The 72,089-nt window shown below is 42.2% G+C and overlaps 1 protein-coding gene across 1 annotated transcript; it reads right to left on the bottom strand.

The window, feature by feature from the left end:
* Window positions 1-20,102: 20,102 nt before the first annotated feature.
* Window positions 20,103-54,488, bottom strand: MMRN2 (multimerin 2). The gene is made up of 7 exons (XM_040436968.1): window positions 53,924-54,488; window positions 38,773-38,895; window positions 37,762-37,868; window positions 32,486-32,560; window positions 27,643-27,798; window positions 24,073-25,968; window positions 20,103-20,696 (listed from the first exon to the last, which is right to left on the bottom strand). The coding sequence occupies exons 1-7, from the start codon at window positions 54,205-54,207 to the stop codon at window positions 20,317-20,319; spliced, it is 3,021 nt and encodes a 1,006-aa protein (XP_040292902.1). The 5' UTR covers window positions 54,208-54,488; the 3' UTR covers window positions 20,103-20,316.
* Window positions 54,489-72,089: the final 17,601 nt, after the last annotated feature.

The following is a 72,089-nucleotide window of genomic DNA, read 5'->3' as shown; positions in this document are numbered from 1 at the left end:
CTCTGTCTCTCCCTCTGAACTCCCCTCCTCTTCCTCTCTTGTGGGCAGGGCTGCCATCAGAAATTTTGGGGCCCCTTACACATCCTTGGCCCGCTCCTACTCCGCCCCTTTAGAATCCATCCTGACTACGCCTCCCAGCCGCCCCTCCACCCCCAAGTACAGACCCCAGTCTGCGCTCCAGTCTGTGAACTCTGTTCTTTGGTCTCGTCTCGGTCTGGTTCCTCCTAGTCCTGGCTGAAGCTTCCATTTTCTGCCACCGTGCCTGCAAACCAGAATTGGCTGGCAGGCGGCGGTGCGCGAACAGGACTGGTGCAAGGATTTTTATCACCCTAAGCGAACACTAATTTTGCTGCCCCCCTTGACTCAGCCCATTGACCACGCCCTTTGACCCACCCCTTTTTTGTCGGCCACCTATTTAATGATTGTTGCATGCAACATTTTACTTGACCAGCTAATTTTAGATATTCTTGGTGGTCATCTGTGCCATTATGGCCTCAAAACATTACATGACTACCTACACTACATTACATTATTGACAAATGCCATTTACTGAAGTGAGACAACCACTTTAACCCTTTAAAGGGCTTCTGTCACCCCTCTACAGTAATTTTTTGATTTTGCGATTTATCAATATATAGTGCTCTTACTCTTTTTCGTTCAGTAGTTTCTTCAAAAAACGGACTTTTATAATATGTAAATTACCCCTCTACCAGCAAGTAGGGCGGCTACTTGCTGGTAGCAGCCGTATCCATCTTTCATAAAGACGCCCCCTCCTCATGTTGATTGAGAGGGCCAGCGAGCGCTCTCGTCCTCTGGCTTGCCCTGTCTGCGTTTTAAATCTCGCGCCTTCGCCGTACCGGTCTTCAGTCGGCGCAGGTGCACTGATAGGAGGACGCTCGCTCGGCCGCTCCTTTCTTAGTGCGCCAGCGCCGGGTGTAGATGTGACGTCATCGGCGCAGGTGCATTGAGGAAGGAACGGCCGAGCGAGCGTCCTCCTCTCAGTGTGCCTGCGCCGACTGAAGACCGGTACGGCGCAGGCGCGAGATTTAGAATGCAGACAGGGACAGCCAGAGGACGAGAGCGCTCGCTGGCCCTGTCAATCAACATGAGGAGGGGGCGTCTTTATGAAAGGAGGATGTGGCTGCTACCAGCAAGTAGCCGCCCTACTTGCTGGTAGAGGGGTAATTTACATATTATAAAAGTCAGTTTTTTGAAGAAACTACTGAACGAAAAAGAGTAAGAGCACTATATATTGATAAATCGCAGCATAAGGATTTTAAGTAGCCAAAAAATGAAAAATGACTGTAGGGGGGTGACAGAAGCCCTTTAAGCATAAATGTCTGGTATGAAATTTATCAAATCTTAACCTCCTCATTTTATACATAATCTGCATTATAATTAAAAGGGTTGTCCTACCATAATGACCTATTGCCTATCTACAGGATAGGTGATAAATATCAGATTGCTGGGATCTGACTGCTGGAACACCCACTGATCATGAAAAAGAGACATTCAATTACATTACTGCAAATCTATGTACACAAGGGTCTTAAAAGGGTTGTCTCCCTTCAGTCAGTGACATTTATCATATAAAGTTAAAACGAGCAACTTACTAATATACTGTTATTATCCATATTGCTTCCTTTGCTGTCTGGGTTAATTTTTCCACCACATTATACACTGCTTGTTTCCACGGTTACAAACCACCATGCAATCAAGCAGTAGTGGTCATGCTAACACGCTATAGGCAAAAGTGTCAGCCTCTCTGGTGGCCGGGACCATGGGAGCACACATAGGCTAGGGCTTTATCCTATAGTCTGCAAGCACGACCACCACTGATTGCAGGGTGGTCTGTAACCATGGAAACGAGCAGTGTATAATATGATGGAAAAATGAATCCAGCCAGCAAAGGAAGCAATATGGATAATAACAATATATTAGTAAGTGGCTTGTATTACATGATAAATCTGACTTAATGAAGTGAGACAAGACCTTTAAGATCACGTTCCCTTGATCATGGGGGTCCCAACAGTCAGACCCCCACCAATCAGACAGTTATCGCCTGTCGTGTCATAGCTGTTTCACCTTTTCACATTCCCTATCCTTAAAGGTTTTCTTTGGGTGTCCAATTTAAAAAAAATAAATAAAAAATCTGGCCCAAAATATGTGTCAAACTGAAATAGAGATTCTCGCCAGTTAAAGGACCTGTGTCCACTTTTCTAGTTATCCTCTATCCACAGGATCGGGGATAACTAAGTGATCCGTGGGGGTCTGACCGCTGGAGCCCCCACTGATCCACCTTCTTGATTAAGTGGCAGGTCGAGCATATGCACTGCCTCTCCATCCATTCTCATGGGGTCGCTGGAGATGGCAGATTACAGCGCTGGCTATTTCAAGTAGTCCCAAAGAGAATAAATGGAGCAGAAGGGCGTATGTGTGGCCTGCCACACCATCAAAAAGGGGGAACTGGACCGTTCCTGGGATTAGTGGGGTCGCAGAATCGGACCCCACTAATATTATAGTTATGCCCATTGGTGTGGAGAGGATAACATAAAAACCTGCACAACCCCTTTAAATCCTCCACCACCAGTATCTCTTTACATGGCAGCAGTGATGCCTGTAAATACGGAATATCATCACTACCGCCATGTAAACCATATGTTGAGGAAGGGTTGAGACACATGCATATACTGTATATACATATATGCATGCAAACACATGCATGAATATATGATATATGCATGCATTAATGGTCACTCTATAAGGTGATGTGTGCAGATGTGCCAAGCATCTGCGCACATCTGCCCTTGGTGGCCCACAGGGGCTCATGGTGGCCCCTGTGGGAGATCTGTGCCCCCTTATAAGATAGGGGCTATGCTCCCTTATAGTGTAGAGGCTCTGCCCTCTTATAGTATAGGGGCTGTGCCCCCTTATAGGATGTAACTATGTCCCTTACATCCCCCTTCATAATATATATGATCAATGTATACATGTGTATGGATGTGCCCCAAGCATCCATGCACATGTATATTATATATATATAATATATCCCCCCCATCTCCATAGGCTGTAACCAGGTGCATCGGTGTGAATGGGCCCCAAGCATTCACACCGATGCAATCTGGCTAATTGCATCAGAATGATCGGACTAGGGTCCGGTCATCCTGATGGATACAAAGAGCTCAGATTCAACAGAATCTGAGGCCTTTGTTCTAATTATCTCCAGCGCCGCTGGAGATGATTATGCATGTTGGAAGAGGAGGAGAAACCTCCCCTCCTTCCATTATGCACATTCCGAAAGTGCGATTACTATCACGCTGTCCGGAATGCCAGGTGCTGCAGGCAGGAGATCAAAGGCTTCTCCCGCCTGTCTGCTAGAATCGCGGCCCCGCTGTGCGCGTGCAGGGACGCGCGGGCTGGCGCGGTGATGTCATATCGCCGCGCCGGCCCACGTGTCCTGACTAGGCGCGCGCGCACAGCGCAGGCACGGCGGCCCGGGAGTGCGGGCTGCAGGGTATAAAGCCCGGCAGCCCTGCACATAGGGAGGGCCGACCGGACCCCACCATTATAGGAGAGCGCAATCGGCGCTCAGGGAGAAAGACGGAGCGACCCCCCCCCCCTGGCTGGCGAGGATCACCCTAGACGAACGAGCAACTAAGACTGAGTATCCCCTTCTTATACCGCTACCCCACCAACGATTTACCTATTAACCCCTACTTGCCCACATCCCCTATCCCACCAACGACCTCCTCCCATATATCCCCCTCTTACCTATTTGCCCACATCCCCTATCCCACCAACGATCCCTATACCTCCTCCCATATCCCTATTAACCCCTACTTGCCCAAACCCCTATCCCACCAACGAACATATCCAAACCCCTACTCCCCTGGATATCATTGTCGTGTCCCTGATCCCCTGATTAACACTTGCAGGGTGTTAACCCTTGCATTTCTGTGTAGCCCTGATAGTGTCTGTGGACTGCATACACCCCTGCAGTGCCACCGTTTAACCCTTTGTCGTTCTCAGGGATAGAATTAGTCAGGTGGGGTGGGCTGCTAATACATGTGTGAGTGTATTGTATAGATAGTTTGTGGGTGGAACTTGGGATTGTGTAGTGTAGTTTAGTACTGTATATTTAGCGCTGTATTGTTAGTGTATTGCGTGCTTAAGTGTATTAGGTATTAATAAATACTGTTTTATTTATAACTATCTGTGTAATGTGTGTTTATTAGCGATGGTTAGTTTAGTAAGGCGCATGCAGCTAGCTTAGTGATTAGCGTAAGGCAAAGTATAGTAAAAGTATTGTATTATTATATAAAGGAATAAATGGGCGGAGTCATCAATAGATGGCTCCTCCCATTTATGAATATTAATTATTTATATTTGCATAAATATTAGTGATTAATATTCCCCCTTTACATTGGCGAGCCAGGCCCACTGCTTAGATTTTGAAATCTGTGTTTGGGTTTGAGGCTAGAGGTCGGTTATACTGTGAATTATAAGGCAAGAGAGACGCGGTCAGTGGTCTGAGCGTCTAGGACCTGATAATTCGGACAGGTAACGCGGCTCTACCTCACAGCACCAAACACGGATCAAAAATCTTTAGCAGAGAATCTATTGTCTATCTGTGAACTAATATTTTGCTATTTGCTTTACACGGTCACTGCATCGCTCAAGTGATTGCGAGGGAGAAGAGGACACGTCACTGAAAGAGATCCATCTTCGTTGGAGCAGCGTACAAGTCCGACTGGTCGGGAAGAAGCGATCCGGAAAAGGACTTCTTCCAAGCAGCAGGACGAAGAGGTACGGCCCCAATGAGAAGATGGACGCTCAGCAAACGGTGAGTATGGACTTCCCCACACTGCAACACTTGAGCAGACACAGCACATTTAACCCCATCCTCCCCACCACTTACAAGTCAGCAGAAATGCTGTGGTCCGATTTGTTAGCACTGGCTTGTAGTTACGACAAGCTATGTGTTAACAAACGGACGGTGTTGAATAAGGCCACCAAATGGCTTCGGATGCTAGCCAAACTCGTTCATACGTTTGAGGCTAGCATCTGTAAGCCAAAGGAAGTGGCGCTGGTGTCTCAGTCAACGGAGACAATTCCTCCGACCATTCACTGCCAGTGCTGTGCCGGTAATTCGGACCATGTTTCGGCATTGCGGACACAGCTGGCGGAGAATGTGCAGTTTACTGTTGACCGAGATGCGCAGGTAGCTAGGTTAGAATCACAGTTAGTAGAGCTGCAGAGGCAGAAGGAGGAAATTGAGGCTAAGTTGACTCAGTCTTATACTGAGGTCAAGGCCTTCAAGGAGCAGACTGCCTCTACTAATGTGACGGTGGCCAAATTGAAGGCTCAGGTTGCTGTAAGCTCCCAGATAATGACTGGCATGCAACAGGTCATCACCAAGTTGGTGCCGGCCCTTTCTTTTCCCGTAAAGTCAGGGTCGGAATCTCCCAATACTTTGCCCTATGCAGGGCAAAAAGGGGGGAGAGTAGTCTGTGACGGGCCAAATCACCAGACCAAGCCTGTCCAGACTAAGAGAGATTTTTCCCTGACTTTAGGGAAAAGTAAGATTGTGAAAAGCGCCTCCCTGAAGATGGAACAATTCAGGGAGCGCGGATGCAGTGTGAACGGACCTAAGCCATGCCGGGCAAGCATAAAATGTTTTGCGTGTGGTGGCTTGGGTCATATGGCAAAACACTGCAAAACACACAAAACAGAAAGCCCAATCAGGTGCTACAGGTGTGGGAACAAAGGACACATTGCAAGGAATTGCCCTTGTTCAAGTAATTGCAATGTGTCCAGTGATGGGATTCAGGTAACAAATCGTGCAGTGGGGTCTAGTCAGCCTGGCCATAAAGGGGTTACCTCTCGACAGCATCACCAGCTGCTGAGGGGTCAGAGTGGCCAAGCTAGGCTAGGCAACATTTGACACCCCTGTACTATTTGTTACACAGTTTGTTCCCTGTGTAGGTCCATGTTGTGTGTTTTTGTTATCTGTTTGTAAGTTTTCTTGATGTTGATGGTGGTAGTCCTTGTCTACGAATGTGTTCCACCATGCTGATTTATGTAGTTTGTTGTAAGTCCCTTCTGCTGTTTGTGTTTCATTCTGTGTCCCCTTGGAGTGGAACAGTGTTATACTGTGGATCGAGAACGTATAGGTTCGCGAGCAGATAATTTTACACGGGAAATCCTGCACAAAGGATGATGTGATTTTATTCTGGGCAACCAAGGTCTCTGATCGATACAGATGACACTGTTTTGCTCAAGGTTTTCGGTAGGGCTGTGTTACACTGGGGACTGGGGCGGACAGACAACATTGGTGTAATGTTGTGCTGCGCACCTAATTCTAGTCCGAGCAGGTAGCACAGCTCTAATAGGGATTGGGCACAGAATGATTGGCAGCAGAGTGTGGACTGTGTTCTTGTGTTGTGGGGTCCTGGGGAGCCAGGGCATGACCATTGGTTCTGTGGGCCTCCACAAGACAGGATCACAGGGGGAAATCGGCCTGGGTACACATGAGTGGACGGGGATACGGTGCCATCAATAACAAGATGGTGCTTTGTCCACAGCACTTCAGTTATCCTAACCTAGTAGGATGACCATCCTTATCTGTTGGCGCAGAGGGATGTGTAACAGAGGACATGATCCTCTGAAGGTAGGGTGTTCAGACACCAGTGTTGGGATAACGAGGGGTCCTGTGAGATAAAGGGCAGCCCAATACCTTTCTCTACCCATGGGTCAAAGGCATTGGTGCTGGGAATTTATGACATTTAATTGCACTGTGATATTGTCGTAAAATTTCGACAACAGGGGGATTGTTGAGGAAGGGTTGAGACACATGCATATACTGTATATACATATATGCATGCAAACACGTGCATGAATATATGATATATATGCATGCATTAATGGTCACTCTATAGGGTGATGTGCGCAGATGTGCCAAGCATCTGCGCACATCTGCCCTTGGTGGCCCACAGGGGCTCATGGTGGCCCCTGTGGGAGATCTGTGCCCCCTTATAAGATAGGGGCTGTGCTCCCTTATAGTGTAGAGGCTCTGCCCTCTTATAGTATAGGGGCTGTGCCCCCTTATAGGATGTAACTATGTCCCTTACATCCCCCTTCATAATATATATGATCAATGTATACATGTGTATGGATGTGCCCCAAGCATCCATGCACATGTATATTATATATATATAATATATCCCCCCCATCTCCATAGGCTGTAACCAGGTGCATCGGTGTGAATGGGCCCCAAGCATTCACACCGATGCAATCTGGCTAATTGCATCAGAATGATCGGACTAGGGTCCGGTCATCCTGATGGATACAAAGAGCTCCGATTCAACAAAATCTGAGGCCTTTGCTCTAATTATCTCCAGCGCCGCTGGAGATGATTATGCATGTTGGAAGAGGAGGAGAAACCTCACCTCCTTCCATTATGCACATTCCGAAAGTGCGATTACTATCACGCTGTCCGGAATGCCAGGTGCTGCAGGCAGGAGATCAAAGGCTTCTCCCGCCTGTCTGCTAGAATCGCGGCCCCGCTGTGCGCGTGCAGGGACGCGCGGGCTGGCGCGGTGATGTCATATCGCCGCGCCGGCCCACGTGTCCTGACTAGGCGCGCGCGCACAGCGCAGGCACGGCGGCCCGGGAGTGTGGGCTGCAGGGTATAAAGCTTGGCAGCCCTGCACATAGGGAGGGCCGACCGGACCCCACCATTATAGGAGAGCGCAATCGGCGCTCAGGGAGAAAGACGGAGCGACCCCCCCCTGGCTGGCGAGGATCACCCTAGACGAACGAGCATCTAAGACTGAGTATCCCCTTCTTCTTATACCGCTACCCCACCAACGATTTACTTATTAACCCCTACTTGCCCACATCCCCTATCCCACCAACGACCTCCTCCCATATATCCCCCTCTTACCTATTTGCCCACATCCCCTATCCCACCAACGATCCCTATACCTCCTCCCATATCCCTATTAACCCCTACTTGCCCAAACCCCTATCCCACCAACGAACATATCCAAACCCCTACTCCCCTGGATATCATTGTCGTGTCCCTGATCCCCTGATTAACACTTGCAGGGTGTTAACCCTTGCATTGCTGTGTAGCCCTGATAGTGTCTGTGGACTGCATACACCCCTGCAGTGCCACCGTTTAACCCTTTGTCGTTCTCAGGGATAGAATTAGTCAGGTGGGGTGGGCTGCTAATACATGTGTGAGTGTATTGTATAGATAGTTTGTGGGTGGAACTTGGGATTGTGTAGTGTAGTTTAGTACTGTATATTTAGTGCTGTATTGTTAGTGTATTGCGTGCTTAAGTGTATTAGGTATTAATAAATACAGTTTTTTTTATAACTATCTGTGTAATGTGTGTTTATTAGCGATAGTTAGTTTAGTAAGGCGCATGCAGCTAGCTTAGTGATTAGCGTAAGGCAAAGTATAGTAAAAGTATTGTATTATTATTATATAAAGGAATAAATGGGCGGAGTCATCAATAAGCAGCTCCTCCCATTTATGAATATTAATTATTGATATTTGCATAAATATTAGTGATTAATATTCCCCCTTTACACCATACGTGTCAATACTGGAGAATATCACGCACTGTGCAGAATTTTTCGGGCATAAGTCCAACCCCCTTTGCAGGTCACAACCTTTAACAAAGCCCAGCCGAATCTGCCCCTCGCTGTGACTGACAGCCGGCAGTTCGGCAAAGCCAGCCGAACTGTCGTGCATAAGCGATGTCAATCAAAGCGAAGAGGCAGGGAAGGGGGCGTGGTTACCGTGACTTGAAGCAAGGAGGCTGCGGCCTCCGTGACTTCAAGCATGACTAGAGAAGCGCGCCGGCAGGGGATTAAAGAACGTTTTCACAGCTTTTTCTTCAACTGCCTGCAAGAGGAAAATTATCGTTACAAACACGCTGCTCGCTACTCTCAGGTACTGCTGCTGGCTTGGGATGTTTTTTGGAGGTGACAGGTTCCCTTTAAGGGGTTCTATATATCTGTTTCTACAACACATCCACACATCCACAGATCCCCCATAACAGTGCCATCCACAGATCCTCCATAACAGTGCCATCCACAGATCCCCCTCCATAACAGTGTCATCCACAGATCCCCCCATAAGCGTCATCCACAGATGCCCCCATAACAGTGCCATCCACAGTTCCCCCATAACAGTGACTGGAGCAGATCTGCTGATAAACACACGTAGGCCACCACCAGTCAAGGTAAAAACGTACAGTTATCATGTAGAGAAAGTTAATACAAGGCACTTTCTAATATATTGTTATTATCCATATTGCCTCCTTTCCATCACATTATACACAGCACATATCCGTGGTTACGACCACCCTGCAATCCAGCAGAGGTGGCCGTGCTTATACACTATAGGGAAAGGCTGGAAGTGCGCATAGGCCAACACCGTTACCTATAGTGTGCAAGCACTGCCACCACTTCTGGCGTCTCCCTTCCCTGTTCCTATGATGCCACATGGGGGGGATCGGGAGGCACTTGATACTGGCACATGGGGTCGGGGGGGGGGGGTTGGCACTTGATACTGGCATATGGGGGGTTTTGGCACTTGATACTGGCACATGGCTGGGTTGGCACTTGATACTGGCACATGGGGGGGGGGGGGTTGGCACTTTGTACTGGCACATGGGGGTTTGGCACTTGATACTGGCACTGGGGGGGTTTGGCACTTGATACTGGCACATGGGGGGTTGGCACTTGATAATGTCACATGGGGGGTTGGCACTTGATACTGGCATATGGGGGTTTGGCACTTGATACTGGCACATGCAGAGACGGAAAATGGCTACAAAATGTTTTTTCTGGTCTAAAGGTCTGAAAGGAGAAGACGAGGACAGAGAACATCTACATCAAAGGAGACGTCACTGGATGTAAGAGGTATGGGGCGCTGTATTTCTGTAGTGATGGGGGAGACGTTAAAGTCAGCAAGTGTCATGTGGGGCGGGGGCTTATTGTTTTTCGCCTCAGGGCCCCATTTCACCTAGAACCGGCCCTATCCAGGTCTTTGTCTTCTGTCTTAACTTATTCAAAAGGGGCATTATATTCAACATAATATAATCATCAGGATTCTTATGGCAGGTTTGCATGGGCCAAATGTCGGGCAAATTATTGGGGATGAATGTTCAAACAAACTCTGGTTCCTAACAATCTGCTCGTCTAAAGGTGCAGCTAGGGTGGCCAGACGTCCAGTGTCACCCAGAGATCCCCCATAACAGTGCCATCCACAGATCCCCCATAATAGTGTCATCCACAGATCCTCCATAACAGTACCATCCACAGATCCCCCATTATAGTGTCACCCATAGATCCTCCATAACAGTGTCACCCACAGATCCCCCTCCATAACAGTGTCATCCACAGATCCCCCCATAAGCGTCATCCACAGATGCCCCCATAACAGTGTCATCCACAGATGCCCCCATAACAGTGTCACCCACAGATCCCCCATAACAGTGCGATCCACAGATCCCCCATAACAGTGACTGGAGCAGACCTGCTGATAAACACACCTAGGCCACCACCAGTCAAGATAAAAACTTACAGTTATCATGTAGAGAAAGTTAATACAAGGCACTTACTAATATATTGTTATTATCCATATTGCCTCCTTTCTATCACATTATACACAGCACATATCCATGGTTACGACCACCCTGAAATCCAGCAGAGGTGGCCGTGCTTATACACTATAGGGAAAGGCTGGAAGTGCGCATAGGCCAACACCGTTACCTATAGTGTGCAAGCACGGCCACCACTGCTGGCGTCTCCCTTCCCTGTTCCTCTGATAAGCTGCCGGCAAAAGGCCCGCAGCCTATCAGAGGCCGGTCCAGGCGCGATGTCATTGCGCATCCTGAGCCATACAGCGCGGGACACAGGCCGGAAGAGGCCTGCATCGCATCGCTGTGTGATGGAGGTAAGTATAAGTGTTTTTTTTAGTTGTTTAATACCAGACTATCTGTTACTGCCACATGGGAGGTTTGGGAGGAACTTAACACTGACACATGGGGTGGGGGTGGGGTTTGGCACTTGATACTGGCACATGGGGGGTTTTGGCACTTGATACTGGCACATGGGGGGGGGGGTTGGCACTTGATACTGGCACATGGCGGGTTTGGCACTTGATACTGGCACTGGGGGGGTTGGCACTTGATACTGGCACATGGGGGGGTTTGGCACTTGATACTGGCACATGGCGTGGTTGGCACTTGATACTGGCACATGAGGGGGGGGTTTGGCACTTGTTACTGGTACATGGGGGGTTTGGTATTTGTTACTGGCACATGGGGGGGGGTTTGGCACTTGATACTGGCACATGGCGTGGTTGGCACTTGATACTGGCACATGAGGGGGGGGTTTGGCACTTGTTACTGGTATATGGGGGGTTTGGCACTTGTTACTCGAACATGGGGGGACATGGAGAGGCACTTGTTACTGGCACTTGTTAATGGCACATGGGGGGTGGAAGAGAGGCACTTGTTACTGGCACATGGGGGTGGAAGAGAAGCACTTGATACTGGCACATTATTATGGGACACTATTGGGCTTCTACTGAGGCCACAAAGAAGGGGAATTTTATTTGGGGGGCTCTGTGTGGTACCAGTATTATCTGTTTCTGCAGTATAGTATTGGGGAGCACAGTGGCACAGTATTGGGGGTAGTAGGATGATTTGTCCAGAGGATGGGAGGATGATGGAAAAGTAGTAAACTAAGATTTTTTTGTTGTTGTCAAACTGCAGAGACGAAAAATGGCTACAAAATGGTGGTCTGGTCTGAAGGTCTGAAAGGAGAAGACGAGGACAGAGAACATCTACATCAAAGGAGACGTCACTGGATGTAAGAGGTATTGAGCGCTGTATTTCTGTAGTGATGGGGAGACGTTAAAGTCAGCAAGTGTCATGGGGGGGCCCCTTATTGTTTTTCGCCCCAGGGCTCCATTTCACCTAGAACCGGCCCTATCCAGGTCTTTGTCTTCTGTCTTAACTTATTCATAAGGGGCATTATATTCAACATAATATAATCATCAGGATTCTTATGGCAGGTTTGCATGGGCCAAATGTCGGGCAAATTATTGGGGATGAATGTTCAAACGAACTCTGGTTCCTAACAATCTGCTCGTCTAAAGGTGCAGCTAGGGTGGCTAGACGTCCGGTTTTAGGCCAGACAGCCCGGTTTTCAGGCTCCTTGTCCTCCGTCCGGTGCAGGGCCTGGACGGACACAGGGATTTCCACCCTTTTAGTAGCTCATGCTCGGACAGCAGCACTGCGCTGTCTGAGCGTGAGCTGCAGCGACTGACTGAGGCTTCTCTCACCCTCAGTCACTAGAGCTGAAGACATGGCTTCCTGTGGCTGACTGAGAGGGAGAGAAGCACCCCGGCTGCCCTCAGCTCACCTTCCCCTCAGAAATGTATTCCCTCTCCTCCCCCATTTTTCCACCTGGGGGCGTGGCTTCACGGAGCCGTGGGGACGTAGCTTCACGGAGGTGGGGTGTTTCAGGGCGTGGCCAGTGAAGTCCGGCTTTCTTGGGTCAAGCCAGTGGCCACCCTAGGTGCAGCCGATCACTGTCATTCATGCAGGCAAGTAAATTATTGTTTCTGGGCAGCAGATCGTGTTGCCTAAACAGGGATCTGCTGCCAAGAAACAATGCAGCTGTAGGAGGATGAGCGATCTCAGTAGCGACCCCTTGTTCTCATACTCTTGAGGTGATCGCTGCATGCCCTTTGCTCCACTGGACGAGCAGTCAGTTGTCGGGAAGGAAGTATTCGGCTGCTCCTCGGCAGTGTAAACCCGCTATAACTGTGCTTTAGAATAAATTACTGTATTATGGTGGGATTAGACGGGGCAAGAAGCAGCCAATTATCGTGAAAGAAGCGTTCCTTTCCAACAACTAGCTGCTTGTTCATTGGGGCTGAAGTGCTGCATTTACATGCAGCGATCACCTCCACCTCCATGCAGCTGCATTGTTTCTTTGCCCAGAAATGATAATTTACTTATCTGCCAGAACGTCTGTTTCACCAGATGAACAAGCGTTCCGCATGGTGGTTTTACATGTGCCAATAGTTGGGCAGATTATTGGTAACAAACGTTACTGTGAACTCTCGTTCCCAACAATATAGAGGTGCAACTGATCACACAATGAACAAACTTTTCTGGTCTTAATGACCAGAGAGGGTCTATGCTTTACATGCCAAAAAACAGAGGCCAGATGAGATGAACAGGTTGAGTGCTTCCAGAGCACCTATATATGTATATTTTATTTCTAAATGATGCACAGCTCCAGATTCCAAATACAAACGCTATTTCCAAAGCAGAACATACATTGTATACATCTATCTACAAGTACAGATTTTAAGGTCACATAACAATAATAGAGAGAAAAATATGAAATAATTAAACTGTACTCTGTTCAACTGCTATCTACATGCAATAAATAAGTGGGGAGGAAGGGAAAACTAGACAATACAGACTAAGAAACTGACATTTAAAAAAATATTGACATAAAAGGTACAGGATAGAGACATGTACAAACATCACCTAATATGCATGGTAACAGGGAAAATGTTGTTTGTAACAACTAGGATTGTTTGAGATATATATACCGGTATATATCTGTGATATATATATATATATATATATATATATATATATATATATACTGTGTGTATATATATATATATATATACTTGAGAAAAATGGCGTCACCAGCAGATAAGGAAAATATGGGTGCACGTTCTTAAGGGAATAGACTTCTTACCCCAATAATAGTCCTGAAAATGAACGGCACTCCTTTGGTAGTAGAAAAAAATAACTCCTTTATTCACCCGTGCGGTGCAACGTTTAAGCTCAGCACTAGAGCCTTTTTCAAGCTTGAAATAGGCTCTAGTGCTGAGCTGAAATGTTGCACCGCACGGGTGAATAAAGGAGTTATTTTATCTACTATCTAAAGGAGTGCCGTTCATTTTCTGGAATATATATATATATATATAAAAAAAGAAAAAGGATGGCAGCACCGTCACAGAAAAAAAGGGAATGAAGGGTGCAAAAAAGCCCAATGTGGATACAAGCCAATCCAATGATGCAAACGTAGAAAAAGGGCAGCACTCCAATAGATAAAATATCAAAAAACTTTATTTACCCATAAGGCTGTAGCTACAGCCTTATGGGTAAATAAAGTTTTTTGATATTTTATCTATTGGAGTGCTGCCCTTTTTCTACGTTTATTTATATATATATATATATATATATATATATATATATATCAATAAAACACCAAAAACAACTATATCATAAATATCTCGCATGGAGTTATTCGTATTAACACCTACACAGCTCAAAGAGCAACCACACAGAGAACAATTCTCATTAAATATTTCCTTTATTGGATATCCAAAAACATTAAATGGTATATCAATAAAAACATATACAAAAACAGCACATCATAAGGGAGTGTAAGCCTGGGTGCAGCCCACACCAAGCAGGGACTGCCAAAGGAGAGGGGGGGGGGGGGGGGGAAACACAATTTTAAAGTGCAAGTGCAATTAGTACCTACTGACCTTGGTCTGAAGGGCGGCTGCTTCAGACCAGGGTCAGTAGGTACTAATTGCACTTGCACTTTAAAATTGTGTTCCCCCCCCCCCCCCCCCTCTCCTTTGGCAGTCCCTGCTTGGTGTGGGCTGCACCCAGGCTTACACTCCCTTAAATGTTTGGAGTGTGTTTGTATGCATGCCCTGGGTGCTACTACTGCTATATGTGCCCCACCAAGCTGATACTGCTTTATTTGTGTATGGGGGGATACTAGTCCCTTATTGGTTTGGAGCTTACTCTGTTTTTATACAATTATTTGTAACACCGTAGTGTTCCCATTATGTGCTGTTTTTGTATACGTGTTTTTGGATATCCAATAAAGGATATATTTAATGAGAATTGTTCTCTGTGCGGTTGCTCTTTGAGCTGTGTAGGTGTTAATATATATATCAATGCAACTGAATAGATTGTCATTTTGTTTAATAAACAAAGTTGGATATTTTATGTCATTCATATTCTGTGTGTAGATATGCTTGAGATCAGACTGGCACCAAAATAAAGATGACACATATTACTAACATTATTTTCTACAAGATATCTGTAGATATCTGTTAGCATTTGTATATTGTCTTACTTATCCTTTGATAGTCAATGCACTAATATGTGTGTACAGTATTAAATATAAGATTAAACATTTTGTAATTAATAGTATATAACAGAGGTACTCAACTTGCAGTTTCCAGCTGTCCGGACCCCTGCAGGACACAGTTACAGTTGATTACAACTGTGAAGTTGGGAGCTGTCAGCTCTCTGCTTCAGCATCCCCCCATCATTGGAGGTTCATTGCTGGCAGGCACCATGCAGTGACGTCATTGCGCCAACCGTGCCAAGCCACAGGCAATAAATCACAAAGGGAGCACTGAAGAGGGTATCACTGTGAGGGGCACACAAGGGGGCATCAGTGTGTGGGGTCACTTATAGGAACATTCTACTGTGCGGGGAACACTTAGAGGACATCACTTTGTGTGGGAGGCACTTAAAGGGGTTCTCCGGGAATTAAGAAAATTAAAATATGTAAATATTACTTTATTGTAAATATATTCCTAAATACCTTTCATTAGTAATAATGGCTCATTTTGTCTAGTGAGCAATGATTAGGAGAAACAAAATGGCCGCTTTCCTATTAGTGCACACAAAGCCTGTCCTAATCACACAGGAAGACAAGTTACTTCACAGCACTGAGGTAAAGAGCTGCCTCTCATCCTACTCTCCTACTTGTCAGGGATTATGATCTTGTATACAGATGAGTAGATATTCAGCTGAATCTCTGTGGGTATCACTGGCGGATCCAGGGGGGACAACGGGTCAATTGCCCCCCCTCGAGAATATTGTGAGAGAGTGGGCGCTGCTCCGTTCACCCGCTCTGGCCCCGTTACCTTCTCCTGCGCTGTATGGTAATTGCTACTGTCAGAACACCAGGGAGGAGTCTGCCCTGTTTCTCCCTGGGTGTTCCTTCTCCCTGGCTGTAGCGCTGTCCAATCGCAGCGCAGAGCTCAGAGCCTAGTGTTCCGATACTAGCAATTACCATACAGTGCGGGAGAAGGTAGCGAGGCAACAGCAGGCAAACGGAGTGGCGCCCAGGGCTAATAGTAAGTGCAGTGAGATCCCTGGGCGCTGCGCTACATATACAGATAGTTATCTTACAATGTTTGGACCCATGAAAGGCCCTCTTTAATAAGTTTTTCAGGGCCCCTTCACATACACTGGCACGGCGGCACCGGCGACATTGGTGGCCCGCTCTGTCCCTTCCACCCCCCCTCCATGTGTATCTTACTGCCAGCCAACCAGAATCAAGCCAGTACAAGCCGGCGCCGTTCTAATTCGGCCCGCCTACCAAGTTCCGGGCCCGGGAACTGGAAGTCCGGAACAGAGGAGCGCCGCGTGGGAGTAAGGACAGGGACGGGACCTCACCTCACGGGTTGCGGACAACTGTGGCGGTGCCAGTGACAGTCTGACAGACTGTGCCCCTCCCAAGACCAGGCTCTGGATCCGCCACTGGTAGGAATGGAGTTCATGAGGAGACATGAAGTACAGAGAGGAGGGACAGGAAAAACTGTGGTAATGGAGACTGCATATAAGTACTGCTGATCATCAGCCACATCCCCTCCTCCTCTCTGTACTTCATGTCTCCTCATGAACTCCATTCCTACAGAGATTCAGATAAAGATCTTATCAGCTGTATTCAGAATCATAATCCCTGTCAAGCAGAGCAGAGAGGAGGATGAGGCAGCTCTTTACCTCAGTGCTATGAAGTAACTTGTCTTTCTGTGTAAGGTATTTGGGAATATATTTATAATGAAGTAATATTTCAATATTTTCATTTTCTCAATTCCCGGAGAACCCCTTTAAAGGGCCTCAATCTGGGGCACTTAAGGGATCATAATCCTGCTGTGAGGAGGGGCACTTAGGAACATCCTGCTGTCAGGGTGCTGCTTAGTGGCATCATATTGCCATGGGGACCTAAAGTGACATCATACTGTGTGGGGAAGCCCTAAGGGGCATTATACTCTGTGGGGGGCATTAAAGGGGTATCATACTGTCTGAGCACATTATTACAGTCTAGGGGGCACTAAGGCGACATTCTTATTGTGTTGGGGCATTAAGCGGATAGGATGGGATTAGTGGAATAGCTTATTGTTAGAAAAAAACTACTTGCTGTGGAGGGCTACACCCCACTGGTGTTGTCCCTCCTTAGGGCGCATTCACACAAACATGGTATGGTTCCACCACACAAACATGGTATGGTTCCACAACCAGTTTTTGCGGCTCGGATGTGGACCCATTCACTTCAATGGGACCGCAAAAGATGCGGACAGCACTCCGTCTGCTGTCCACATCATTACGCTATTATGTGGCCCTGCAAACATTATAGATCATGTCCTATGCTAGTTCATTTTGTGGACAAGATTAGGGATTTCTAAAATGGGCCGCCCGGTCCATTCGGCAAACTGCGGAAGGCACACGGGCGGCATTCGTGTTTTGCGGACTGTTCGTGTGCATGAGCCCTTACAGTTTTTTTGCCACTTTGACCCTCACCCAATGGCACACCCAGGGATGTGGACTTTTATAAAAAGTACTTTAGTACCCCAGGTATATAAAGTGCACAATTCACAATAATAGCATTAGTGGCACATTAAAGACTATGTGCATGTTTACAGCCATGTTTTATTACTCAAATGCCTTTATAAATAGTCAACTTTGCATTTTGTCTTGATTAAAAATTAAGGGGCACATTTATTAAGACCAATGTTTTAGATGCCGGTCTTAATAACCCCTATACCTGGTGGTGGATCTACTGCAGTTTTAAAGAGGCGCCGGCCTCTTCATAACTTCGGTGGATCCACTGCTGGTCTAACTGTAAGCCAGCTTCCTAGCTGTCTTACATTTAGACCATTTCTACTCCGAAAACAGGCATAGAAAATGGTAAATTAGATGGGCCTGCCGGACACTTTTTTAGACCTGGCGTGGGCGGGAAGAAGCCTCAGATTGCGACACAAATGACCTTTACACCTCAGTCTGTGCCAGAAATATGCCTAATTTAGGAGCGTTTCTGTTTGATAAATGACCCCCCAACTTTCTATTTTGTGTCTGCAACTCCTATGCATACCTATGTGTCTCCATAGTTACATAATACAAACAGGCAATAAGTGATGGCTGTTTTTAGAACAAATTGAAGTCAATGGGGCTATTCACATGGCTGTTTTTAATTGCCGGCAAATAGCCTAAAAAAATAGGACATGTTCTATTTATTGTCCACTTTCACTGTTCAGCAGACCCCATTGAAATAAATGGTACAATTTTTAATGGACGTTTAGACAGGAGTGCACCCAAAATGGATACACTTCGTCTTTCAGGGATTAAATAAAAAAATAAATAATAATAATACCTCATCCACTTGGATACAGAGACACTTGCTCTTCACTAGATGCAACAGGACCTGACATTCCTTTTCTGCTGCATCCAGTGAAGAGAGAATTTCCTTGCGCCTGCAAGTGTATGATTTTTTTTTTTGGTTTGGACACAAGCAGAATGGGGGTCGATGGGGTGAATACTGAGTAACACTAATGGGGGCATTCATAGCCAGAAAGTGGCTGCAAAAATGGTGGCAAAATGGCCATGAAAAACTGACAGTGTGTCTGTTTTTCATGGTCATTTTTTTGTCATGTGTATGTAACCTTACTGTCTATAAATAAACACCATTAATAAGAAAGAGCATCGGGATTGCAAATATTTTCAAGCTTTAGGCGAAACGTGGGAAACGTTGGGTCTTCCTGGTTGGTAAAATTATTTTATGTTTTTTGTCTGCACCTTTTACTTGTTTTAAGCACTATGGCAGGCTGCTTTACTAGCATTCCTATAGACATTGAAGGCACTTGCACTTATTGAGCTGCTAATGTGATTTCCTTGGGATTATGTGCAATTAATACAATTGCTTACATTGAATTTGTGATTCCTACCAGGGTTGTTCCCTGAATTGTTTGTTACTTCCATTTATGCTCCTGTATCAACGCTTATTATTTTATTGGATGTTACTTTATTTTAACTGCTGAATAAAGCTTGAAAATATTTGCAATCCCGATGCTCTTTGTTATTGTTGGCGTTCATAAATAGTGGGCATTATTGCACGGGAGTTGACCGTATGTTATATTGCTCCAATATGTATATGTCTATAAGAAAGATAAAGAGGAAATATGCCCTTTGCTGATATGTCTGTTTTAGTAACCAATGAGGTGTGTCCCTGCACTCTAAAACTCCTTGATCAGTACTGGATATGTCAGACTGTGTAGAAGCACACCCTATAGAAAACGGGAAGGGTAATACCTAGATGTTCTTTTTTTAAAAACTTTTCCAGTAGGAATAGCAGAGAAATGGCATAACACAGAGTTCTAAGAAAAGATGCTCCAGCATCGGTATTTCATCAAGAATGCAAATAATTTCTAAAAACATATCATATATGTCTGGAGAACTGAAAGGTCTACTTAAAGAGGACCTTTCACCGATTATTACACTATGAACTAACTATACAGACATGTAGAGCGGCGCCCGGGGATCTCACTACACTTACTATTATCCCCGGGCGCCGCTACGTTTCCTGCTATGTCCTCCGGTATCTCTGTTCACTAAGTTATGGTAGGCGGAGTCTGCCCTTGTTCTTCTGTAGCGCTGGCCAATCGCATTGCAGAGCTCACAGCCTGGGAGAAAATAACCTCCCAGGCTGTGAGCTCTGCGCTGCGATTGGCCAGCGCTAGAGCAGAACAAGGGCAGACTCCGCCTAACATAACTTAGTGACTGGAATCTCCACCCACTATAACTTAGTGAGCGGAGATACCGGAGGGCATAGCGGGAGAACGGAGCGGCGCCCGGGGATAATAGTAAGTGCAGTGAGATCCCCGGGCGCCGCTCTCCATGTCTGTATAGTTAGTTCACATTGTCATAATAGGTGAAAGGTCCTCTTTAAGGAGGAAGAATGCTGATAGATTTGGAAATCATATGAACTGCCATTAACATGGATAGTCGAACCTTGAAAATTGTTAGCGCTAACAAAGGAATGTTCAATCATAGCCAGTCATGGAAACATGATCGCTAAAAGAAAGCAAACTGTATTCTGTTTTCAAATTCAGTTATATATAGAAGTGGCCGTCAGAGATTTCTTGTAATGTCTACTGGTATAAGCTCACGTTTTGAATACCAGATAACCAGACAGAGAAGTTTTCTTTGTGTTCTTTTTGATTGACCCCTGAAATAGTTCAAACCAAACCTTCTCATTTTTCTTAAGCTCTACAACTGCAAACTGGTGCTTAAGGCTTTCTGCTGGCTCAGTGTTGCTGTTTTCAAGGGAAATACTGTGTCGTCCGTTAAAAACCAAATATCCAAGTCCGTTACCAATGCCAAAATCCACACTTATTGAAAAGGCATAGACTCCAGTGTATGGAGCTGTGAAGTGGCCATCTGAGGAAAATGCATCTCCATAATTAAGATCAATATCATTAAATCGGATCATTTTTGCTCCTTCAGCACCAGTGGTAAAAATTGCACTGAATGCAACAAGAGGATCTAAAAGAAAACACAAACCATGGACAGTTAATTTACAGACAACATTGAAAATGAAATGGACAATATATTACGTTAGGAAGTTAAATATACATGGTTTGTTTAAGGACATGGGGATTTTAAGTTTTTTACTCCTGGCTTTACTAGACTTTTTTATTTTTACATTCACTTAGCCGTATGAGGTTTTTTTTCCGGTACTTTTTTAATTGTACATGTGTTTTGGTATGAGGCAATGCATATGATGTTTATTTTTTTATTGTTTATTTTTCTTATGGTGCATTTTTTTATAACTTTTTTTTACACTTTTTAAAAGTTCCATAGGGAACTTGAACTTGGCATCATCAGATGGCTTTAGGCATAGACTCTAGTGCAGTTTGAGAAACTTGCTATGTCTATGACAAATTCACTATGTTCATTTGGAGCCCCTCACAGAACCTCTGTGGAGGGCTTCAGATCTGTCAGAGGAGCCTACCACAGGGAAGGAACATCTCCCCCAATTGCTGTTATGGAGAGTCATTCCAGTCCTGGACACACAGGTCTCCCACTTGTTTTTGGCAGATGCTGTGGTTACATTTGACCACGGCATCTGAAGGATAAAAATTCTGTGATTGGCATTATTGCTGATCGGAAACATTAACCCTGGCTGTCTGTTGTGTGAATCAGCAGGCACCCAGTGGCTATGACGCTCACTCCATACATGTACGGTAAATGTCATCAAGTGGTTAAAGGAGAAATCAAACCAAAGAACAACTAAGTAGTAAAGAGGCAGTCCATATGGTCAATATAGAGCTCCTGGAAGGAGGTGGCCCATTACAGGTTCATCAGGTGTCCATTTAAATGTGATGTGAGAACTTGTACCGGTATGTGCTCTCCACTGGTGCTACCATGGAGTTCTGGATAATATCCTCAATGGCATCTGTTATGGTCATCATACTGTTTTTTAAATCTTTCCCAATAACTGGGTTCAAGAAGACATTGCACTTTTCTAGGTGTATTCTCAAAATAAAAAGTAAAGCTTTTTTACTGTATATGGGCTCTTACTAATTGAACAGGATGTTGAAACAGGTCCAGTGCTGATTGAATTCAATAGATAGACATGCATAATTTACCTTGCAGGAGTAGTTATTGATATACAGTATACACACTCCTACAGGAATCAGAGATTGACAATAAAGCTCCACAATTGAGAAAGAATTTATAAGAGACCTGCCTAAATTTAAATGTATTCATATTATTGGAAATGTTCCTTATGGCTAAATTTGCAGGGCATTTTATTATACTAATTCAACCAACTAGATCATCAGATTACAAAGTCCTTAAAGTTTATTTTTTGGGGAATATTAAGTTTTAAGTGACATGTCACTGCTGTATCCAGTCATCAGCTGCAGCAGCACACCTTGCCATGCACATGCCCTTGCCGGAAAAAAAACAAGTCAGGCACTGGAAGATGGAGGACCAGGAGCCAGCATGCAGGACTGGAGCAGTAGGGAGAAGATTAATTAACCTTTGGTGAGGCGAAACATGACTGCGGCCTTCTCTGAAAATTTAATAATCCTGGAAAACCTCATTAAATGGCTATACACATTAATGTTGGCTAAACCAGCTGATTATGGGTAGACCAGCCAACAATCTAATGTGTATGAGGGCCTCCCAATTTCTACTCTGACAAATCATGCTCGGGGAAAAAAAGGATTGGGTTTGTTGAATTTCAACAGTCAATCCTTTTGTTCTCAGGGGATATAAGCCACTGCCCTGTTGTTATACCAGGGGTGTCAATAAGCCAATGAGACTATACTACCTTCCTATAAGTTGTAGGAAATGAAACATAACAAAATTGTCACATATGGTCAATTGTTTTTAAAGTAAAGAACTCTGCAGATAAAATTGGTGGTCCAGAACATATTGCCTAAAGAGAACCTGTTACCACAAAATGCAACGAAATCTGAAAGCACCATGTTGTAGAGCAGGAGAAGCTGAGCGGATATATATGTACAAATTGAGCGAGGATTGACTAATGGTTTGCATTGTGCATAATTTCATGAAGAGTACTAACTTTAAATTTTTATTTTTTTTACAGACATTGTTTACTTCTGCTGGACACTATGAACAGCAGAAAAACAACACCTACTCTCTTTGGGTTGTCCGTGAAATTGCAGATGGTTGGTTAGCCTGGCCATAGAAATTAAAGCTGCTGTGACTTTCAGACTACCCCTTTCTTCCAGTGCCAACATTGGAGAAAATGGTAATCTAAGGCCTCTTTCAGACGGGCATCCTGGATTTGCTCCGGATGCGTCCCGGGTGCATTGCGGGAAACCCGTGCGAGTGTGCATGTAATTTCAGTCAGTTTTTACTGTGATTGCGTTGCGTTGTTCTGTTTTTTCCACACGAGCGCAATGCATTTTGCACGTGCGTGATAAAAAACTGAATGTGGCAGCTTGACCCAAACTTCTTCACTGAAGTTCGGGTTTGGGTTTGGTGTTGTGTTGATGTTATTATTTATAAGGGAAAATATTAGCATTCTTAATACAGAATGCTTACTAAAATGTTGTTTGAGGCGTTAAAAAATAAAAAAAAATAACTCACCTCATCCACTTTAACACGCAGCTGGCATCGTCTTCTTTCTTCTTCTTTGAGGACCTGCAAAAGGACCTTTGACGTAATCTTGCGATCTTCTATCTTCATTCAGCAGGACCTGCGCTGACATCGTGGTGAGCGCGATTACGTCATCAAAGGTCCTTTTGCAGGTCCTCAAAGAAGAGGAAAGAAGACGATGCCGGCTGCGCGATCAAGTGGATGAGGTGAATTAATCTTTTTAATTTTTTAACCCCTCAAGCAACATTTTAGTAAACATTCTGTATTAAGAATGCTATTATTTTACTTTATAACCATGTTATAAGGTAAAATAATACAGTAAATTGACTTTAATCAATTTACGAACATCATCTCCTAGCAACCATGCGTGAAAATCGCATTGCATGTGCACTTGCTTGCGGATGCTATGTGATTTTCACAAAGCCCCATTCATTTCCATGGGGCCTGCGTTGCGTGAAAAACGCAGAATATAGAACATGCTGCGATTTTCACACAACGCACAAGTGATGCATGAAAATCACTGCTCATTTGCACAGCCCCATTGAAGTGAATGGGTCTGGATTCAGTGCGGGTGCAATGTGTTCATCTCACGCATTGCACCCGCGCGGAATTCCCGCCTGTGTGAAAGGGGCCTAAGACTGTGCTAATACCTGTAATAGGCAGTCTTAGTGGAAAGAGTAGGTGGGATTGAACTCACCAGTACCTGCTGCCCATTTCAGTCTGATACGACGGCCTGGAAGAATGTCACTATCACAGTATAAAGCAAGTATTGGAAAGTGGAACATACCTTGATGGGGTGATCCTGTTTCATCAGATTGCCAGTGTTCTTCACTGTGTTTTTTAGTTTGTTTTTTATTTTGTGTTTCTAATCCTTTTTGTCTTTTTTTCATTTTTTTATCAATGAATGACTTGAGCTTTTCGATATCCAGAGGTACATCTGAAGAAATTAGTGCTTCATAATTTCCAAATACCTTATGGAATAACTGGATATGTTCATTATAAAGCTCTCTTAAATTTTCAATGTCCAACTTTATAGAAATAATTGAAGTGTTATATGGTTTTAAAGCATCTCTAATTGTATCATTTTTAGAATGAGTTGAATTAGATAATGAAGACTGTAGCTCGTTAACTTTGGCATAGAGATACTGAAGATCCCTTTTCAAGATCATAATATCATTGTGTTCAAATTCATTAGCATCATGATCTCTAGATGCTTCATGATTTGGCTCTATGTGCTCTAAACTGCCACTCCGTAAGGATCTATCAAGTGTTCTTCCTTCATTATGTTGCTCAACATTGAAAATGGCAGCGGAATCAGGAGAATTTTGATTTCCATAATGCATCTCCAAGAATTGCAAACGTTCACTCAATGAATCAGTATTGAGCAGCTGCTTTTCCAGCACATGCAAAGTGTTGTTCAGCACTTCATTCATTTTTATGACTGTCATATACACAGCTTCTGGATTATCTTCAGACAGAAGTTCAAGAGCTTCTTCTCCAAGTAGAGCTTCCAACACTCTTTCATGTCTTGTTGCATCTTCAAGAAGAGAGCTGAAAGAACTGTCTAGATGTTTAATATGCTTGTGGATCTGACCATTGTCCATCCTAATATGTCTGACATCTTCTGTAAGGTTTTTTATTTGAGTTTGCAACTGGGAAGTGATGAGCATTAACTTTCGTCCTTGTTCTTGTTGGGCAGCAAGAGATTGACGGTTAAACTGAAGGGCCTGTGCTAAATCTTCTACAGAATGCTGCAGATATGTCTTTGAACTTCCCTCCTTCTGTTTAACATCTTCTATTCCATATAAAACATCTCTAAATTGATTTGAGAAGTTCCGTTGTATTTCCTCAAGAGCAATTATGTCCAAATTCATTTTGTGGCAGTCACAATTATCAAATAACTCATCACTACTGTTTTGTATACTGTTAACAGTATAATTAAGTTCCATTATCTGCCTCTGAATTAGATCTTTGATTTCTTCCACGATGAGGCTTTTCTCCATGAATTGCATCTGGACTTTTTCTGAATTCTGTTTAAATTCGGTACGGAGTTCCTTTAACCATTTCTCCAGAATATTAATATTTTCAAAAGCTGCCTCTGATTCAGTCAATAAATCTTTAATCTGGGTCTCATGTTCTATAAGGGTTTCATTTACTTGGTAATTTACAGTAGAAGATAGTTCTACTTGTCTTGGAGAACAAAGTAGTGTGATATTTTGAGTCAAATCTAATAGATCATCTTGATGTTGTTCTTGCCCTCTGCGAAGTTCTCCAATGCTAAAGTTTAAGTAGGAATACTGTGACTGTTGAAACTTCAGATTCCGTTTCAACTTTACATCTGCATCAGCTTTTATCATGGTCAAATTATGATGGATCACAGTTTGTTGTATATGGAAGTTGTTATCTATCTGTTGTTTCAGTTGTTCAAGTTTATCAACATTTTCTTGAATTTTGGACTCAAATTTAGTCCCTAGCTCATAAAGGTCTTTCTTTGGTACAGAATTCTCCAAGAATATATCCAATGTTCTTCTGTTAATCTCAACACTTTCAGAAAGGTTCTTAACCATACCATTAAGATTTTGAAGACTTTTGTTAAAACTGTTCCATATGGGACTAAAATGAGCTTTGAGGAAATTTTCTATATGTGGTAATACTATTTCCCGGACAACACGGTCATCTATTTCTGCAACAAAAGTATGCACATTTTAAAAATACAACTAAGAGTTAACCAAGACTTTAAATCCAAACACATAGGGGGTCATTTATTAAAAAGCTCTTTAGCTGGTGGTGGATCGCCGAAGAGGTGCCGACCTCCTCATAACTTCGGTCGATCCTCTGCCTTTTCTAAATGTAAGACAGCTTCTAGAGATGAGAGAAGTTTTGGAAAATTTGATTCGGCTTCTTCGCCAAATTTTACAAAAAAATTCGCTTAGTGGCGAATTACTTCGTCACGAAGCGTATTTTTTTGTAAGTAGCGGGTGCAATGACAGAGAGCTGTGATAGCACCGATCCCCATCATTGTACCCCTTATATGCCGAGTTCATACATGATCATGGCATCTGAGAGTAATAATTCAGTGTAAAATATATCGAAAAAAAAAATGAAATCATACTTACTGCCTCCATTGGCTCACAATGGGCCGGCCGTTGCTGTCTTACTTGAAGTGGTCACCACACACAGGATTTCGTCTGAGATCTTCAATCAAGATAGTGGCGGACGGCCCATCATGAGCAAATGGAGGAGTTAAGTATAATTTTTTTTTTTTTTTTACACTAGTTCAGGTTAAATCGATTTGCTACCACGAAGCACGAGGAAATTTGGGTTTGCAGCAAATTGGATTCGATTTGCTCATCTCTAACAGCTTCCTAGCTGGCTTACATTTAGACCTGCTGGCCCATCCTCTTCCCTGCCCACACCACACCCACTTATTTAGACCTGGCATGAGCAGGGAGAAGTTGCAGACTGCGGCACAACTAACCATGGTGCCGCAACTTGTGCCTAAAATACGCCAAATTTCAAGAGGGGCCTGGGTGGATTTCTGGAGTGTAATAATATTACATGTTATAGTTACTAGAGATGGGTAGTTGATCCAGGGAGTTATTCTGACTGCCTGATTGGAGTCGGGAATTTTTTTCCCCTAAAGTAAGTAAATTTGGCTTCTACCTCAGTTTTTCTTTGCCTTTCTCTGGATCAGCTTGCAAGATAACAGGCTGAATTAGATGGACAGATGTCTTTTTCACATACTTACAAAACTATGTTACTATGTATAAATGATGCCCATAGTATATACAATAATGATCAAGCTGTCCTTAACATACAATGTATAAAAACTGTTCTTAATTCATTCTGATGGTAGTTTTTGATGGAGAATTACCCCAAACATTTATGCCCCCGATAGAGCGCAAATTTCCTAAAAAGAGTTTCAGGTCCAATTAGGTAGAATCAGTCATCAGATTCCATTTGTTCTGAATACATTTGGTCCTAATCTAAAGTGCTCCAATTGTCTTTAGAAGTTGTATATAACACTTAGGTCTTCTAGCGCATTATTTAACCCCTTTCAAGCTCTTAACACCATGGTGGCATCAAACAGACTGTTTAATAACACACTGAATTGTCAGATTTTTTTTTAAAGCTAAAAAAACTGTCCAAAAATAATCTCTTTTTGGTGGTAGATGCCTTCTTATTTTAACTGTAAAATTGCAACTGCCACTTTTTGCGATTAATGTGGGACAAAAATGTATATTTGTTGGAAGATACTTTTTTTGTAATTTAGTAACATATTCAGTTAGTTTTTAATAATTTTGCTCATCTCTAGCCCCTACCCCAACATCTAAATAAATGTGCCACACCAGCATACCTGACTGATTCTGACTGCTGCCAAGTGCAATAGTTGAATTATTCCCCAGTGCGTTTTCAAGATCCTGAAGATGACTTGCAGCCTGATGAATATCATTTTGAATATCTTCCAGTAGGTTTTCTTGGCTTTCAACAGCTTTAATTATTTCAGTTACCTCTGCAGAACAGCACAAGAAATTAAAAAATAATTTTAAAAGTTTTGAAATGTATAAATAAACTATAGATTATAGGGGTTGTCCACGTTTGACAATATCTTATATCTAGAAGTAGCCCCTGAACACAAAGAATCCAAATGATGGTGTCCTGCAGCTGGAATCCACATTGATCAGATGTAATCTGCAAGGGAACAAGTAAATAAATGGACGTCCACCACAGGAGATGTTAAAGGCTATATACACACCTTCGGAGGAAATTTTTGCTTATGATTGCATTTTACTCATTTTGGGCTAAAAATCATATTTTCAATTGGCCTTAGGAAGAAACTGCTAAATTGGTATAATCAGCTGATTATACCAATAAAGGAATTGACAAGAAGCACTCGTTGTGAAACTGCTGTTTCTTCCTAAGATTCTACAGGCGATCCAGGCGAGGGAGGTTAGTTTTTGCGTGTGTCTTGAGCTTCATCCGGCAAAACACCTCCCTGGTGAAGTGAGTCTTTATTTTGAGTCTTATAATTGATTCAATATATATCCAATTTATTCAATATATATCCAATTATGGTTATGTATATCCCACTCCTCAGGGATGTTTTGATGATTTTATGATGATTTTATGTTTTATGACCCCATGATATATTCTCTTATACCATGCTGACAGCATTTGTTAGGTATATTGATAGACTAAAATAATTAACTGCTAGTCATTAGTTATACTCTACATCATTTCTATCATTACCTTTAACTGCTCTAAATCACTAATAGAGGTTTGGCACTGTTTCTGTGGTTATACTCCCGTTTTTTATACTTCTCACTTTCACTTTGTGCCGGTAATCTAATAAACTTTATCTCCAAACTACTAAGAGGACATAACCACTTATTTAAGCCACATTCTTATCAGTAAGATGAGAACTGAGCTCTAGTGAGTGTTTATAATGTCAGAGAGCAGAGATAAGGAGCTATTCAGATCCCCAACTGACAGAAAACAGAGAAAATCCACAGGCTGCTTCTACAGCATCTATGTACAGAAAAAAGGGCTCCATAATTTTAATAAAGACTAATTGAAAAAAAAAAAAGTTTTTAGCTGAAAATGAGTACAATGCAATAATAAACAAAAATTGCCCCCCCCCCAAAGGTGTACATAGCCTTTAACCATTGTATTACCCCCTGAAATGAATAGATACTATGTGTAATGTATCGACAAGCTGAGTCCTTCCAAACTCTTGTAAATGTTTTCTACTCCAGCTACTGTAATTGTCAGAGGTCCCAAAGGAGGGACTTTGCTCTATCATCCTAGAATGGCATGATAGCCAATTTCAAAATGACTTTTTAAAATAAGACCACCCTTTAAATATTATAATAGTATTTTAAACAGAAGTTGGATAATTGCATGTTATAAATTTCCAAAATAAAATTCTGAGCAACATATTATCTGAATGAACAATGAAAGCCTGGCTTTCACACAGTGCTAGGCTATATACTCAACACTTCACATTTGATGTGTACAACTGGCTTATGTGTATTGCTGTGGCTTTGGAACAGTCATTCACCAGGCATTCTTTTCTTCAGCCATCAACCAACAAATATAACCTGCTAAGATATAATGTATATGGCCACCTTTAGGGTAAACTGCAGAGATGCCATTTTACATTATCAGTAACATTTTGAAGGGGTTGTTCCTTTGAAACTTTGTAATTTTTCTAATCAGCATCTGGATCTGAATACTTTTATAATTGAATGTAATAAAAAATCTTGTATTTAGGAATTCAAGATGGGCCTGGATGTATTTCTGTAGCGTAATAATATTATAGGCTATAGCTGCTAGAGAGGGGTCGTTGATCCAGGGAGTTATTCTGATTGCCTGATTGGAGTCGGGAAGGAATTTTTTATTCCCCTAAAGTGGGGAAAATTGGCTTCTACCTCACAGTTTTTTTTTTGCCTTCCTCTGGATTAACTTGCAGGATAACAGGCCGAACTGGATGGACAAATGTCTTTTTTTCGGCCTTATGTACTACTATGTTACAGTCAGGTCCATAAATATTGGGACAATGACACAATTCTAACATTTTTGGCTCTATACACCACCACAATGGATTTGAAATAAAACAAACAAGATGTGCTTTAACTGCAGACTGTCAGCTTTAATTTGAGGGTATTTACATCCAAATCAGGTGAACGGTGTAGGAAATACAACAGTTTGCATATGTGCCTCCCACTTGTTAAGGGACCAAAAGTAATGGGACAATTGGCTTCTCAGCTGTTCCATGGCCAGGTGTCTGTTATTCCCTCATTATCCCAATTACAATGAGCAGATAAAAGATCCAGAGTTCATTTCAAGTGTGCTATTTGCATTTGGAATCTGTTGCTGTCAACTCTCAGGATGAGATCTAAAGAGCTGTCACTATCAGTGAAGCAAGCCATCATTAGGCTAAAAAAAAACATCAAACCCATCAGAGAGATAGAAAAAACATTAGGCGTGGCCAAAACAACTGTTTGGAACATTCTTAAAAAGAAGGAACGCATCGGTGAGCTCAGCAACACCAAAAGACCCGGAAAACCACGGAAAACAACTGTGGTGGATGACCGAAGAATTCTTTCCCTGGTGAAGAAAACACCCTTTACAACATTTGGCCAGATCAAGAACACTCTCCAGGAGGTCGGTGTATGTGTGTCAAAGTCAACAATCAAGAGAAGACTTCACCAGAGTAAATACAGAGGGTTCAGCACAAGATGTAAACCATTGGTGAGCCTCAAAAACAGGAAGGCCAGATTAGAGTTTGCCAAACAACACCTAAAAAAGCCTTCACAGTTCTGGAACAACATCCCATGGACAGATGACAACAAGATCAACTTGTACCAGAATGATGAGAAGAGAAGAGTATGGAGAAGAAAAGGAACTGCTCATGATCCTAAGCATACCACCTCATCAGTGAAGCATGAAGGTGGTAGTGTCATGGCGTCGGCATGTATGGCTGCCAATAGAACTGGTTCTCTTGTATTTATTCATGATGTGACTGCTGACAAAAGCAGCAGGATGAATTCTGAAGTGTTTCGTGCAATATTATCTGCTCATATTCAGGCAAATGCATCAAAACTCATTGGACGGCGCTTCACAGTGCAGATGGACAATGACCCAAAGCATACTGCAAAAGCAACCAAAGAGTTTTTTAAGGGAAAGAAGTGGAATGTTATGCAATGGCCAAGTCAATCACCTGACCTGAATCCGATTGAGCATGCATTTCCCTTGCTGAAGACAAAACTGAAGGGAAAATGCCCCAAGAACAAGCAGGAACTGAAGACAGTTGCAGTAGAGGCCTGGCAGAGCATCACCAGGGATGAAACCCAGCATCTGGTGATGTCTATGCGTTCCAGACTTCAGGCTGTAATTGACTGCAAAGGATTTGCAACCAAGTATTAATAAATGAAAGTTAGATTTATGATTATTATTTTGTCCCATTACTTTTGGTCCCTTAACAAGTGGGAGACACATATGCAAACTGTTGTAATTCCTGCACCGTTCACCTGATTTGGATGTAAATACCCTCAAATTAAAGCTGACAGTCTGCAGTTAAAGCACATCTTGTTTGTTTCATTTCAAATCCATTGTGGTGGTGTATAGAGCCACAAATGTTAGAATTGTGTTGATGTCCCAATATTTATGGACCTGACTGTATATACTACTACTGAGTATTATGCATATGTATGCACACTATTTTGACTTTGCATGTATTGTATACCTGCTTCGGATATAGTAAACTTTGTTGTTTAATTTAATAAGATGCAGTGTAGCCACTGAGTTATTCAATAAAATCTATCCGTATAGCACCATCTGATGTTGTTCTTTTTCTTATTACTCCATTCACCTCAGTAACATTGAGGTGGTCACACATGCTCAGTTCAATCCTTCAACTGTCACTAGCCATGTTAGAAGCGGGGACAGTTACAGAGAGAGAGCTGCAGCAGAAAAGACATGCCCCCTCAGCTTTTACCAGAATAGAGCTGCAGCAAAAAGGACATTTCTCCTGAGCTGTAACAGGGAGAGAGCTGCAGCAGAAAAGACATACCCCCTGAGCTCTTACCAGAAGAGAGATGCAGCAGAAAAGACATGCCCCCTGAGCTCTTACCAAAAGAGAGCTATAGTGGAATAGACAACCCCACTGAGTTTGAAGAAAATCTCAATTGGAGCAATGAATTGGGAGAGCTCTAGATCCATATGAGGACTGGTTCTATCTTTGTTATAAAGAGATTGTTATGATCTATATGATGTCTGATTTTCATTTTTACATTAAGCTTGGTATAACCCCTTTACGTCATATCATCCACACACTGAGTACAAAATCCAACCTAAAGTGACCAGCTATGCAGATTTTAAATCCATAGCATGTAATTTTATGATGCTGATTTCCACAGTTGATTTCTTCTTTTGCAATACACAGGGTGAAATCTATGGCAAACTCTGACAAATTCACATGTATCTCATTGTGTGAATGTACCACTTGTGTTACAGACTAAATTACACATTGTGGTTTTCAATGTGTTCTCATTTTTTCTTTTAAATAAAATCAAAATATACATTTCCAAAATACAGTATTTTAGTACATTCATATATAATGTTTTATTATCCTCATTTTACAATTGTACATTTACTTTAAAACCTGTATCTATTATATGAAGTAAAATTTCACTTACCTGCGCTCAGCAGAGATTCCTCAGTTTTCTCAGAACTGGATATATGATCCAAAGGAATGTGAATAGCATTGGGATCTGTAAATGTGAAGCACATTTTTTTTTATAAAGCTTAATTAATACTAGTATCTTTTTTTTTATTAATCAAATTATATAAAATTGGGTTGCTTGTAATATATTGTATAGGCACTGTATATGTATATTCTAAAATATTGGCATTCAGACATCAGTCTGATAGACCAGGGTATACTTATAGAAGGGACCCTATAGTAAAGATTAATGTTACCACTTTGGGTAGGAACAATGGGTGCTTATTTTCCCTACAGACCTTCCTACAGTTCTTGGGTTAATCCCACATTTGAAATTCTGTTTGTCTTATGAAGAGGATAGCTTTGCACATATCCTGATCCTCCATTAAAATGATGTACCTATCCAGGGCTTTGACCAATGATGACCTATCATTTACACTTTTATAAATTTGTACATAAAGGAATAAAAATAAAACAAAAACTAAAGTCTCAAACCGCAATTCCTCCTGGAGCGCAACAAGTTTATGGTGAGGTAGGTTCAGGTTCACACTTAGTCCCAAATGTTGTATAAAAGACTGCACAGCTCCTAAATCCTCAGTGTAAATGTCAGTATTCAAAGGCACACGGACAGCATCCTCCGATACAATCGATCACTAGATTGAAATCCGGACTTCAGCTCCAGTCGAAGTTTTTGCCTCCTAGATATTATGCAAGACAGCTCGACATAGTGAAGTACCCCAGATGTTCTAATAATCACGCTTTTTTATTATACTCACAATGTTAAAATAGGTAAATTCATATAAAACCAATTAAAATGAATCTGGTTTCTCCGCCTGCCCGACCTGGATTTCGCTCTTATAAAATTCATATTGTTAAAACAGGTAGCGAAGCGAAGAGCGAAACCCGGGTCGGGCAGGCGGAGAAACCAGATTCATTTTAATTGGTTTTATATGAATTTACCTGTTTTAACATTGTGAGTATAATAAAAAAGCGTGATTATTAGAACATCTACGGTACTTCACTATGTCGAGTTGTCTTGCATAATATCTAGGAGGCAAAAGCTTTGACTGGAGCTGAAGTCCGGATTTCAATCTAGTGATCGATTGTATCGGAGGATGCTGTCTGTGTGCCTTTGAATACTGACATTTCCACTGAGGATTTAGGAGCTGTGCGGTCTTTTAGATCATTTACACTGCACAATGTTGTGGAGCATTAGGTGGAACTATTTCTGCTGTAGTGTCAACAGATCATATTCAATATGAGGTTTGGGAAATTTAATTGAATCCCACCGATTTCAGTACCACTTGAGTCTGAAAACACTCAGATCTACTGTACCTCTTTGGCTTAGATGTTACCTCCTCCCAAGTCTCAACATGTACAAAACCAACTTCATCATCTTCTCCCCATGTTGCTCAGCATCATGCCTATCAATCACAGTTAATGGCTTTATGTTTCCTCCAGTCTCACAAGCCTACTCCGTCAATATTACACTTGATTTTGCAATAAATTGTAACCAGCTCATCACTATCGTATGCAGAGCGACCTCATGCGCGGCACCCCGGAGGTTGGGTCACACATAAAACAAGTAGCGGAGATCCCAGTAAAATCTCTTTTTTCTTTATTTAGCCATGTGGGTGGTAACCCCCAGCAAACTGTTCAAACACCATCCAATGGATTTAACCCCCCTCCCCAGGCTGCACTGACACACAATAAAATCACAACATGTGGTAAGTTGCATACAAATCATCATACTAAATGTATCGACTGTAGCCACATAATATTATCCAATGGGTAAATAACAAAGTCTACAATTGTTTATAAAGTAATCATGTTTACTAATAAGAATGAATATTATCCCGATGAAGATTTATACCCTGTGGTTGCCTAGTCTCTAGCATTAACATTCAGAAAGTCTACCTCCTGTTAAATGGTTGTCCTGGAAAAGATAATAATGGACCTTATCTTCAGGATAGGTCATCATTATTACATCAGCGGAGATCCAAGTCCTGACACCCATGCTGATCAGCTGTTTCAGGGAGCCACTGTATTCACCGGAGCTCTGGTAAGCAAAGCAGGGTCCCGGCAGCTTTCTAAGGACAGTGCTGCACATTGTATAGTGGCAGTGCTTGGTATTGCAGCTCAGCCCCATTGACTTGAATAGGGATAGGTACTAATGTACAGTGATATCCCTGGCCTAGGAAGAGGCCTCTCCTAAAAGCTGATTGGCGGGGGTTGTGGGTGTCGCATCCCCGCTAATCTGATACCGTTGGGCCTCTTTCACACGACCGTATGGCTTTTTCTGTGTTTTGCGGTTCGTTTTTCATGGATCCGTTGTTCCGTTTTTTGTTTCCGCTGTGTTTTTTACGTTCCGTTTTTACGTATGGCATATACAATATACATGATTACATTAAAAAAATTGGTCTGGGCATAAAATTTTCAATACGGAATGGATACAGAAGACATACGGATGCATTTCCGTATGTGTTCCGTTTTTTTTTGTGGACCCATTGACTTGAATGGAGCCACGGAACGTGATTTGCGGGCAATAATAGGACATGCTCTATCTTTCAACAGAATGGAAAAACGGAAACGGAATGCATAAGCAGTACATTCCGTTTTTTTGCGGAACAATTGAAATGAATGGCTCCGTATATGGATCGTATACAGAACGTATATGGATCGTATACAGAATGCAAAAAAAGGCCCGTAAACGAAAAAAATAAAAACGGTTGTGTGAAAGAGGCCTAAGTCATAAATATCTTTTCCTGGATAACCCGTTTAAATATCATCCTCCTGATATCTCCTCCTCTGACTAGTTTAAACAGTCTCTCAATTCTTATAAAAGAAAATCCCTAGACACCTCCTGCATGTAAATCCTTGAAATGCCATTCCTCATGTAATAACAGTTCTGGAACATCTATTATGACTCTATGTTGGTATCATTCATTTATTATTCCATCTGGAAGCTATGAATAAATTGCTAGCAGTTTGCAATGAAGGTCCAGATGGGTGTTACCAGCTAGGGGTGTGTCCCAGCCCAGCCTGCCACTAGGAGCACTGATTGTATAATGTCAGACTGTGCACAGACATACCCCCAACTAGTAACACCCATCTTTACCTTTATTGTGGAATGAATTATATAACATAGAGTCATACGAATAGATTCTCCAGAAGGATGGGTTGCAGGTCCTTTAAAAAGGGCATGCTAACTCACTCGTGTGACAGTGAGTAAGCATGGATTTATATGCAGAAATGTACAAATAAAGCTATGTAATCGGGGGTTGTTTTAACAACAACTGAATAAAGAAGTCATATAGTATTACTGAGATCTCCACTCACGGCTAGACTTTTCTGTTTGCTTTATGACATTGGATTTTGCACTGTCCTTCTAACATATCACATCCACATCCAAGCACATCTATGCTCTTACCACTTCCTGCAGCCTTCCACTCATAAACATTTCTCAAATCCGCTCATTCCTCAAGCTTGAGTCAACAAAATGGCTTGTGCATTTCCTCATCATGTAGTCTACAGAAACATCCTCCTCTATGGCCTCCCATCCAACACACTTGTGCACCTCCAATCCATCCTCAGTGCACCCTCCAACTTTGCCCAGATATCCCCCTCGCCTCTGGTTCCATCTCCCCATCTTTCCTCTGCCAACTCCTCCAGTGACTCCTCATTGCCCAGCAAATTCAGTTCAAAATATTAATGGCAACATACAAGGTCATCCACAACCTCTCTCCTCTATTCAGATGCGCACTAATCTCCTGATATATTCCAACATGTGATCCCCAATCCTCACAAGTTAAATTTCTGTGTGGTCCTCTTGTGTGATTCTCACCTAATCTACTCCAAAATGTCTTCTTTGCATCCCTCATACTATAAAACTTGCGACCCAGCAATTCAGACCTTCTCCCAACATCCAAACTTTCAAAAACAACCTGAAAAGTTACCTCTTCAGGAAAGTCTACAACATTCAATAACCTTGCCGCCACTACAATATATATATATATATATATATATATATACATATATATATATATATAAATAGCTTGTATACTCACTTACTGTCTCCTTCCACCATTCCTTGTGTAAGCCCTCTCCAGCAGGGTCTTCTCCCCCTTGTACCAGTTTGTCATTAAGGCTACATGCACACGACAGTTGTTCTTTTGCGGCCCGCAAATAGCGGATCCGTGTTCCTGTTTTTTTACATCCACATCTGTCATGTTTGTCCGCAAATTTTGTAGGTTGTGTTACCGTGTGTCTTCAGTTTTTTTTTGCGGTCCGCAAAAAAAACCCTGAATGCTGTAATTCTTGAAATTTAATATATACAGGTTTCCCAGCAACCATCCTCAAAAAAAAAAAAACGGATGCGGATGACATACGAATGGCTTCCGTTGGTCATCCGCATTTTTTTGCGGACCCATTGACTTCAGTGGGTACGCAAAACGTTTATTGCGGACAAGAATAGGACATGCAATACTTTTTTTGCGGACGGGAAACACGGACAGCAGACGCAGACAAGAAATGGATGAGTCCACCGCATTTTTAACGGGTCCATAGAAATGAATGGGAAACCATCCGATCCGCAAAAAAAAAACGGAACGGAGGCCGCAAAAAAACACTGCCGTGTGCATGTAGCCTAAAGGTGATTCTCTTACCAGTGACCTCCCTATCCAGCTGTTTGCACAGACACAAAGTTATGGCTCATCTGATTAAAACACTGTTTCTCTTTTGTTGATCCGAGGCTCCGCTCCTGAGTTATCATACCTTTTCTTAATATGCAAATTAGACCTTTGGTGCAATGAGGGTGTCACTATTGCTCTTGTTACACCCAAGCTCCTTTCTGTTACCAGCCCTTCTCTTGTTGCTTTGATTTACAGGGCCTGGAAGGGACAAAGCAGAGAGGGAGAAGCTGGCCACAGAAAGGAGCGGAGCCTTGGTGCAACAAGAGAAAAAATGACACCCTCATTGCACCAAAGGCTTAATTTACATAATACCGTAATAAAACGTATCAGACCTCAGGAACGGAGTATTGGATCAACAAAAGAGAAATGTTTTAAACCAGTTAGTTTATGCTTATGGTACTTGTTTTTGTATTATATTATGCATGGATATCCCTTTTCATACATACAGCTCCCTGGAATCAATGGTGCTTTAAAATAGAAAGTAGTAATAATACTAATAAAGTCAGCTCGGATATAATTTATTCATAGGACCAGCTCCTTCAGTCTGTTCTCCTCTTACCAGCATATTCACAAGTGGAACCAGTATATCCAGTACAACATTTCCATTCCAAACTGGTTACAAATTTCCTTTTAAGTTCATAAATTGGTTTTTGTGCTATCCGGTACCTGAAGGAAAAGAAGGGCACATAACACATTCATGGACTGCAATATTTCTTTCATATCAAAACTGCATTTGAAAATGGTATAAATGCTAAAGATATGAATATCCCTTTAATAAACTGTCATATGGACACATTTATGGTACATCCGAGCAGGACGTAATGTGAAACAGCACAATCTGAGTGAAATACATGTGGATTCCCCCAGATTTTGCTGGGGATTTGCCACGGATTTCACCCTGTGCAACGGCATGTGAGAATCGTCAGCATACTGTATATTTAAAATGGACTGCAGGTTAATTTTAGATTCCTGCTGATTTACCACTCACAATTTCACAATAGCAAATCCATGGATGTACCCTTAAAGGGGCAATCCGATTTCTGAAACATTCCCCATGTGCTGGGCCCCTCACAGGGAATATACATACCCCGCTCCTGGTCCCCACACCATCACTGCTGCTTCTCCCTGTACACGGATGAAAACATCCGGTACTGGGGGTAAGCAGCAAATAGCAGGCGGGGACGGGAACGAGCCTCCCTAGCATCGCGGGTGACATTGGGGAGGCTAGTCCCCGTCTGCCATTGGCTGCTCCTCCCCAACACCGGATGTTTTCATCCGTGTACAGGGAGAAGCAGCAGTGACGGTGCGGGGACTAGGAGCGGCACGGGGAGCTTGGGTAAGTATATTCCCTCTGAGGGGCCCAGCACATGGGGAAGCTGTTTCAGAAATCGGATAACCCCTTTAATCTGGAAGTGCCAAATTCAGTAACTGTATATGTAAGTACATAGGAAAGGAACATCATCAAACAGCCCCAGTAAAAGCGCTGCTAATGATCCCCATCAAATTCATATTAACAAAATGGACAATATAGAGTAACACAGAGGGACAAAATGATACTCTGCATACTTACATGGTTTTCTGACAGTCAGCTGTTCCATGGGGACAAGGCTGCTGGGACCTTATAACGTACTTCTCAGTTTTACAGACATCCACATAGGTCACAATTCGTTTGCGAACAACAGAACACCATTTCCTAAAGACACAAACGTCATCAGCGGATGTGTAATATTTTGTGTTATCTTCATGCGACCTTGGTCATGTATGAGCATTTGGATATTGCCATTTTATCTGTGCCAGTTTATTTGATTATTCAGCAAATAAGAACTATTTATGAAGAAGGCAGAGAACGGCTATATCCCGAATGACTGCTGCCCCAAACGAGCTGCTGACATGTTCCTTACATGCTTATTTTCTAATGAGATTGTCCCTACTCAGAAAACAGGCATTGCAGGGGCGTAACTAGAGTCCAGTGGGTCACCAGGCAAATTTTTGACTCCTACCCGACCTTTTGCCACATGCCCAAAGCAGCATATACCTTACAAGAGAAAGAGGGTTGCCCGCTACCATATGTCATGCATAGGGCCAAGGGAAGGGCACCCTTATATATGATATGTACCATACATAGGGTTTTTTTTAAACTGCATTTTCTAATAGGAAACCGTTTAAGATGAAAATGGCAGGTTTGGCAGATAATTCTCTAATGTGTATGGGGGCCTTCAGGCACTTTCAGCCCAATCCCTGATTGGGTTCCAAGATCTAACTCTGAATTGCATAATCTTTCAACCTAGGTTATAGAAGGTGCAGATTTTTTTTTGTAAAAGGTAAAAACCGTAAAGCCTTGGATAAGAAGGCTCATTTCATAAATCCTTGTACTTCATCAAACGCCCACTCACAGTCAGGCAGGAATTGTAAATGCCTGGTCAAGGAACAATGTAAGGAAATGGGGACTTTTCAGAGGTCACTGTATGTTTATGATTACATCCATGTCTTCACTGTTCCCAGCAGCTCACCAGCATAAGACGTGGACTCAGTGACATAAGAACTTGATTTAAACTAGGATCTCTGCCAATTCCCATACAAAAACGCACGTCACAACCACATTTCTGCATTGAATTATTTTCTTTAGTAGAAAGTGTGATTATAGGGGTTTTATGACACATTATAAATGGAAATATTACATGTTGTAAACACTAGGAATGTATGGTATAAAAGGTTTAATATGGACGCATTGAAATATTTTCACATAACAGTCTATCCTCAATAGTGGTGGAACTGCGCTGAGTTAGGGCTCTTCTCTAGCACATGCACGCAAAGTAACCATGCTGATTTTTACGCATATAGTACCATCTAAGTTGATGAGATTTTCCAAATCTTATCTACATGGTACAGACATTTTCAGTGTAGAAATAGACCAGCAGTGCAGATATTAAAATCCACAGGATGTCAATAGTTTGCTCAGATTTTCAGTACAGATTTCACCCTTTGCATTATAAAGGAAACACAATGAAATCGTCATGGAAAATCCACATAACCAACACTGCCCTGCGCATGTACCTTTGGTGCATTTAACAATCTGGGATTAGAAATTAAGGGGAATATGTATTAAGATGGGCATTTTCCATGGCAGTCTCAAGTCCCTCTGCACTGCTGGAGAAAGCTCCAAAGTTATATAGAGACATAGGCCTCCACATAAGTTTGGTGCTTTGTCCTGCAGGCCATGCAACAGACTTAACTCTATGCCAACCCTCTTGCTGGTGTAGATTTAGGCCATTTTCCACACCATAATCCATGGAAAATGACAAATGAACCAAGATTGCTGGCCCACCGACTTTCCCGTCTGTGCCACGACCCCTTTTCTTGCCACATCGGAAAAGTGGCGTGAAAAAGAAGAAATTTAGCAAATTTAGGACTTGTTTACACCACAAAAATAATGTAAATTTTCCCCCTAGGTGTTTGCTTGTTTGAGAAGAAACAGCCAGATCTCTGCTGCAAGTCAGCTCCAAAATAGACAATTTCTTAAGTGTCATGATGTCTAAAGTCAATGCTATTTTTCCTGATCCGCTAAATAACAAGATATATACTGGAATTTTCATATACACAACAAGTTAGAATGGCAGATCCCCACCATTTTAGACATCATAACATGGCAACCACAGGTTGTGTTAGGGTCTTTTAAGCATGGTTATGTGGGGCCAAACTGACGGATGATGCCTGTCGATATAACAAGTCAATTAACACTCGTTTAAAGGGTCTTTATACAGGCCAATGAAAACTACATGGGGTCCAAACATTTATTGTTGGTGGTGCATTCCCTAGGTGCTGTGATACTGACAAAAGATCTGGGGTGTTTAGATGGACCAGAGATTGACCAAGAAAACATTTCTGTGAATGTTCATTCTCAAACCTCTGCCTGTGTAGAAGAACCTTTAGAATATTCAGATACATTAGATTGATTTGGGGTGGGGAGCAACTTTAGATTAAGGACAAAAGGGCACAGAGCTTTTACAGTAGCGTACGGAGATTCTTCCCCAGAAAAAATGGACAGTCCATTGGACCGGAGGTAGAGTAGAAGCTCATAGTACGTCTACTTGCTTTCTACAGGCAAAACAGAGGCCTAATAGAATATATATACAGTTGCAAGAAAAAGTATGTGAACCCTTTGGAATGATATCGATTTCTGCACAAATTGGTCATAAAATGTGATCTGATCTTCATCTAAGTCACAACAATAGACAATCACCGTCTGCTTAAACTAATAACACACAAAGAATTAAATGTTACCATGTTTTTATTGAACACACCATGTAAACTTTCACAGTGCAGGTGGAAAAAGTATGTGAACCCCTAGCCTAATGACATCTCCAAGAGCTATTTGGAGTGAGGTGTCAGCCAACTGGAGTCCAATCAATGAGATGAGATTGGAGGTGTTGGTTACAGCTGCCCTGCCCTATAAAAAACACACACCAGTTCTGGGTTTGCTTTTCACAAGAAGCATTGCCTGATGTGAATTATGCCTCGCACAAAAGAGCTCTCAGAAGACCTACGATTAAGAATTGTTGACTTGCATAAAGCTGGAAAGGGTTATAAAAGTATCTCCAAAAGCCTTGCTGTTCATCAGTCCACGGTAAGACAAATTGTCTATAAATGGAGAAAGTTCAGCACTGCTGCTACTCTCCCTAGGAGTGGCCGTCCTGTAAAGATGACTGCAAGAGCACAGCGCAGACTGCTCAATGAGGTGAAGAAGAATCCTAGAGTGTCAGCTAAAGACTTACAAAAGTCTCTGGCATATGCTAACATCCCTGTTAGCGAATCTACGATACGTAAAACACTAAACAAGAATGGATTTCATGGCAGGATACCACAGAGGAAGCCACTGCTGTCCAAAAAAACATGGAGGAAACACACAACACTATGTGTGGAGAAAAAGAGGCACAGCACACCAACATCAAAACCTCATCCCAACTGTGAAGTATGGTGGTGGGGGCATCATGGTTTGGGGCTGCTTTCCTGCGTCAGGGCCTGGACGGATTGCTATCATCGAAGGAAAAATGAATTCCCAAGTTTATCAAGACATTTTGCAGGAGAACTTAAGGCCATCTGTCCACCAGCTGAAGCTCAACAGAAGATGGGTTTTGCAACAGGACAACGACCCAAAGCATAGAAGTAAATTAACAACAGAATGGATTAAACAGAAGAAAATATGCCTTCTGGAGTGGCCCAGTCAGAGTCCTGATCTAAACCCGATTGAGATGCTGTGGCATGACCTCAAGAAAGCGATTCACACCAGACATCCCAAGAATATTGCTGAACTGAAACAGTTCTGTAAAGAGGAATGGTTAAGAATTACTCCTGACCGTTGTGCACATCTGATCTGCAACTACAGGAAACGTTTGGTGGAAGTTATTGCTGCCAAAGGAGGTTCAACCAGTTATTAAATCCAAGGGTTCACATACTTTTTCCACCTGCACTGTGAATGTTTACATGGTGTGTTCAATAAAAACATGGTAACATTTAATTCTTTGTGTTATTAGTTTAAGCAGACTATGATTGTCTATTGTTGTGACTTACATGAAAATCAGATCACATTTTATGACCAATTTGTGCAGAAATCCATATCATTCCAAAGGGTTCACATACTGTTTCTTGCAACTGTATATATATATATACAGTACAGACCAAAGGTTTGGACACACCTTCTCATTCAAAGAGTTTTCTTTATTTCATGACTATGAAAATTGTAGATTCACACTGAAGGCATCAAAACTATGAATTAACACATGTGGAATTATATACATAACAAACAAGTGTGAAACAACTGAAAATATGTCATATTCTAGGTTCTTCAAAGTAGCCACCTTTTGCTTTGATTACTGCTTTGCACACTCTTGGCATTCTCTTGATGAGCTACAAGAGGTAGTCCCCTGAAATGGTTTTCACTTCACAGGTGTGCCCTGTCAGGTTTAATAAGTGGGATTTCTTGCCCTATAAATGGGGTTGGGACCATCAGTTGCGTTGAGGAGAAGTCAGGTGGATACACAGCTGATAGTCCTACTGAATAGACTGTTAGAATTTGTATTATGGCAAGAAAAAAGCAGCGAAGTAAAGAAAAACGAGTGGCCATCATTACTTTAAGAAATGAAGGTCAGTCAGTCAGCCGAAAAATTGGGAAAACTTTGAAAGTAAGGGCTATTTGACCATGAAGGAGAGTGATGGGGTGCTGCGCCAGATGATCTGGCCTCCACAGTCACCGAACCTGAACCCAATCGAGATGGTTTGGGGTGAGCTGGACCGCAGAGTGAAGGCAAAAGGGCCAACAAGTGCTAAGCATCTCTGGGAACTCCTTCAAGACTGTTGGAAGACCATTTCAGGGGACTACCTCTTGAAGCTCATCAAGAGAATGCCAAGAGTGTGCAAAGCAGTAATCAAAGCAAAAGGTGGCTACTTTGAAGAACCTAGAATATGACATATTTTCAGTTGTTTCACACTTGTTTGTTATGTATATAATTCCACATGTGTTAATTCATAGTTTTGATGCCTTCATAGTCATGAAAATAAAGAAAACTCTTTGAATGAGAAGGTGTGTCCAAACTTTTGGTCTGTACTGTATATATATATATATATATATATATATATAAAATCCTGTTTAGTGCTCGTACCCTACATTATAGTTAATGTAAGCCTTGTAATGACTGTTTTAGATAATTTTATCTCTTACAATGTCTGAGCAATTTAAATACATTTCAGATTAAATACAGCCCAACAGCAGCCATTTATGTTGCCAGATTAGTATTTTTTTTCCATTGAGAGGATGCACACATACAGAGGACACAGTTGTTCTGGCTTACAAACAATAGAAGAATTTTATTTGATTTTCTGCTTGGAAATGACATCTGGAAAGATTCACTTGTAGATGATGGCAGCGGTGAGAGAAGGTTAGGGGATGGAGATTGCTTTTAGACAGTTTAGTCATGCATGGTTTGCAAGTCATAAGATGATAATATGATTCATAATAAAGTGTCTTCAGCCATTTCCATAACTTTAGAAACAAAATCTGTAAAGCAAATTAATCCATCTAAAAAATCAGCCTGTAATATATGTGAGCTTGTGATATTACAGTCTTCACTGACCCCACCTAGTGTGATGTGGGAGTTTGTGTATTCAAGTTATATTCTGTCAGAAAAAAAACCTCCAGATACGTGTAAGACCTGTGATACGAAACCACATCCATGGTCTGTGTCATTAACTTGTTTTCTACTTAATGAGATTTTTCAACTCCATCTACGTCTGACATTTTGGGGTCTTTCTACTGCATTCCATTTTCTTAAAACAAAGCTCCAAATACAGTTGCAAAAAAAAGTATGTGAACCCTTTGGAATGATATGGATTTCTGCACAAATTGGTCATAAAATGTGATCTGATCTTCATCTAAGTCACAACAATAGACAATCACAGTCTGCTTAAACTAATAACACACAAAGAATTACATTTTACCATGTTTTTATTGAACACACCATGTAAACATTCATAGTGCAGATGGAAAAAGTATGTGAATCCTTGGATTTAATAACTGGTTGAACCTCCTTTGGCAGCAATAACTTCAACCAAACGTTTCCTGTAGTTGCAGATCAGACGTGCACAACGGTCAGGAGTAATTCTTGACCATTCCTCTTTAACCCTTTCATGACCAAGGGTCATTGATGCCCCAGTGTCCAGGTCAAAATTTACAAATCTGACATGCGTCACTTTATGTGGTAATAGCTTTGGAACACTTTTACTTATCCACGCCATTCTGAGATTGTTTTCTCGTGACACATTGTACTTCATGATAGTCATATATTTGAGTCAATATATTTCACCTTTATTTATGAAAAAATCCCAAATTTACCAAAAATTTGGAAAAATTCACAATTTTCCAAATTTCAATTTCTCTGCTTCTAAAACAGAAAGTCATACCTAATAAAATATTTATTACTTAACATTCCCCATATGTCTACTTTATGTTGGCATCATTTTGGAAATGTCATTTTATTTTTTTAGGACGTTAGAAGTCTTAGAAGTTTAGAAGCCATTCTTACAATTTTTAAGAAAATTTCCAAAACCCACTTTTTAAGGACCAGTTCAGGTCTGAAGTCACTTTGTGGGGCCTACATAGTGGATACCCCCATAAATGACCCCATTGTAGAAACTACACCCCTCAAGTTACTCAAAACTGATTTTACAAACTTTGTTAACCCTTTAGGCGTTCCACAAGAATTAAAGGAAAATGGAGATGAAATTTCTAAATTTCACTTTTTTGGCAGATTTTCCATTTTATAATTTTTTTTTCTTTAACACATTGAGAGTTAACAGCCAAACAAAACTCAATATTTATTACCCTGATTCCGCGGTTTACAGAAACACCCCACATGTGGTCGTAAACTGCTGTACAGGCACACGGCAGGGCGCAGAAGGAAAGGAATGCCATACGGTTTTTGGAAGGTAGATTGTGCTGGATTGGTTTTCTGAACGCCATATGTTTTTTATTTTTGTGCCGATCGTCTTGTGCAGGGGCTCGTTTTTTGCAGAAAGTGTTGAGGTTTTTATTGGTACCATTTTTGGGTACATAGGATTTTTTGATCATTCATTATTACACTTTATGGGGCAAGGTGACCCAAAAATTGGCTGTTTTGGAACAGTTTTCATTTATTTATTTTTACAGCGTTCATCTGAGGAGTTAGGTCATGTGATAGTTTTATAGAGAAGATCGTTACGGACGTGGCAATACCTAATATGTATACTTTTTTTTATTTATTTAAGTTTTACACAATAATAGCATTTCTGAAACCCAAAAAATGATGTTTTAGTGTCTCTATAGTCTGAGAGCTATAGCTTTTTTATTTTTTGGGCGATTGTCTTTAATAGGGTATCATTTTTTGCGGGACGAGGTGACGGTTTGATTGGTACTATTTTGGGGGTCATAAGCCTTTTTGATCGCTTGCTGTTGCACTTTTTGTGATGTAAGGTGACAAAAATAGCTTTTTGGGCACTGTTTTTTTATTTTATTTTTATGGTGATTATCGGACGGGGTCTATCATGTGATATATTTATAGAGATGGTCATTACGGACGCGGTGACACCTAATATGTGTATTTTATTTTTTCATTTTTTATAGGAAAAGGCAATTTTCTTTTTTCTAATTTTACATTTTTATTTATTTATTTTTACTTTTATTATTTTCACTTTTTTTTATCAGTTCCCTCTTAGATCTTGAAGATCCAGTGGGGCTGATAGTTGTACTATACTTTGCAATGCTCTTGCATTCCAAAGTATAGTACTTCCAGATTGCCTGTAGGTGGCAGCACTGGACGCCTTTGCCATGGCAACCATCAGGTGCTGCAATCACAGCACTGCAGCCCCGATGGTGGAGAGAGGGAGCTCCCTCCCTCTGTTAACCGCATGGATGCCGCAACCGCGGCATCTATAGGGGTTACAGGAGAGTGTCAGCATAGAGCTGACACTCTCTGCTGATGGCGGCGGCTCAGTAATGGAGCCGCCGCCATCGCACACAGCAGGGGGATCGGGGGGGGCAGCGCTGGAAAGGGGGGGTTCGGGAGGCTGCCCACAATATCGAGGAAGGCTGGGGCAGGAGGGGCGGCTAGAAAATTAATGCAGGGGGCGGATCGCATGCCATCAGCGCAGGAGAGGGGCACAGATCGTCGGGGCACAGATCGTCGGGGCACAGATGGGGGGGCACAGAGGGACACTAAGGGCTTGGAGGGGCACAGATCGGGGGGCATGAGGAACACTATCGGCTTTCAGGCTCTGATCTGCAGAGCGCAGATCAGAGCCTGAAACCGGCATTTTAACACTGCCGCGATCCGATTGGTTAGTCTGCACAGACTAACCAATCGGATCGATTGCCGGCAAGGGGTCACTCTGATTGGCCCCTTGCCGGCATTACTAGACTGTATGCTGTCCGTGACAGCAGCAGGGCAGGGGCGGAAGCTTTAATCCAAGCGCTTTGCAGCGCTTGGATTAAAGAGCTGCCATGACGTCTATACATGTGATAGCTGCACGGGGTATGTGCAGCTATCACGTATATATACAGATTGCGGTCGTGAAGAGGTTAAAGAACTGTTTCAGTTCAGCAATATTCTTGGGATGTCTGGTGTGAATCGCTTACTTGAGGTCATGCCACAGCATCTCAATCGGGTTGAGGTCAGGACTCTGACTGGGCCACTCCAGAAGGCATATTTTCTTCTGTTTAAGCCATTCTGTTGTTGATTTACTTCTATGCTTTGGGTCGTTATCCTGTTTTAACACCCATCTTCTGTTGAGCTTCTGCTAGTGGACAGATGGGCTTAAGTTCTCCTGCAAAATGTCTTGATAAACTTGCAAATTTATTTTTCCTTTGATGATAGCAATCCGTCCAAGCCCTGACGCAGCAAAGCAGCCCCAAACCATGATGCCTCCACCACCATACTTCACAGTTGTGATGAGGTTTTGATGTCGGAGTGCTGTGCCTCTTTTTCTCCACACATAGTGTTGTGTGTTTCTTCCAAACAACTCAACTTTGGTTTCATCTGTCCACAGAATATTTTGCCAGTACTGCTGTGGAACATCCAGGTGCTCTTGTGCAAACTGTAAACGTGCAGCAATGTTTTTTTTGGACAGCAGTGGCTTCCTCTGTGGTATCCTCCCATGAAATCCTTACTTGTTTAGTGTTTTACGTATCGTAGATTCGCTAACAGGGATGTTAGCATATGCCAGAAACTTTTGTAAGTCTTTAGCTGACACTCTAGGATTCTTCTTCACCTCATTGAGCAGTCTGTGCTATGCTCTTGCAGTCATATTTACAGGACGGTCACTCCTAGGGAGAGTAGCAGCAGTGCTGAACTTTCTCCATTTATAGACAATTTGTCTTACCGTAGACTAATGAACAGCAAGGCTTTTGGAGATACTTTTATAACCCTTTCCAGCTTTATGCAAGTCAACAATTATTAATCGTAGGTCTTCTGAGAGCTCTTTTGTGCGAGGCATCATTCACATCAGGCAATGCTTCTTGTGAAAAGCAAACCCAGAACTGGTGTTTGTTTTTTTTATAGGGCAGGGCAGCTGTAACCAACACCTCCAATCTCATCTCATTGATTGGACTCCAGTTGCCTGACACCTCACTCCAATTAGCTCTTGGAGATGTCATTAGTCTAGGGGTTCACATAGTTTTTCCACCTGCACTGTGAATGTTTACATGGTGTGTTCAATAAAAACATGGTAACATTTAATTCTTTGTGTGTTATTAGTTTAAGCAGACTGTGATTATCTATTGTTGTGACTTAGATGAAGATCAACTTCAAATAGAATATGGGGATGCCGCGCACCTCTGCTTTACCTACTATGTGTTATAATATGGGGGTACTGTTTAGGGGTCAAGCCTAATGGGCTGTTTTACCTTATTTTCTTTGCAGATCCTCCTCGCGATTATTGCCAAGTCTGCTGGGGGTTCGGTTCAGGTTTTGTGGATTTTCTTATTTCTCTTATTCAAGGGGCTCCAACGGTCTCCACTGAAGGCAGACAAAGTTCTTTTAACAGTCTTATTCAAAAGCTCGCCCCGGCCGGTGGCGCAGCCTTTACTTTTTAAATCTCGCTCGTGCTCACAGTGTGGAGCAGGTGACTTCACCAGAGCTACGGTTCCTCTCAGACACCAAGAAGGGGAGGAACCGTAGCTCTGGTGACGTCACCTGCTCCACACTGTGAGCACGAGCGAGATTCAAAAAGTAAAGGGACACTGCTGCACTATTGTTACTAAGTAGCGCCGATGGTCGTCTGTGGCATTGCCACTTTGAAAATAGCATTAGATGAAGATCAGATCACATTTTATGACCAATTTTTACAGAAATTCATATAATTCCAAAGGGTTCACATACTTTTTCTTGCAACTGTATCCAACATAAAGAGAAATGAACTTCTGTCTGCCTGTAGCCACCACTAGGGGGAGCTTAGTAGCTTGCGGCATACTATTTTAATGTTGAGTTCAATATATACACACACAATAATACGCATTAGGCTCTAAAGGTGAGCAGAGAAATTCTAAAAGAGAGAGAGAGTTAGACTCTCCTACAGTACACTCAATGGAGACATCTGAGATGCTAGTGGCCAGACCAGAGAAAAGAAGGCAGCAAGGGAGAAAAGTAGAGTACTGGGTGTGTTGATTATACATGTGTCAAATTTCACATTTGAATTAGAGGGTTACTTTCAAGCTACTTTCTATGCAAGGGCTATCTTTTCTTCATTAGAAAACGGAGAGCTCAGATTACTATGTATTATAATATTAACCGGGATGGAATTGTCTTTCTATAGCATAGTGATATATGGCACCTGTTCACAGTGGGAGAATATATCTGAAAACACTGCATATCATGGGATATACATGTGATGACTGCATCCTTTCCAAATCTAAAGGCCCAAATACAGAGTATTGTTAGCCTAACCAGCCATTTTTGGTGGGGCGGCTGGCAATCTATTTTTCCTTGTGGGAGAGAGGGATAGGGCAAGCTGAATGCTTGATCCTTTAATTCTTCTGAGAGTCTGGCAGCTTTCTCCTCTCTCGGCAGATGAGTGTTCAGCCGATGAGCTACCGAAAGTATATAGGATCCTTAAAGGGAGTTTGTCGGCTGGATTAAGGACTATTAATTGCAGTATTACATGAGTAGTACTGCTGATAAGAAGTCTGGATTGTTACCTTCTATTTTTATACTGCCCTATGACTGTTGAGCTGTGTGCACATAACGGAGAGGACCTCAACTGCATGCTCAGTTGTCCGGACAATGTATTTCAGAGGAGCTTTACCAGCACATAGTGGGGAATAGGGAGACAGTAGAAAAGTAAATAGTAGCTGTCTGGTCTCCATATCTGCAGTATTACTCATGTAGCACTGTAGATGGTAGGTTCTACAACTAAATCATTATTATTATACGTATATAAGCAAGATCTGAATAAAGTCACGCATGAAGCTGTCATGGGCGTTCATTACTGTTATATTAGCTACTATAGGCCACTTTTAGATTAGTGTTTTTTGTGTTTCCATCATGGATCTGCAAAAAATGCTTCTGTTACCATAATATAACCGCATGCATCCGTCATGAACGGATCCGGTTGTATTATGTCTTCTATAGCCATGACGGATCCGTCATGAACACCATTTAAAGTCAATGGGGGACGGATCTGTTTTCTATTGTGAGCCAGGACGGATTACATTGTGAGCAAGGATGGATCCGTCTTGCTCAGCACTACATCGCGGACAGAAAAACGCTGCGGAATACGTTTTGGTGCAGTTCAGTTCAGTTTTGTCCCCATTGACAATGAATGGGGACAAAACTGAAGCGTTTTCTTCCACTATTGAGATCCTATGATGGATTTCAACAGCGGAATTAAAAACGCTAATGTGAAAGTAGCCTAAGTCTGATGAGCTGTTCTAGTTATCAAGCACTTTCTTAAAATAACAGTCTTCTGATTTTCTTTCTCTTGTCGCAGATGGCACAAACATTTATTGCAAATAAGGGCAGCAGCGTGGCATAACCTTCCGGATAGTAAAAAGTAATTAGCTGATGTCATGGAAGGTTAAACTAGGAACAAATGTATACTGCAGGAAAGTCTTCATCATATCTTGAAGCCTTTTCCTGCTAAAGCAATATATTGCAACCATGTAGAGAAGCCTGCATTGTTCTCACTTCCCGTTACTTTTTCTGACAAGGGCATGAACACCACATGGTTAGATCAGATTCCAGATTTAGCAGAGAACATACCAAACCCAAAATAATAAAATAAATTCCGATCAAATGAAACAAACATATACATGTAACGACATAAAAAACAGTGATATAAAGAGGGCGTCCAACTGGGTCATGGCTTTTCTAATTATGGTCCAACATAGCTAATTACCATTTTTTTCTCCCTATACAGTGTAAGGGCTCTATCAGACTAGCGATATAAAACTCATCCGTTTTCTAGGGGGAAGACTTTTTTTTAAGCCCTAGTAGCTGCATGTAGACTTTAAAATGGTAAAGGGCACATGGTTGAAAGTGGTCAAGTAGAGATTTCTGAAAGTTCAAGTTAAGCCTCGTTTACTCCGACCAGAACAGTATTGGAACTTTTTTGACAACAGTGGGAACCCACCTTCATTGGATACAAGGTATTTTGTATCTTAGCTTGTGTTTTTTTTTTTTCTAAAAATAAAGGGTGTACATGCTTCCATCCATTTCTCATTGTGTTCAACAATATATAAAGGGGTTTGCCATGAAAAATATTCCACATTTTTCCAACCAGCACCTGTATATGAATACTTTTGTAATTACATGCAATAAAAAGTCATTTATTATAGTGTATCTGTATAGCGCCACCTGCTGGTTGTGTCTTTCCTTATTTCTCCATCCGCCTCACTGAGGTGGTTGCACATGCTCAGTTTAAAATTTCAACTGCCACCAGCCATATCCTCTGTTAGAAGCTGTGGCAGTTACATGGAAAGAACTGCAGCAGAAAGGACATATCCCATGAACTGCCAGCCTGAAATAAATCTAGCAGAACAATTGGAGCAATGAATAGGAAGAATGAATAGGAAGATTTCTGGTTCCATATAATGTAAAGGTCTGGTTCTAGTTTTGTTAGAAAAAGATTGTCATGTATTCTATGATTCTGATTTTCATTTTTAAATTAATCATGGTATAACCCATTTAAACAGCAGGGATAATGCCTTGTAGGGTTGACCCTGCTGATCAAAGTGATACCCGTCTTGTGAAAAACTGTTCCAAAGAAAGAAGACTTTTATTCTTTATGCAAATAAAGGCCCCAGTGCCCCGAGGGATGGGGCTCCTTAAGTTTGCAGTGTTGGTGCACTGAAGCCTTCATTTGCATAAAGTAGAAATGTTTTTTTCCCCTCAGGAATGCAACAACTAATTTTCACAAGAAAGGTACCATTTTAATCAGCAGGATCAACTCTACCTGGCATTATGCCTGTGTTAACAGGGTTGATCCTATTGACACCTGCTCTTTAAAAGGCATTTTTCTATGAGAGAATGTCTGATTGGTGTGGGCCCCATTCTCGGTTCTAGAAGTAATAGGAACATCCAAGGCTTGGCTATTTCTGTCACTCAAACAGATGCCACTGGAGAGTAGTAGACATGTATGGCTATCTCTCCCTTCAGTCTTCCAATTGTCTTGATAAGTGGAGGTCTCAGAGGCTCATGAGACTTTGATTCACATCATATGAATATGCCAAAATAATAGGCACTGAAAAGTAAAATTTTCTGATGAATTAAACATTAACATGATGCAGATTATTGCGCAACATTTTGGACCATAAAACCCTATAACTTAATGTTGCGACTATTTTTTCTTAGAACTAAAGCAAGATTCAAATGATTGGATATTTGTACTAAGGTTTGCTCATTGCCATCCATCTAACCTTGACCCAAGAAGAATGCATTGATTTGTAGCTGTATTGAATTGGCCGCTAGATTTCTTTGTTAATTGAAATACAGACTGGGTAGTATTGATGAAAGAGAAGCTTGCTATGACTGGCAGCGGGGGGCACCAACTCTTTTACAGGTATCAAGCTACCATAGCAACAGGAATACTTCCCTGTATCCACAGAAACTTGTTGCGTAGAGCTAAATGCAAAAGGTTTAAAGAATATGATAAAAAGTTCCAAAATCAAATTGCGGTGTCCTGGTCTTTTGTAAAAAACATTAAAACATATTCATATACTTTAAATGTTTCAGAACCAGCAAACTACCGTATTTCTAAGTGGCATCTGGCATTTTTAACTGATGGTGCAGTTTTCTATTCTCGTATATGCATCTCGTATAAGGTATAACATCTTGCATGCAGATAAGGTGTGAATAGTGATTGGCATCCGCTGGCAAGTAATGACAGGCGGCAACTGACAAGCTATAAGTAATATTTGGAACCTTGCCTTATATACGGTAATCACATACCAAATATATGTAATTAGAAAGCAAACTATTGATTTATGTAATATAAATATAGTATAGAATCAATTATATAGTCTGTAGTAGAATCTACCTAAAACATCGTATGACGAATAATTAGTTATGGAGTTGTCCTCTTTCAAAACTTTGCAAATTTGTTCATATGGCATAGGATTCCACCATTAATTGCCTTAAATTGCCTTTTGATACAGTGTTGTTCAACCTGCTATTGGTACATAATGTACTTCCATGTGCTACTACTTGTTCCATCACATGATGTAGTACAGAGATATTCTACCCAGAAAATATGCTTTATTGAAGTACCATATAACTAAACATAAAGGTGCATGAACCTTTATGATGATATCAATCTTCATTTCCCTTCCTCCAAAAAACAGAAGAAAGTAACAGAAACCCTTATCTATGTTTTTCCATTAAATTGGTGTTAAATTTGACTATCATTACAGTTCCTGTAGTTAAGTTTTTCTTGCTCCTAAATGGCAAATTTGCCTAGATTTGGAGTGATATAGGATAGTGTGATGTGTCACATCATGACTATGATTGGCAGGTTTGCCATTATAGTAATGGAGTACTGAGAAACAAATACAATTAATAAATGTCACAATCAACATTGATTTGTGATTTTCTTCCCCCTAAATGGATTTTTAATAATATGTTGTATGAAATATAATTTAATAATGGAATATAGCTCTTCCTTTAATCCAGCAATTAAATACAGTAATGATCTGTTTTACTTACCCTGTATTTGGTTTAGGATGTTCTATTTCTGGGGACTGTGTCCCCTTGGTATCTGATGAAGTAGGCTTTGATTTCTGTTCATGCTTAGGATGTATATCATTCCCATTTTTAATAGATTCTTCTTGACCGGGCAATCCATGATCAAAGGTTGATATTCCATGAACCTCAAATATAGAGCCTACAGCAGAAGATCCAGCAGAGTAGATATGTGTCCTTACCAAAGTACAAGAAGCCAAAATCATCAGTCCAAGACAGCATATTGTAACATAAAGTTTCTCTGCCATACCTCTCTGTCTTCTACTCAGAAATCCACTTGAACTTCTAAGTGCTAGAACTGAATGACTTTGTGAAGCCCCTTTTGAACTATCTTGAAGTTTAAAACTAGGGGTGGGGGGACGTTTTAACAAAGAACGGAAAAAACGCACAATCCCTCCCAGCTACTGTGGAAATGTGAAAGGTCAGCAGACAATGTGAGGGCCTGTTCCTGTGTGGTGAGCACAAAACTTATAGAAGAGAGCCTGGAGAACGAAAAAAGAGGACTATTTTTTCAAGGAAGCTGCGCTGCATGTTGGCAGCCTTCACTGAGCTACTGCTCTCAGGAACACAGTCTTATCAGTGCCCCTATGCTTGCTCTGTGTAAAACTGGGCTGTTAGTAGGAGGAAAGGGATGTTAGTTCAAGACAGAGAAAATATTGTAAAGTTTACATTAGGTTTCAGCAAAACCAGAACATATATATTGACATTCATGCTTAACATTAAACTATACAAAAATAAGATATATATATAAAACTCTACTCAAAAATGTATGTATACATAATACTGGTAAGTTCTCTATCTAGTAATTAATACTGAATATGTGTAGTAAGAGGTTGAAAGGACAAATAGACTGAATCTAAGAACATTTTTTGTTAATGGATTATTGTTTAGATTACAATTTCGATTTTCTGTTCTGGTAATACAGATAGGGATGAGCAAACCCGTGGTAGTTCCAGTTTGCCGGGTTCGGCTGAACTTCAGGTTAAAGTTCGGGTTTGGGACCCGAACTTGACCCCGAACCCGAACCCCATTAACGTCAATGGGGAACCGAACTTTACTTTATTATTTTCCATTATAACATGGTATATCGGAAGATTGTAGCAATTCTTAAAACAGAATGCTAAATAAAATGGCCATGGAAGGGTTAATAATAATAAAAAAAACTCACCTCATCCACTTGATCATGCAGCCTTGATCGCGCAGGTCTTTTTTCTTCAGGACCTGCGAAAGGACCTGCGGTGACGTCACCGCGCTCACCATGCGGTGAGCGCAGTAATGTAATCGCAGGTCCTGAAGAAAAAAGACCTGCGCGATCAAGGCTGCATGATCAAGTGGATGAGGTGAGTTTTTTTTATTATTATTAACCCTTCCATGGCCATTTTATTTACCGTTCTGTCTTAAGAATGCTAATATTTTCCGAACACCAAACCTGAAACTTCAGTGAAAAAGTCTGGGTTCGGATCTGAGTACCCGAACTTGCAAAGTTCGAGTACAGTAGTTCGGGTTCGCTCAATCCTAAATTCTGATACAGGAGTGTGTGGAATTCCCTATGCTTGACTTGCAGACTAGCAGACTTGGGCTCATAGACATTTGACAAAATACAGGATGCAGTCAAATAAATTTTGTTGATAGGTAATACATACATTAACTAGTGTTGATCATGAATATTCTAATCATGAATTTTTATTGCGAATATCAGCACTTTGAGAATTTGCTAAGATCTAGAATATAGTGCTTTTTTTTGCAGTTCTGAGAGAGAGAGAGAGAGTGATAGAGAGCAGTGTCATTGCTGTACTCTGTGCTTTGCTGAGTCATCTGGATCCTTATTCAATTACATTACATATTGTAGTTAGCTCATATATATAATACAGATAGTTAGTGGGAGATAGTCAGTGTAGGTTAGATAGTGATATAGTGTAGCTGATAAGTTCCAGTGCAGGGTGTTAGGTAGTGTGATAGGAATTACTGTACTGTGCATTTACTCTAGTCTTAGGAAACTTCTAACAGCTTGAAAAATGTAGCAAAAGTGAGCCATGCCTGTATTGCGCGTGCAATACGCACATATTACATTGCCGATTTTTGCAATCAAGAAAATAATGACTGGAGATAATGAATTTGCTAATTTATGGCGAATATTAGGCCAAAAATTCTTGAAATATCGCGAAAACTAATATTGCCTATGCTGCTCATCACTAGCATTAACAGAACTAATGTAAATTGAAGAGTAGAGTATGGTTAGAAAACCAGGTGTAGTAAATAACTAATGATAACAAAACTTAGGAGTAATGCCTATAAGGATGTAGACTTTGTGAGATGATTATATGGCACTTAATAGTATAGCCTTTGTTGAAATTCTGCACCATTTTCTATATTTCGTAAAGTATACTCTCTTGTTTACAAAGTATTTTGTGCTGTCCACACAGCTGTCCTGTCCATAAAATGGCTGCTGATTGAGAGTCATGTGACCAGGCAAATCACTTCCATGTGATGTGTCCTCCTTTCAAATAAACTGTACCTGCTCTAAACTCCCAACAGAACAAGTAGAGATGGAAGGTGCCAGGTATGGGAAGCTCAAGACCTTCCCTGACAGATGATGTTGAGGGAGAAAAAGATTAGGTGTGTTGAATCTTTCACCCTTTAGTTCTCTCAGGAAATAAGCTGCCACCAGAGTTGTCTGTCATTGGCTTTCAATCTGACAGCTATGGCCTAACTTTTGTTTGAAAGCTATGGAAGGTATATGGGCACCTTTAGGCAAATTTCACATACAGTTGCAATAATAAGTATGTGAACCCTTTGGAATTATATAGATTTCTGCACAAATTGGTCATAAAATGTGATCTGATCTTCATCTAAGTCACAACAATAGATAATCACAGTCTGCTTAAACTAATAACACACAAAGAATTGAATGTTACCATGTTTTTATTGAACACACCATGTGAACATTCACAGTGCAGGTGGAAAAATTATGTAAAACCCTTGGATTTAATAACTGGTTGAACCTCCTTTGGCAGCAATAACTTCAACCAAACGTTTCCTGTAGTTGCAGATCAGACGTGCACAACGGTCAGGAGTAATTCTTGACCATTCCTCTTTACAGAACTGTTTCAGTTCAGCAATATTCTTGGACTGTCTGGTGCGAATCGCTTTCTGGAGGTCATGCCACAGCATCTCAATCTGGTTGAGGTCAGGATTCTTACTGGGCCACTCCAGAAGGCGTATTTTCTTCTGTTTAAGCCATTCTGTTGTTGATTTACTTGATTTACTTTGGGTCGTTGTCCTGTTGCCACACCCATCTTCTGTTCAGCTGGTGGACAAATTTCCTTAAATTCTCCTGCAAAATGTCTTGATAAACTTGGGAATTAATTTTTCCTTCAATGATGGCAATCCATTCAGGCCCTGACACAGCAAAGCAGCCCCAAACCATGATGCCCCCACCACCATACTTCAAAGTTGGGATGAGGTTTTGATGTTGGTGTGCTGTGCCTCTTTTTCTCCACACATAGTGTTGTGTGTTTCTTCCAAACAACTTAACTTTGGTTTCATCTGTCCACAAAATATTTTGCCAGTACTGCTGTGGAACATCCAGGTGCTCTTGTGCAAACTGTAAACGTGCACCAATGTTTTTTTTGGACAGCAGTGGCTTCCTCTGTGGTATCCTCCCATGAAATCCTTACTTGTTTAGTGTTTTACGTATCGTAGATTTGCTAACATGGATGTTAGCATATGCCAGAAACTTTTGTAAGTCTTTAGCTGACATTCTAGGATTTTTCTTCACCTCATTGAGCAATCTGCGCTGTGCTCTTGCAGTCATCTTTACAGGACGGCCACTCCTAGGGAGAGTAGCAACAGTGCTGAACTTTCTCCATTTATAGACAATTTGTCTTACCGTGGACTAATGAACAGCAAGGCTTTTGGAGATACTTTTATAACCCTTTCCAGCTTTATGCAAGTCAACCATTCTTAATCGTAGGTCTTCTGAGAGCTCTTTTGTGCGAGGCATCATTCACATCAGGCAATGCTTCTTGTGAAAAGCAAACCCAGAACTGGTGTGTGTTTGTTATAGGGCAGGGCAGCTGTAACCAACACCTCCAATCTCATCTCATTGATTGTACTCCAGTTGGCTGACACCTCACTCCAATTAGCTCTTGGATATGTCATTAGTCTAGGGGTTCACATACTTTTTCCAACTGCACTGTGAATGTTTACATCGTGTGTTCAATAAAAACATTGTAACATTTAATTCTGTGTGTGTTATTAGTTTAAGCAGACTGTTATTGTCTATTGTTGTGACTTAGATGAAGATCAGATCACATTTTATGACCAATTTGTGCAGAAATCCATATCATTCCAAAGAGTTCACATACTTTTTCTTGCAACTGTAAGTGTGTTTGGTCAGAGAAATACACTTCGTGTGATGTCTGCATTTTTCAAAGTGAACACTGCTCCTCTGGCGCAAATTTACAGCATCATAATGACTTATAACAGTGCTTGGCTCGGTAAATATGAATGTCACACATGAGTGTTTTCTGGAACAAACACTCTTATGAGAAATTAGCCTTAGGCATGATACATAGGCTAAGTCATACCTCCCAACCATCCCAGGTCAGGCGGGACAGTCCCGGATTTCAGTGGCTGTCCGCGGGCCCTGTACTTGGGAGGTATGTAATTATGAAGCAAGAGCCGTCCGTTGGCTCTCTGCTTCATCATTCCTCCCCCCTGCTGGTGCTCCACACTGCAGGTATGAATAGGAGGCGTGGCTGGGGGTGGGCCAGGTGATGGCCTGGAGCTCCTTGTGTCCTGCTGTTGGTGTTGCTGCTGCTGGGGAACCAGGTAAGTATGTGGAGTGTGTTTTTTTTTTTTACTGCCTGTGAAGTGGGCACAGCTGGGCATATTACTGCCTGTAAAGGGGCACAGCTGGGCATTTTACTGCCTGTGAAGGGGCACAGCTGTGTTTATTACTGCCTGTGAAGAGGGCACAGCTTGGCATATTACTGCATGTGAAGGGGGCATAGCTGGGCATATAACTGCATGTGAAGGGGGCATAGCTGGGCATATTACTGCCTGTGAAGGGGGCAAAGCTGGGCATATTACTATCAGGGTGCACTTTACTGGGCATATTACTGTCAGGGAGCACTTTACCAAGCATATTCGTTTCAAGGGGAAGTTTACTGGGCATAACTACTGTGCGGGGGCACTTTACTGGGCATATTACTATTAGGCTGCATTTTACTGGGTGTATTATTATGAGGTGTCATTTTACTGGGCATAACTACTGTGAGGGGGCACTTTACTGGGCGTATTACTATTAGGGGGCATTTTACTGAATTAAAAAGGGGAATTATTCGAATTCGCAATATTTTGCAAATTTTTGGGTGAATATTCGTCATATATTCGCGAATTCAAGAATTCGTGATCTCCAATCATTATTTTCTCGATTGCAAAAATCGGCAATCGGAGAATTTGTGATACGAAAATTCGCGATCAACACTACTCCTAAAGTCAAAGATATTGCAGTCTTCTCATTGGCCCACAAGCAAAAAGCAGTGAGGGATCATGGGTATTTATGAAAATAAATCTAGAATATTCGCGATCACAAAGATATAGCACTATATTCTAGATATTCGCAAATTCTCGAAGTGCCAATATTCGCAATAAAAATTTGCGATTAGAATATTCGCGATCAACACTATTCATGAGGGATCGGTCATTTCAAACTAATTTAATCCACTTCTATGAGGAGGTAAGTTCTAGACTTGACCATGGCGAATCAATGGATGTGGTATATATTTGACTTCTCCATAGCATTTGATACTGTACCACATAAAAGGTTAGTATATAAAATGAGAATGCTTGGACTGGGAGAAAATGTCTGTATGTCGGTAAGTAACTGGCTCAGTGATAGAAAACAGAGGGTGGTTATTAACCACCTCCGGACCGCCTAACGCAGGATCGCGTTCTGGAGGTGGCAGCCCTGCGCAGAGTCACGCATATATGCGTCATCTCGCGATGGCCGAGATTTCCTGTGAACGCGCGCACACAGGCGCGCGCGCTCACAGGAACGGAAGGTAAGAGAGTTGATCTCCAGCCTGCCAGCGGCGATCGTTCGCTGGCAGGCTGGAGATGTGTTTTTTTTAACCCCTAACAGGTATATTAGACGCTGTTTTGATAACAGCGTCTAATATACCTGCTACCTGGTCCTCTGGTGGTCCCATTTGTTTGGATCGACCACCAGAGGACACAGGTAGCTCAGTAAAGTCCCACCAAGCACCACTACACTACACTACACCCCCCCGTCACTTATTAACCCCTTATTAGCCCCTGATCACCCCTGATCACCCCATATAGACTCCCTGATCACCCCCCTGTCATTGATCACCCCCCTGTCATTGATTACCCCCCTGTAAAGCTCCATTCAGATGTCCGCATGATTTTTACGGATCCACTGATAGATGGATCGGATCCGCAAAACGCATCCGGACGTCTGAATGAAGCCTTACAGGGGCGTGATCAATGACTGTGGTTATCACCCCATATAGACTCCCTGATCACCCCCCCTGTCATTGATTACACCCCTGTCATTGATCAACCCCCTGTAAAGCTCCATTCAGACGTCCGCATGATTTTTACGGATCCACTGATAGATGGATCGGATCCGCAAAACGCATCCGGACGTCTGAATGAAGCCTTACAGGGGCGTGATCAATGACTGTGGTGATCACCCCATATAGACTCCCTGATCACCCCCCTGTAAAGCTCCATTCAGATGTCCGCATGATTTTTACGGATGCACTGATAGATGGATCCGATCCGCAAAACGCATCCGGACGTCTGAATGAAGCCTTACAGGGGCATGATCAATGACTGTGGTGATCACCCCATATAGACTCCCTGATCACCCCCCTGTAAAGCTCCATTCAGATGTCCGCATGATTTTTACGGATGCACTGATAGATGGATCTGATCCGCAAAACGCATCCGGACGTCTGAATGAAGCCTTACAGGGGCATGATCAATGACTGTGGTGATCACCCCATATAGACTCCCTGATCACCCCCCTGTAAAGCTCCATTCAGATGTCCGCATGATTTTTACGGATGCACTGATAGATGGATCCGATCCGCAAAACGCATCCGGACGTCTGAATGAAGCCTTACAGGGGCATGATCAATGACTGTGGTGATCACCCCATATAGACTCCCTGATCACCCCCCTGTCATTGATTACCCCCCTGTAAAGCTCCATTCAGATGTCCGCATGATTTTTACGGATGCACTGATAGATGGATCGGATCCGCAAAACGCATCCGGACGTCTGAATGAAGCCTTACAGGGGCGTGATCAATGACTGTGGTGATCACCCCATATAGACTCCCTGATCACCCCCTGTCATTGATTACCCCCCTGTCATTGATTACCCCCCTGTAAAGCTCCATTCAGACGTCCGCATGATTTTTACGGATCCACTGATAGATGGATCGGATCCGCAAAACGCATCCGGACGTCTGAATGAAGCCTTACAGGGGCGTGATCAATGACTGTGGTGATCACCCCATATAGACTCCCTGATCACCCCCCTGTCATTGATCAACCCCCCTGTCATTGATCAACCCCCCTGTCATTGATCACCCCCCTGTCATTGATCACCCCCCTGTCATTGATCACCCCTCTGTAAGGCTCCATTCAGATATTTTTTTGGCCCAAGTTAGCGGAATTTATATTTTTTTTTCTTACAAAGTCTCATATTCCACTAACTTGTGTCAAAAAATAAAATCTCACATGAACTCACCATACCCCTCACGGAATCCAAATGCGTAAAATTTTTTAGACATTTATATTCCAGACTTCTTCTCACGCTTTAGGGCCCCTAGAATGCCAGGGCAGTATAAATACCCCACATGTGACCCCATTTCGGAAAGAAGACACCCCCAGGTATTCCGTGAGGGCCATATTGAGTCCATGAAAGATTGAAATTTTTGTCCCAAGTTAGCGGAACGGGAGACTTTGTGAGAAAAAAATTAAAAATATCAATTTCCGCTAACTTGTGCCAAAAAAAAAAAATTTCTATGAACTCGCCATGCCCCTCATTGAATACCTTGGGGTGTCTTCTTTCCAAAATGGGGTCACATGTGAAGTATTTATACTGCCCTGGCATTCTAGGGGCCCCAAAGCGTGAGAAGAAGTCTGGTATCCAAATGTCTAAAAATGCCCTCCTAAAAGGAATTTGGGCACCTTTGCGCATCTAGGCTGCAAAAAAGTGTCACACATCTGGTATCGCCGTACTCAGGAGAAGTTTGGGAATGTGTTTTGGGGTGTCATTTTACATATACCCATGCTGGGTGAGAGAAATATCTTGGTCAAATGCCAACTTTGTATAAAAAAAATGGGAAAAGTTGTCTTTTGCCAAGATATTTCTCTCACCCAGCATGGGTATATGTAAAATGACACCACAAAACACATTCCCCAACTTCTCCTGAATACGGCGATACCACATGTGTGACACTTTTTTGCAGCCTAGGTGGGCAAAGGGGCCCATATTCCAAAGAGCACCTTTAGGATTTCACAGGTCATTTACCTACTTACCACACATTAGGGCCCCTGGAAAATGCCAGGGCAGTATAACTACCCCACAAGTGACCCCATTTTGGAAAGAAGACACCCCAAGGTATTCCGTGAGGGGCATGGCGAGTTCCTAGAATTTTTTATTTTTTGTCACAAGTTAGTGGAAAATGCTTATTTTTTTTTTATTTTTTTTTTCATACAAAGTCTCATATTCCACTAACTTGTGACAAAAAATAAAAAGTTCCATGAACTCACTATGCCCATCAGCGAATACCTTGGGGTCTCTTCTTTCCAAAATGGGGTCACTTGTGGGGTAGTTATACTGCCCTGGCATTCTAGGGGCCCAAATGTGTGGTAAGGAGTTTGAAATCAAATTCTGTAAAAAATGACCTGTGAAATCCGAAAGGTGCTCTTTTGAATGTGGGCCCCTTTGCCCACCTAGGCTGCAAAAAAGTGTCACACATCTGGTATCTCCGTAATCGGGAGAAGTTGGGGAATGTGTTTTGGGGTGTCATTTTACATATACCCATGCTGGGTGAGAGAAATATCTTGGCAAAAGACAACTTTTCCCATTTTTTTATACAAAGTTGGCATTTGACCAAGATATTTATCTCACCCAGCATGGGTATATGTAAAAAGACACCCCAAAACACATTCCTCAACTTCTCCTGAATACAGAGATACCAGATGTGTGACACTTTTTTGCAGCCTAGGTGGGCAAAGGGGCCCACATTCCAAAGAGCACCTTTCGGATTTCACAGGTCATTTACCTACTTACCACACATTTGGGCCCCTAGAATGCCAGGGCAGTATAACTACCCCACAAGTGACCCCATTTTGGAAAGAAGAGACCCCAAGGTATTCGCTGATGGGCATAGTGAGTTCATGGAAGTTTTTATTTTTTGTCACAAGTTTGTGGAATATGAGACTTTGTATGAAAAAAAAAAAAAAAAAAAAAATCATCATTTTCCACTAACTTGTGACAAAAAATAAAAAATTCTAGGAACTCGCCATGCCCCTCACGGAATACCTTTGGGTGTCTTCTTTCCAAAATGGGGTCACTTGTGGGGTAGTTATACTGCCCTGGTATTCTAGGGGCCCAAATGTGTGGTAAGGAGTTTGAAATCAAATTCAGGAAAAAATGAGGAGTGAAATCCGAAAGGTGCTCTTTGGAATATGGGCCCCTTTGCCCACCTAGGCTGCAAAAAAGTGTCACACATCTGGTATCCCCGTACTCAGGAGAAGTTGAGGAATGTGTTTTGGGGTGTCTTTTTACATATACCCATGCTGGGTGAGATAAATATCTTGGTCAAATGACAACTTTGTATAAAAAAATGGGAAAAGTTGTCTTTTGCCAAGATATTTCTCTCACCCAGCATGGGTATATATAAAATGACACCCCAAAACACATTCCCCACCTTCTCCTGAGTACGGAGATACCAGATGTGTGACACTTTTTTGCAGCCTAGGTGGGCAAAGGGGCCCATATTCCAAAGAGCACCTTTCGGATTTCACAGGTCATTTTTTCCAGAATTTGATTTCAAACTCCTTACCACACATTTGGGCCCCTAGAATGCCAGGGCAGTATAACTACCCCACAAGTGACCCCATTTTGGAAAGAAGAGACCCCAAGGTATTCGCTGATGGGCATAGTGAGTTCATAGAACTTTTTATTTTTTGTCACAAGTTAGTGGAATATGAGACTTTGTATGAAAAAAAAAAAAAAAAAAAATCATAATTTTCCGCTAACTTGTGACAAAAAATAAAAAGTTCTATGAACTCACTATGCCCATCAGCGAATACCTTAGGGTGTCTACTTTCCGAAATGGGGTCATTTGTGGGGTGTTTGTACTGTCTGGGCATTGTAGAACCTCAGGAAACATGACAGGTGCTCAGAAAGTCAGAGCTGCTTCAAAAAGCGGAAATTCACATTTTTGTACCATAGTTTGTAAACGCTATAACTTTTACCCAAACCATTTTTTTTTTACCCAAACATTTTTTTTTTATCAAAGACATGTAGAACTATAAATTTAGAGCAAAATTTCTATATGGATGTCGTTTTTTTTGCAAAATTTTACAACTGAAAGTGAAAAATGTCATTTTTTTGCAAAAAAATCGTTAGATTTCGATTAATAACAAAAAAAGTTAAAATGTCAGCAGCAATGAAATACCACCAAATGAAAGCTCTATTAGTGAGAAGAAAAGGAGGTAAAATTCATTTGGGTGGTAAGTTGCATGACCGAGCAATAAACGGTGAAAGTAGTGTAGGTCAGAAGTGTAAAAAGTGGCCTGGTCTTTCAGGGTGTTTAAGCACTGGGGGCTGAGGTGGTTAATGGTACACACTCAGAGTGGGTCACTGTCACTAGTGGGGTACCACATGGGTCAGTATTGGGCCCTATTCTCTTCAATATTTTTATTAATTATCTTGTAGAAAGCTTGCACAGTAAAATATCATATTTTTTTTTAAGATGACACTAAACTGTGTAAAGTAATTAACACGGAAGAGGACAGCATACTGCTTACTGCTACGGATGGATCTGGATAGATTGGCGGCTTGGGCAGAGAAATGGTAGATGAGGTTTAACACTGACAAATGTAAGGTTATGCTCATGGGAAGGAAAAATACATGTCACCAGTACATACTAAATGGTAAACCACTGGGTAACACTGACATGGAAAAGGACTTAGGAATTTTAGTAAACAGCAAATTAAGCTGTAGAAAAAAGTGTCAGGCAGATGCTGCCAAGTCCAATAAGATAATGGGTTGCATCAAAAGGGGCATAGATGCCAGTGATGAGAAGAACATAGTCCTGCAGCTTTACAAATCACTAGTCATACCACACATGGAGTACTGTGTACAGTTCTTGGCTCCTGTGAACAAGGCAGACATAGGTGAGCTAGAGAGGATTCAGAGAAGGGCAACTAATGTAGTAACTGGAATGGGTGGACTACAGTACCTAGAAAGATTATCAAAATTAGGGTTATTCACTATGTAAAAAGATGACTAAGGGGAGATCTAATAACTATGTATAAAAATATATGGGGTCAGTACAGAGATCTCTCCCATCATCTATTTATCCACAGGACAGTGACTGTGACGAGGGGACATCCTCTGCGCATAGAGGAAAGAAGGTTTGTACACAAACATAGAAGAGCAGTGAGACTATCAAACTCTCTGTCTGAGGAGGTGCTGATGTCACTAAAAGAGTTCAAAATGGGCCTGGATGTATTTCTGGAGTGTAATAATAATATAGGTTATAGTTACTAGAGATGGGTTGTGCATCAGACTTAGCGTCAACAGACGGTCAAATATAGAGTTTCGTTTATCTAGTTCACCTGCTGTGGCATTTATACCTAATCTGTTCTGTTATACATAGACTTACTGTGCATCAGACTATAAATCAACAGGCGGTCTAATATGTAGGCACTTTTATCTTGTTCATCTGCTGCGCCATTTATACTTAGTTACATATGTAGTTACATTACTGATTCAGTTACTGTACACTATGGCCAACAGACAGTTGCCTAGGCCCTCAAAAGGAACGGGGAGTGGCAAAAATGTTGCTGTAGCCAACACAAGTAGCAGCAGAAGAATGGGTGGTTGTAGCAGCATTCGCAACAACAGGCCAAAGCTGCCACTGTCATCCAGCGGTTGTGTTTTGACCAACAATCCAACTGAACTGGAATGGTTGACTCACTCTTCAACATCATCTTAATTGACATCAGACATACACTGCCAGAAATCGGTGGGTTCCTCAGACACCACACTTAGTTGGCATGGCCCAGGAACAACCTCTGTGCCCTCACCTGTCCTGCAACTGCCTCTTTCTTTAGCTAACCCTTTTTCTTGGGAAGTAATGTATGCTTCTGGCTCTGCTCTGCTTTTCAGTGAGGACAGTCAGCAGCTACATGCCAGCAATGACTTTGAGGAGAGGTCTGTTTCGTCCTCCCTTAGGCGTACGACTGTTATCATCGTTAGTGTTGCGAGCGTCAGTGATGTGGCGATGAGACTGGTGATGAGATCAGACAGTAGTGGATGATGATGAAGCTGACCGCACGTGGGAGCTGGGTGAAGGGGGGGGGGGGGGGGCATCATCATCATCAGAGTGTCAGGGTGCTAATGCTGGCACCATGGATATGGGTCAACACATTGAGTGTCACCATAAAGTGCCCTGGGAAAAAAGTGTCACTAATGTAGTGGTACAGCCTGACACAGCAACGGCCACCCCTTCTCCAGCAGTCAGAGCTTCTCAACCTCAGCAGAAAGAATCTGTTGTTCCTTCCCTTCGTCTGTTGTTCCTGATGTTCCTCCTCCTACTACTACTCCTCCTCGTCACGTGTTTTGCCAGCAATCATTCACCGAGGCGATGGCAAAGAGACAAAAGTATGAGTGCACTCATCCAACAGCGCGGAAGCTGAACATGCATCTGGCCAAGTTGCTGGTACTACAGTCCCTCTCTTTCCATATTGTGGACTCTGAACATTTCAGAGAGTTGATGGCTTGTGCTTACCCAAGGTGGAGATTTCCAAGCCGTCATTACTTCTCTAAAAAAGCTGTATCAGCCCTGCACATGTATTTTGAGCAGAATGTGGGCCAGTCCTTGAGCCTGTCAACGTCTGGTACAGTTCATGCCAGCCCTGACTTTACAGCCCATTGGGTAAATGTGGTTCTGGTCCATGCACACCAGCAACTTGGCCAAGTGATGGCAATGCCACCTCCACATTGTTATTGTGGGATTTCTGCGCCAATGTCTTCCTTTGCCTCCTCATCATCCACCTTGTCCTCAGCCTCCACTGTAGGCAAAGTTCAGAGTGGTCCTCCAGCATACCACCTATGCAAAGCATGGTTTTGTCGCATAGTTCTTCACCTGATCAGCCTGGGTGAACAGAGTCACACCGGGGGGTGGGGGGGGGACTGCTCTTTATCATCAACTAAGAAATTGAATCCTGGCTGTCTCCTCACCAGCTGGAGATAGGAACCATGGTCACCGATAATGGGAAGAACATTCTGTCTGTGCTACGTCAGGAATGTTTGACCCTTGCATGGCGCACATCTTCAATCTGGTTGTCACCCGGTTCCTAAAGTCTTTCACCCAACTGCAAGGCATCTTGAAAATGTCAAGGAAGCTGTGCACTTTAGCCACTCTTACTGTGCAAAACACACCCTCCTTGACCTGAAAAGGCAGAATGTTGTTCCCCTACATTGCTTCATATGTGATGTTTCCACACATTGGAACTCCACGCTCCATATGTTGGACCGACTGTATGGGCAGAGGAAACTCGTTACCGATTTCTTGATGATGCAGACAGACAGGACTACTGCACAGTGTAACTTCGACGTTAGACAGTGGCAGCTCATGAGTGACACCTGCTGTTTGTTCAGGCCCTTTGAGGGAGCCACTTTTTTTGTCAGTCGCCACAGGATGAATGATATCATTCCACTCCTTCATGTTCTGGAGGGGATGCTGATAAATCTGACTGGCGAGGGGATAGAAGACTTGACACCTTCATCTCACGACCATCTGAGCCCTGTGGCGGCTGAACTGGCACAGGAGGGGTATGAGGACATAAATGCCCAGGAATTCTATACATAACTAAGTGGTTTATCTTCCCAAGTGACGGGAGAGGAGCAGGAGAAGCTGGAAGAGCATGAGGAGCTATAGTGCAATGACAAAGAAGACGCAGATTACCCTGACAGACTGCAGTGGAAATAGAGGCAGGAAGTCCCTCGATGTCCCTTGCGCAAATGGCCAGATGCATGCTGAGTTGCTTTCGTAGTGACAGCTGCATTATCACTAGTGATGGCCTTGCGGATCGCCCGGCGGTCGGTTCTCGATTCGCCGAACATGCGAACATATGGCGATATTCGCGCCCGTCATATTCTTTTACATTGTGAAGAACTTTGACCCATGACACATCCATCAGGTGGTAAAGGACAGCCAATTGAAAAGTTTTAGCACATGGACATACCCCCTACCTTATAAATAGACCCGATCTGGCCACCATTTTACATTCAGTCTTTTGTCAGTGTAGGGAAAGGTTGCTGTGTGGAGCAGGGACAGACTGTTAGGGGCAAAAACGCTATCAAATAGGTCCACAAAAGTCCTTTTAAGGACTGGTATAGGTGTACTATTGATAGGTGTGCAGTACAGAGGGGTGTAATACACTTATAATATACTTTCTAACATAGAAAGCATATTATAGTGGATTTGTATTGTTCAGCAATGGTGAGCGGTTCTGCAGCGATACTGCAGCTACACAGAGTGACAAACGCAATTAGAAAAATAATTATAACTAGTGTGATATACCAGTCGCCCCCCCAAAAAACTGATAGAAGTGGGGTGTTATATACCAATAATATACTTTCTATATAATGCATTTGGGTACGGCAGCATTTGTTTGCGGATTTGCTGTGTTCCCTCTGCTACACACAGTGACAAACGGTATTGGAAAAAATAATTATAAGTGGTGTGATATACCAGTCGCCCCCAAAAAAGCTGATAGAAGCGGGGTGTTATATACCAATAATATACTGCACTTTCTTTATAGTGCATTTGGGTACTGCAGCATTTGTTTGCGGTTTTCCTACGTTCCCTCTGCTACACACAGTGCCAAACGGTATTGGAAAGAAATAATTATAACTGGTGTGATATACCAGTCGCCCCCCAAAAAAACTGATAGAAGCGGGGTGTTATATATCAATAATATACTTTCTTTATAGTGCATTTGGGTACTGCAGCATTTGTTTGCGGTTTTGCTGCGTTCCCTCTGCTACACACAGTGACAAACGGTATTGAAAAAAATAATTATAACTGGTGTGATATACCAGATGCCCCCCCAAAAAACTGATAGAAGCAGGGTGTTATATACCAATAATATACTTTCTTTATAGTGCATTTAGGTACTGCAGTATTTGTTTGCGGTTTTGCTGCATTCCCTCTGCTACACACAGTGGAAAACGGTATTGGAAAAAATAATTATAACTGGTGTGATATACCAGACGCCCCCCAAAAAAACTGATAGAAGCGGGGTGTTATATACCAATAATATGCTTTCTCTATAGTGCATTTGGGTACTGCAGTATTTGTTTGCAGTTTTGCAACGTTCCCTCTGCTACACACAGTGACAAAATAAGTGGAAAAATAATTATAACTGGTGTGCGCATGCTCGTACGCAAAAATTATATTGCAGATATTTAGCATTTAAAAAAATTATGAATGGAGATCGCAAATTCGAATAATACATCTGGTATGTCACTGTCCATGTTGTGGAACTATTTGTGCACTTCTAGTAATTATTTCTTGGCTGCAAATATGAGCTGAAGGTTTTTCAGGTTCGCCTGCCATTAAAATGAATGGGACCCGCCACAAACTTGCGGTTCATGAACATTTGATCGCGATCGCCTTCGCGAACCGTTCCAGCAGATGTTCGTCCATCACTAATTATAACCATTCGACAGAGGGATGACTGCTGGCTCTCCATGATGTTAGACCCTCGCTACCGGTCTAAAATGAGGGCCTTTTTTTATACCTTCTCAGAGGGATGAAAAACCCAACTACTATCAAGACATCCTTTGTAGTTAGTTGGTCACTGTCTACATGCGCCATGCACCATTGCCTATCCTCAATGGTCTAATCGGGGGGCCCTCTGAGCTCACATTATTCTGACGCACAGTAACTGTTTCACCACCAGAAAGGATTTACTATGCCTGTTGATGTACCCTGAAAAAACTCTCCCACAAATTTAACTGTAGACTGGGATAGACCTGATTTAATGTGCTTTATGGCAAATTAATTTGTAACAAACCAAATTTCTTGAAGAAAAACTTTTTTTTTAAAACTTCACTTATCTCTACTCGTCATTAGTGTTGAGCTAGTATGCTCGGCCGAACACCAGTTTGCGTGTGTTCGAGCGCGATGCTTGAGCCTCCTTCCCGCACGTTTTTTGCCACTCACTGTAATGCCATAGCCATGTTGGTTACTGGAATTACACTGATTGGCTGGCCGGAACGTGTCATCGGGTGCTATAAACCACCCGATGACACATGGTTCGGATCAGTCTTAGTCATGGAGAGCTGCGCTGTAGAATGGACAGATAGTGTAGGGAATTGAATTTTATTTTTTTGTTAGGCAGGGTTGGTGTTAGAGAGTTTAGAGACCCAAAAGTCCTTTTAAGGATTATTGTTGTGTCTGGCAGCAATATATATTTTTAGCGCAACCTGCGCTAAATTGCGTGCAATTGTAGAGACCCAAAAGTCCTTTTAAGGACTATTGTTGTATTTGGCAGCAATATATATATTTTTAGCGCAACCTGCGCTAAAGAGCCTGCAATTGTTTAGCCGCTGCAGACAGCGACATTATCTGCGCTACATCTATTGTGTAAAGTGTGCACAGCCTACAAATATCTGTGACATACAGTGTACTTTTTCCGTAGACGGGGTCCGCTGCAGACAGTTACATTACCTGCGCTACATCTCCTGTATAACGTTTGCGCATCCTAAAAATATCTGTAACATCCAGTGTACTTTTTCAATAGACTCTGCGGACAGCGACATTATCTGCGCTAGTGATGGAGAAACATCGGCCGGGACGATTCGTGAACGCGAGTTCGCGATCAAATGGTCGCGAATTGCGCGTTCGCGGCAGACCCCAGTCACTTTAATGGCATATTTGCAGCCAGCAAGCACTTATTAGAAGTACACAAATAGTCCCACAACATTGACAGTGATACACCAGAGGGGTATCATTAGAAAAAATTCCCTCAAAAATGTGCCCTGCTGGAGCCTAGAAAAATGTCATTTCTAGAGTTGAGCGAACCCGAACTGTAAAGTTCGAGTTCGTACCGAACTTTAGGGTTTTCGGCACCCGAACCCGAACATTTACGTAAAAGTTTGGGTTCGGTGTTCGGCGATTTTTATGGCGCTTTTTGAAAGGCTGCAAAGCAGCCAATCAACAAGCGTCATACTACTTGCCCCAAAAAGCCATCACAGCCATGCCTACTATTGGCATGGCTGTGATTGGCCAACTGCAGCATGTGACCCAGCCTCTATTTAAGCTGGAGTCAAGTAGCGCCGCCCGTCACTCTGCTCGGATTTGTGTAGAGGCTGCAGCTGCTGTGAGGGAGAGATCAGGGAGAAATCTTATCAAGAACTGGTTTATGTACTCAGCGATCTACAGAAAAAGTGTTTTGTGGGTGCAGGGCACCATTTTTTTTAAGCCTGCCCTGAGCCAACTACTGCTGAAAATTAAATTTTTTCTTCAGTTAGTCAATATCAATACATGATCGGCAACCATTTTATGCAACGATAGTGCACCAGCATAGGCTATCTGCAAGTCCAGAAATACATCTTTGGCATACTGGGGTGAAAAAACCCTCTAATATACTGCACATCTAGGATTAGACAAGCATAAGTGACTGTCACATTTAGGACAGAAATACAGCTTTTTGGTTAGGGTGAAAAAATCCTCTAATATACTGCACATCTGGGATTACACATGCATATATCACTGTCACATTTAGGACAGAAATACAGCTTTTTGGTTAGGGTGAAAAAACCCTCTAATATACTG

This window comes from Bufo bufo, chromosome 6 (assembly GCF_905171765.1).
Source record: "Bufo bufo chromosome 6, aBufBuf1.1, whole genome shotgun sequence".
NCBI lineage: Eukaryota > Metazoa > Chordata > Amphibia > Anura > Bufonidae > Bufo > Bufo bufo.
This window is presented reverse-complemented; position numbering and strand designations above follow the sequence as displayed.

Coding starts and splice junctions, on each gene's coding strand:
- MMRN2 (XM_040436968.1), bottom strand. CDS start 54,207: ATGGCAGAGAAACTTTATGTTACAATATGCTGTCTTGGACTGATGATT. Junction 27,799..32,485: donor GGAATCTCTGCTGAGCGCAG/GTAAGTGAAATT, acceptor GCTGTTCTGCAG/AGGTAACTGAAATAATTAAA. Junction 25,969..27,642: donor CAGCAGTCAGAATCAGTCAG/GTATGCTGGTGT, acceptor CTTTTGTTGCAG/AAATAGATGACCGTGTTGTC.